This window comes from Onychomys torridus, chromosome 8 (assembly GCF_903995425.1).
Source record: "Onychomys torridus chromosome 8, mOncTor1.1, whole genome shotgun sequence".
NCBI classification, from domain to species: domain Eukaryota; kingdom Metazoa; phylum Chordata; class Mammalia; order Rodentia; family Cricetidae; genus Onychomys; species Onychomys torridus.
In genome coordinates, this window is record NC_050450.1 from 98,855,690 (window position 1) to 98,927,778 (window position 72,089).

The following is a 72,089-nucleotide window of genomic DNA, read 5'->3' on the forward strand; positions in this document are numbered from 1 at the left end:
GAATATTACCTTAAAGTTGCTGCCTCTGGGTCTTCACCATATGATATTCATGAGAAAGTAAAGGCAAACATTACTTTTTATCTTAACATGACGATTAGTTAATGAAGAATAATAATGGTAGGCAGTCACTTGCTAATTTTGTATGCAGTGGAGTGCATGAATTTTTTTGTACCAAAGCATAGCCATATTATAAATGAATTTACTTATGTCTCAATGTATTATCCATGAAGTCATATTGATATTTTCTCAACAGACTTCAGACAAAAGCCAACAGCCTGCAAAAACCACAGCTTTAACAGCAAAATGTCAGATTGGCAGAAAACTATAGCACCCAAGAAAGCAAGTGGTACAAAATCATAACCACTGCTAAAGCAGTTTCACTTGCATGATCACATCAGGGGGAGAACAAGGATATTTATATTTTTAACTGAAAACAAGGATTACTGGAAGAGGGCACTGTGTTGTTCTACCCTGCAAACCATTAGTTCAGTCATTTTAAAGATGACACAACCTCTTAGGTTCTAATAAACTCCTTTGTCATTTCCTTTTACGTCATCTCAGCTTTTAAACTAAAGATCAGTTCCTTCACTGGCATGGTTTGTATTCTTTTTTGGTCCATCTTTAGTCCTTGGTTTTCATTTCTACTGAAAATAACAGACAGCATTTGTGGTGGCATGTTGGAGCTTAGAAAATTCTTTTACACTGATTGGCACATTTGTGGGACTTTTAAAAGTAGCCTGATGACATTTTCATGCATGTATATAATTTATCTTTATCATAGTCACCCCCTTTACCTCTCTCCTGTCCCCTCCCACTCCTTCCGAGCCTCTACTAGTCCCCTTCCTATTTTCATGTCTCTTCATGTGTGTAATCCAATTAAGTTAATTAATTTAATTAGGGCTGCTTACAGAAACATGGCTGAGGGATTGTTTATAGGAGCGAACAACTTAACAGTAGCTACACTACTGAAGAAAATATCTCTCATGCCCCAAAACCATTATCTGTCTCTAGATCCTCAGGGAAGGTTGTGGTCTAGTAAGCCCTGTCTCCACTAGCAACCATTAACTTGACACATGCCATAAACAAAACCACTCTTAGTGTTAGAATTCACACTGTAATGGTGGAAACACTAATAGATTAATTAAGTGATGTGATAATGTGTCACAGACTCAGGAGCCCAAATTACAGTATCCACTACTTTTTCTTTTATCATATAAATGCAACAGTACCCCCCCCCCACACACACACACCTGTTAACTTCTGCACTGAAGAACTCTTACAGTCAAATAGGTGCCTTCTTGGTATAGTCTCAGGCTGCTGTTTAGCAACAAACTGGAGTTTAATGTATGCTTCTTGCTTATGAGCTACATAATCTAATTTAGCAGTCCTCAGTGTGAAGCAGTATCAGCCTCCTTTGAGAACTTGTAAGAAATTCATATTCCTAGACTCTGACCTGGACATCTACAGTTCTGGGACAGAGGTCAGCACATCTGTGTAACAAACCCGCAGTAAGACTGAGGCACACACTGAAGTTTGGAAATCAGGTGTAGGACAAAGTACTTCTACAGAGTCTGTGCTGTTTTTGGAAACTGGGTCCCTGACAACCATGCCTCAGCGCTCTCAGGATGGGGATGTGGTTAGAAAGAGAAATACAGCCAGCATGTTAGAAATGAAAACATCCCCAGGGCATTCAAGTTCACTGCAAGGATTAATTCTAAATAATTCTTTAAAATTGATTCATTATGGAGGAGAAAAGCTACTGTATCCTTTTTTGGATACAGTAGTATTTCTTAACTTGGAACTGATTGCTAATTCTAACATATATGTGGGTTAGCTACGGGCACACTGGCTGTATTCAAAGTGGTTAGTGTTTGCCATTGAAAAGGAGTCCATTGAAGTTTGTGCCTGGACTTTTGCCTTTGTGTTTTTGTTTTCCCACATAGATACTTTGGGTAGATGGATGGGGAAACATGAGCAAGATGTGACCCTTCCCTTTATCACCTTTAGCTCATGTGCTGTTCATGTGACTCTAGATTTTGAATTCTAATACTTTTGCTCCATAGGCTGATTTTAGTCTCATGGTTTGAATTACCTGCAATTTATCAACCAAAATATGACTTAATAAGTCAAAAGCCCCAATTTTATAAAAGAAAACAAAACTACAAATTTAATTCAAAGCCTCTTATCAAAGGTGTTCAGCTTTGTTTTATCTTCTTGCATTCTGCAAGGAGCTACTTCACTTATCTACAACTTTCACAAGCAAAGTAGCAGTAGTATTAATTTTATTGGTAATTTTAGGGGATATAATACAACAACTCAGTAAAACCAGTAATGTTGCTAGATGGAATCCAGAAGCAATCACACACACACACACACACACACACACACACACACACACACACACAGCCAATTCATACTTATATTCTTGTCTTTTTCTTTTGACACATCTTTCTGGATCTACAAAGGCACAAAACAGTTGTTAAATGCCCACCATGCATCAGGTTTTGTGCTGTTGATATAGGACCATGCCATTTCATTTATGTGTCCCTTTCAGTGGGAAGTATTCTATAACATAATCTGGGAGGAAGTAAGCTTTATCAGCTGGCTGCCTTACATCTTGTTTTGGAATTGAGTTGTATATAATTTAGGTAGTAGTTTCTGATGACTGAAAATTAGAATAGCTGTTTTTATGTTCTGGTTCCTGATGTTGTCCCTCCTGCCACAACATTTTGTTATTTATTTCAATAGTACTCCAGAGTGATATTTTTGACTTGAGGAAGACAGTGTCCAAATTACTGAGGCGTAAAACTACAGGGCATTCATGACTTTGGTAGCTTACAACCTGAGGGCATACTATTAAATAAGTTTAACTTGCTTCAAACGAGGGAAAATATTTAGCCATAAACTAGACTCTAACTGCATGTAACAACTCTTTTAAATCTCTGTTTACCAAATCAATGTGTAGATAAGGAGATGAAAGTTATTACTCCAATATTTACAGAAAACACACAGCTCTAGATGTTTTGAAATCTCCACTTACCTTATACTCAAGACAAAGGCAGAATATGATCCACCAACATGTTAACGCTAGAAATACCTGTTCCTGTCTCTCTTGGTCTAGCACTAAATTCTGCCAGACAATGTGTTTTAATGGAAGAGACTTTGAAAGGGAAACTGGCAGAATCCACTTCTGCCTGGCCTCGTCTGGCTGGTTCACTGTACTGAAGGAATGCTGCACTATCCTTTGGAGCATTTAGTCTTTAGACTCCACTCAGGACTTAATCACTTACTTATCTTCCTGTCAAAGTATCTGTGTTGCTGGAACAGGGCAGGCAATCTGGGAAGAACCTGGTTTTTTTTTGTTTTTTGTTTTTTGTTTTGCTGCTTCCGTCCAAAGGGTACTTGGAGAAAGGCTGATGGTAGTGATTTCATGACTGAATGGGGAAATTGTTCTGAGTTTTTGTTTTTCCCTTTAAAGCAAATTCTACGGGCCTGAGAGCTCTAAGATAAGGAGAAAGTCTACTGCTTTTTAATTCTCTCAAAGGCCTTCAGTGACTAGGAAAATAGATCGTCCTTAGCTGGATTGTACACAAATACTTGAGAAATTGAGGTCAGTGAAGTGCATAGACTTTATTTTCCCAGGTACATTTCTTTTTGCTTGCCTGAATTCTGCCTTGTAGCCCAATGTGCCAACCATACAGTGGACTTGCTAAGTTCATCTAACAATTTTTTAAAATAATTTGTCCTTATTCTTGAGATTTCATACATACGTGCAAAGAAATCTTATAGCCATTCTTATTTTGCCCCTCTGCAGCTTCCCTCCTAAGTCTTTTTGGTTTTAGACAGGGCCTCACTACATAGCTCCAGCTGGCCTAGAATATGCTTTGGTTACCATGCTAACCTAACAGAGATCCACCTGTCTCTGCCTACCTAGTACTGGGATTATCATGCCTGGGCTCACTTTTTTTTTTTTTTAATACTCCACCAAGTTCAGTTATTGCTACCCAGTGTGCGTGATTGTGGAACAATGTACCGGAGCATATGGCACTGTAAACCAAATAAAATCTTCCTCCCCTGTGTTAGATTTTCAGTCAAGGGATTTTATCACAGCAACAGTTCTGAAACTAGAACAGGCCTCTATCCCTGAATCAATGAGTAGATGACTGCCTTCTTGTCATAGCGGACTAAATCCTGGCCTTAACCTGAGACTCGAGAAAACGTTTAGATTCCCCTGCTAGACGAGATCATATTGAGTTCAGGTAAGAGCACTTAGAACTCTCACAGAGGACCCAAGCTCAGCTCCCAGCACCCACATCTTGATTTATAACAGTCTGTAACTCCAGTTCCTGCAGCTCCTACTCCCTCTTTTGGCCTCCGAATGCACTGCATGAATGTGGTGCAAATACATACATGTGGGCAAAACACCCACAAGGACAAAATAAAAGAAAGGCAACAAATCACAAATAAACTCATATTCACAGAAGTAAGGCTTTACCATGTAGAGGGTAATGAGGGGAGCACACTTCTCTTCCTACCTCTGGCTTGGTTTATCCTTTTAATTTTAGAAGGATGGTAGTTATTTAGTAGTTCTTATAACTACCTGAATCTGATTAGGTGTCAATAAGTTGTCTTCATCGTGGTGATAAACAAAATGGAAGGACATGTTCCACAGAGGAAAAGACCAATAAAAATAGAAAATAAAAGAAACAATTGACCATGAATATGGGGGACATGGAGCTTTCTCATAAATAGTTATCCCATTAACAGGGAGAAAATTGTGATTTGGGTGTTGATACAAGAACATGTAACTCAGATTTTCTTCCATAACTTCCCATGGGCCCACACAACCAGCATTATGAAGCTTCCCCAATATTTTCCATCTGCAGCTTAAAGAGAAATAACTAGAGTAACATTTGCATTTGCTTAATGTTACACATCCAAGTGAGCTTCCAGGAGCACTGCATAAGATATCTGACTCAAGCACATCTTCTGGACAAGGCTGAATTTCATGCAAGCAAAAGTAGATGATAAGGGAGCTAGCAGAGATGAGAATATCAACAGTATTTCTGTGAGAGATAACATCCACACAAATTAGTATAAATCAGAAGAAATTACAGAAGCTGAGAGAACTTCAACTTACACTCAGTAGAAGTATTGATGGTTTAGAGGGAAGAATGGGCTGGACTAACAGCCATCACAAAGTTGGAAGTGGTAAAATAGATTTTCTTAACTTTGGTTATTAAAATTCTTCAGCTGAAAGATTTGGTGAGGCTTAAGTTTGTTGTGACACAATCATCCACAGGTTTAAAACATTTGGGGGCTGTTATAGAGCATTACTCTTGAACTAGGCAAATTCTGTTTCCAGTAACACGGCATGTTGACATAGGAGAGTTTAGAGTCCTGAAAAATGGCAGGAGTTACTGTTTTTCAAAGTCAGCATGGGGGATCTATAGAATTTGTCCTCAGAGTACTCAAGTCATTGAGCATTATTATAATAGATTTCTTAGGATCAGAAAATTGGACTGGAGAGATAGTTCAGAGAACAATGTGCTTACTGTGCAAGAACCAGGACCCTCAGGTATCAGGTACCTAGCACCCATGTAAAAAACCCGAGTCTGTAAGCATGTATCTGTAACCCCTGAATCGAATGGGCATGGATAGGTGTACACCAGAGGGAGTTGCTCACTAGCCATTCTACCCAAAAGGCAATCTCAGGGTTCAGTGAGAGACCCACTCTCAAGGAAAAACTGGAAAACAATAGAGAAAAACATATTTGATAACCTAACCTCTGACATAGCACACCCACAACCCATTTCGCCACCCCACAGTGCAGTGGGGGGATCCAAAAGATGTAATTACAATTGAATCCATCAAGCTTCAGTATGTTGGCTAATAGATAATTATATTTCTAAGGAAAAGTTACCTTGAAAACAAATGAGGGGCTAAATGTATTTTTTACTCTATTTCTATGGAAGTTTCTGAATAATTAATTCTCTGGTGTTACATGAGTACTTTGTAAGTGCTGGGGTGGAGAGCACCATTTTGATGAGAGTATTTTTACATAATCAGTGCCCCCTTCATTTCATGCTTTATTGTGCCATTACCTTGAAAGGCTGAGTGTAAAAATAAACAATGGTCACCATGCAGCTCTGGCCCACCCATAACAAATAACCTAAGAAGTCCAGTGCAGCCTTTGTAGCAGCTACCTCCAAATGGTGAGAAGTAGAACAATGACTCTGAGATTCCCGGATGGTTTTCCCACGTTTTTCACCCAGAACACACCAAAGACAGAGATGATGATGGTCCTAAACCAAGATCATAGATGTCTTTTCTGCTTCTGCTTAGCCCAGATCCAACTTCCAGGGTCAACAACCATTGTTCAGAGCATACATGAAGAATTCTCTTTCCTCCTACTATAAAGCTTCCCCACAGCTCTGTATGCCTTTGCATCTTTGCCAAATAAAGGCGATACTTGATTCGGGACAGCAAGCTGCGAACAAGTCATTCTTGCTTGTGCCTTTGTCTATTTTCACAGTCTATTATACTTCCTGCACAGAAATATGTAAACGGAAGATTAACTCTGGCTAACTAAGAAAAACATTTAGGGTCAATTGGACATCAAATGTGGCATCAATAATTTTTTTTTTTTTTCGAGACAGGGTTTCTCTGTGTAGCTTTGTGCCTTTCCTGGAACTCACTTGGTAGCCCAGGCTGGCCTCAAACTCACAGAGATCCACCTGGCTCTGCCTCCCAAGTGCTAGGATTAAAGGCGTGTGCCAACACTACCTGGCTTAATCAATAATTTTGAAAGGCAGATCCATGGTTGGAGCTGGTTGACCTTTGGAACAAGATTCACTTGAACTGAGCTGAGATCTGTGATTATTTGGTCTTTATGGACTCAGCTGACTTACTAGATATCTCAGCAAAAATTACACTTGAGTTCCTGCATATAACATTCTTTGGGAGGCTATTCATTTGTGGAACTATTTAGAAATAATAGTCACCTGTAAATAATATAACCTGGTTCTATTTTTATTTTTAATAATATAATATTTCTAATCTTTGAGATCTTCATACAATCTATCTTGACCATATTTACCCTCTCCTACTTCCTCCTACTCCTCTCAGCTCCACCCTTTCCTCCCTAAGGCCTACCCTCTGCTTGATGTCTTTTACTTTTGTTTTTAAATAGAAGACTATCTTGAAGCAGATGCCCTGGTCCTCTGGCTCTTGCAATCATTGGGCCCTCTATCTTCCATGTTCCTCAAGTTTTTGGTATAGGGATTGTGTTGTAAATGTATTGATAAAGGGACAGCACTTTATTATCAGTTCATCTCTGTGTTTTGACCAGTTACGGTTTTCTATAATGATCTGTATCTGCTGAAAGAGAAGCTCATCTGGTGGAGGACAAGTGAGGGCTATGCATCTGAGGACACAGGAATAAATAGTTAGCAAGCAATTAAAGATTATACTGGTTTGGGAACATGGAAGTATTATCTAGGTTTCATGGCTTTGATGAAGTTTATAGTGCCAGGCATGAATTAAGTCCGATTAGATGGCATTTGGTTATCTCTAGGATATAAGTGCCAGTGTTGCACTTTTTAGAATCTTACCATGCTGGTCATTGTTGTGGCTCATATGTGGTACATCTAGGTAGTACTATTGATTTATTTTTCTCCCTTGACAGTTTGCATATAACTCCTTGCAACACTGTGAACTTTAGATCTCAGTGACGAAGAGACCTCATATCTAGAACAATTCCTCTAAGTCCTGTGTTAGAAGTATATGGTATCTCTAACAGTGGGGCTTGCCTTCTTTTACTGGAAGATACAAGGGCAACACCAATGGTCTACATGGTTTTGGGGTTCTCTTCAATATTCCATACCAAAACCCTAAGGGAGATTGGCTCTATTTCCTTAAGAAGGTCTGTTTTTTTTTTTTTTTATTAACTGAGAATTGTGTGTGTGTGGCATCTATCAGATGATTTCAATTCAGTTTCAATCAAGAATTTCTGTTCATTTTGTGGCATTAAAATAGTGTATTAACACATTGAAGCTGCATGTTGTTAATGTAAAAATTGCTAAAGTGACCTTGGGACTTAGGGTATGAGGTTTATTACGATTTAAAATATATTTTCTGTAAACCAGTGATCAAACTTCTAGTAGGCAGCACTTACTCAAATAAATAATAGCTGTCCCTGTTCCTATTGTTGTCATTACTTCAGAATCCATGCTTGCATTTCCAAATGATATCCTTTTGAAGTGACTCATTTAGTATTCTGTGTTAAGTCTTGCTAAGACCTGAAAATTTCCATCAACTGGATAATGTGTCAGATTTTATAAGGTAGCAGACAAATGCTGTTACAAGAAAATCTAAGTATTAAATGATAAGTAGAATAAATATGCTGTGCTCACAATTCAGGCAAGGGAGACCCTCAACTACATTGTGTATAAAGTGTTGGAACCAGCCCAGTCTGATATTATTCAGTTGGGGGTTTGTTTGACTTGTACATTCTCTGTGGCTTCTATTGTTTGAGCGGATTACAGGTAATATCTTGGTCAAGATATTTAGATATTAGCTTAACTTTCTGGAATGGAGGCAAACCTGGTTTTGAAATACACTGTTCCAGAGGAATAGACAAACACAGTGAACCAGAATCAAGCATGCCCTTATGTACAAAAATGTTATCTATTGTCTTTTGAACCCTACAGTAATTTAATACGTTGTTATAACACCATGAAATACCCATTTTAGAGACATGATGCTTGCATATTTAAATTCTGAGTCAAACAAAGGAAGCATTTCTGGGCATTTTATGTGCATTTTCTGCAATTGTGATCCCAGATACAATTAGCTATTCAATCTCAAAAGAGACATGATCTCACCTGGGTGGAGTAGGGGGAAGGTTGCTGCTGTTTTACCCAATTACATTTTCCCCACAAAGGACAGCATCAGTCACAGTGCCTTTGAGCTCACACCTCTTCCCTGATAACAGAGGCTTGTGCCTACGGGTCTCTAGCAAACATTTTTGAAACAGATAGTTTGCAGTAACTTCATTGTTCTTGTCACAAAGGCTATTTCGTGGTCAAGCTGGGAACTGAAAATGGAGTGAGTGACTTATTAAAATTCTCAAATCTAAAATTGTTTATTTAGTCTGGTGGGTTTCCGTAGAAGTGGAAGGAGCAATGATGATGGAGAAAGGAGCACCTGGAATAGTTTTTCCAGACTCTTGTATTCTCCCAGATTCTAAGAAGTCTGACTAAATGCAGACCACCAAAGAAGAATCATGGGACAAACTTTACAACCTTGTCTTCTTCAAAGACTTTGCATTCTCTTTACACCTATTCTCTTCTTGCTTCTACTCAACACCCTTCCTACAAGAAAATAATGTCATGGATGTGCGTCATGCCATTCAGCCTGTGGCATTCTCTTCCTTTTGGACCACAGACAAACCTACATTTGAAATATGATATTTCAGAAGTACAGCCAAATGAAGACACAGCAAGTCCTGATTTATTAAATGTTTTCTTTTCTATTTTGAATCTCACTACATTTCAAGACACTGAGTAATGCCTTGAAACGCTGCTGTTGTAGATGTGACACTTGCCTCAACCAAGTTCCTTGGAATCATCTGGATTCTCATCACACTCTCTACTGTCTCTTTTCCGCTGTCTTTCCCCTCTGCCTCCTTTCCCTGTGGATTTCTTACTGCTGTGGATTCCATCGCTGACTCCTAAGCACCTCTGGAATTCATCCCCCTTTCTTTGTTCTCTGGCATTATGTAGTATTCTCCTTACTCATGTCTCCATCTCTTGTGTAATCGGCTTAATCATGCCCCGAGACCCACAATCTTCAATGTAACTTCAATACTTCACTTTTGATGCTGGAGACATGGCAAACCAGTAAATTTCCTGGTGTGAAAGCATGAAGACCTGATTAGGGATCCCTAGGACCTACTTAAAAGGTTAAGTGATGGGGTCTGTAATCCCATTACGGGATGGAGGAAATGGAGAGATAGGTGAATCCCGGAAGCTCACTGGACAACCAGATTGACTGATTCAGAAAAGAAGGTGGAAAGCAGTTGAAGAAGACACTTGATGTTGACCTCTGACCTCCATATACAAGTGCACACAACCACAGGAATGTGTACATACATCATACACCACACACCCTAACCCTCCAACACATGTGCACGTGTTAGTGCATACATACAAATGCGCATGCACACACACATATTTTGCTAATGTGTTCCTCACACTGTCCTAGTCTTCTGATTAAAGCCTTTTTCATACTCTGTGAGAGCAATCCCGGCGGTTTAGGATGATTTGCCAGGGTCTACTCACCACCTCAGCTCTCTATAATATTTCTCCCATTTACTGATCTAGAGATGAAACCAAATCAGCATGATTCTTTTTCCTGCTGGTTCCTATTCAGGGCTCACACCGTTTGTCTCCATCAGTCTCATTTAGTATGAATAGAGGAAGGGTGTGAATTGCACCCTTGGGAAAGTGTGACTCAACAAGTAGCTACTGGAGAGTGGATACACTCAAAACCAAAAAACAAACATAGCCACAGCTTTCCAGAACAGGAGCCTATTACAGAGTGGAAAAGATGGGACATAAAAATAAGCTTAGTCATAAGGGAACATTTAAGTTCAGTATGTTTGGATTTTCCTTGACTCATGATAAGGGCTTGTGCATTAACTGAATTTCATGGAAACATTTTAAGATGTTACTATCAATCATGAATTTTTTTTGTTTTTTGGTGTTGTATCACTGTTTACAAGTCAAGCTTCTTGTAAGTACATCCAGTTCTTGTTAAATGTCATTTCTTTTTCCTTACCCTTAAAACAACAACAACAATAACAAACAAACAAACAAACAAACAAATCTTTAGTTACAGTGTAGTGTCACACGGCATTCTGTAGCCCTTTAACTGGTCTTTGTTTATATCCCTTTCATATTTGCCTTAGCATTCCAACTGCTGGGGTTACTGGAATTTGCTAGTGTGTCCACTTTACATCACACTTTAAGAGGCACCCTCAAGAACTCACTATGACAAATTCATGGTAAACACTCAGCTCACAAAACCCAATTTTTCAGATCTCTTAGCAGTTCTTGCCCTGAGATCTCACATTGAAATTGAAATCAGCCATGACTGAAATACATACAACATAGAAATTAAAAAATGATTTGTGACTGGCCAGGCATGGAGTACTTACATCCCAGGAATAGGAAACCTTACAAATCAATCCTTTCAGTTTTCCATAAGAGAGTCCGTTGTTAAAATATACCAGAACAAGGCTGGAGTGGTAGCTCAGTGGTAGAACATATGTTTGGCATGACCAAGGCCTTGAGCTTTATTGTTGGTACTATATGGTCTCAACCACACCTTGTGAACGATTTGACCATGTGACCAGCAGTTCTGGTTGGTACATATTTCTTCAGTGACTTGGAACTATAACATTTACCCCCATAGACTCAAATAACAGGTTAAATGACTATGGATACTGGAAAGAAGGAAAGACCTGGGGATTTTCTTTTCCCCTGGAAGAACTGAAGTCTGTGTTAGAAGATAAGATGTGACCACAAGATTCTCATCTTTATTCAGCTGAAGAATTGAGAATTGGAAGTGCTGCAAGGCTTGTTTTGCAGCAGTTTGAGGAAAGTGTGGATACAGGAAAGTTTGTGACGGCTACAAGAAGGCACGTTTTTATCTGAGTCTGAGGAAGGACTTCCTCTTTAATTGTGTTGAGTCACCTTAAAGCAAGACTAGAACATGTGGGCACCACTGCAGTCCTGGTCTATGTGAACTATATATAAATCAGACAACAGAAAGCCATTTTGGAAGGACATTATAGAGCAGGCTCTGATGATCGACTCTTGTACTAATATTCCCACAATCTGTATGGATATGTTGAATAATCTCTGGTCATCCCTTGACAAATCATTTTGTCAGTTCTCAGAAGGTCTTTGCCTAATATGTGTATATTTGACAGTGAGGAATGCCAACCAACTGTTAAAAAAAAAAAAAATCACGCAAATTCTTAAATAAAAACTACAACCAGAAATGCATGGGGCACTTCAGGGTTCCTTTCTAAAATTAAACGTTGTCACTCATCTGAGAGGAAGTAAACATTCCACCAGTGTCTTATGCATGATTTCAGAGGCTAAAATCTATCAGGATAACATACTTCACTTCAGCATAGCCTGGCCAACAGAAGTGAAGTGTATCGGGGAAGCACAACAGGCGTGAGGATCCTAAGTAGTGGGAAAGACATTCAGGAGGGACACCCTGTTTACTAACGAGAACTTTTAATACTTCCTCCACATCCCAGCAGAGCCCTGCAGATAGAATAACAGGAAGTTCTCAGGCCAGCAAAACATGGCACCTGCACCATTTGTTCCAGCAGAGGTCAAGATAGATGCAATAAGTTAAGCATTTTCACTGAGTACTGAAAATCAGGCAAAGTTAACATTTTTGTCCATTATTTATATGTAGGTGGTGCTGTGTGTCAGTGAACAGTTTTTTTATTTGTCTTACTTTAAATTATCAAAACAGAGGGCTGGGGGCATAGGTCAATTGGTAGAGTTCATGCCAACTTGCTGTGAAGGAAGCCCTGTGTTCTGTCCCCAGGACTGCATAAACTCAGAGTGGCGGTGGCGGTGGTGGTGGTGCCATGCGCTTGCCATCCCTGCACTAGGAAGATGGAGGCAGCAGGATCAGAAGTTCAAGGTCGTCTAAAGCTTCACAGCAAGTTTGAGCCCAGACCACTATTCATGAGACTCTATCTTAAAGGAAACAAAAATTACTCTAAAAATAGAATTACTATGTACAAATTATGTAGTTGTCATAGCATTACCAGAGTATAATTGGCATTTTTTCCCAAGATCAATGTGTTTCATTTGCATAACTTTAATTATACCTGATGCTTTTCTGTCCATTCCTTCTGTTGTATAAGTTTTTTTTGTCCCCCCTCCCATTTCCTGCCAATCTTTGCACTACAGCAGAAGATTTAATCCCAAGCACTTACCCACCCTCTTGTAGGTATTCTTAGGGATAGTCCTCCAAGTAGTATAATTTTACAAAGATTCTGACAACATTTACTTTATCTGCTACTGTCTTAACTATTTTGAAAATATTAATTTATTTATTTCTACTAAGAGCTGTATGAAATAGGTGTATACATACATAGACTGCGAACGTGTGTGTCTCTCTCTCCATATATATATACACACAGGTTTAACATGGTAAACAAATTAAATGTGTATATTTTAAGCTCCTTTAATTTTTTTTTCAATTACAAAGGGACCAGACCACTCTCACAGTAAATAACTGCAACGGTAGCTCTTTTTAATGCTTTATTTGTTTGTATAGTTATTCTGACCTTTGAGAAATAGGCATTAAGCGCTGACTCTATGCAAATCAATGTTTTAAATGAGCATATGATTTTGTGGAAGATAGTGATTAATCTGTACACCAATAACAGAATTATCTTAATGATTATGACAAATTATGAGATTTATATTTTATGGTTTATATTATTTTTACATGTATAAAAATAGTCATTACTTAAGAAATAAAAGTAGTATTTTCTATGAGATAGAACATTAAGAAAATAATAGAGGTGGTTATTTGCTTACTGCACAATCATTTAAACAAGTGGTTAGTAACATCAGAGAATTCAGTGATGGCTCTAATATTAGCATTGTCCTCACTCCCTATGATTTTGAAAATAATGACACCTTCTTCATATTTACCAAAGAACTTGGTTTTAAAACAAATGATACATGAGTCGGGACATCAACTTAATTAAGAAAATTAATCAATTGAAAACACTTTCAGAGACAAATTAGCACCTCTCTATAGCCTGAGAAGCCCCACCCATCCCTAAGAAGCCATTGGCAGCACGTGTCTAACTGGAAGAAGGAGGTGTTACCACTTGCTGTTTACCCACACCATGTTCATGCCAACAATCTCAATTAAATTCAGTAGGTCACAAAACAAACAAACAAACAAAAAACAAAACAAAAAACCCAAACAAACATGAAAGGAGGAGGGGAAATGTTGGGAGAAGAAGGGGTTTAGCAGGTATGAGAGTGTAATAGAGGATGTGTATTTTCAAACAAACTGATATGCATGTATGAAATTTCCAAGGAATTAATTAAAGGCAAACCGACAAATCTGCTTTTCCCAGACAAACAAACCCTTCTTCTTTCCCATGTGGCTTTCCATCCATCCCAGTGTCTACTCCATTTGCACACAGAGCCCTGTGAAAGCTTGGTGCCCTCTCTCTAATACCTCTCACACTACTTGCTTGTCATCTAATCAGGGCCCTGTCTCTAAAACTGTTACGTTTTTTCACCAGGTAACCAGTGGCATCACACTGTCAAATACCAGTGAACAATACTGAGGTGTCATCTTTAAATACCTTTCACACCTAACAAGGATGGCATTCCCTCACCCCTGACAAACTTTCATGGTGTACTATAGCTTACATTTTTGTTCTACATAAGGCAATTCTCTCAGTCTCCTTTTGTGGATCTTCTTCAAATTGGTTTTCATCCCAAGCCTTAGTCATGGAATCCTTCTCTCTGCTAACTAGTCTGAATTCTTGTGTGGTCTCTTCCATTTCCCATGACTGCAATTGCCAAATGTATAGCAATAACTTCTGGTTTTAAGTTCTAGTCTGACCTTCTGAACTATTATCTCCTGACATGTCTATTTGGTTAAAGAGTGTATTCAATTTACCCCAGCCAAAAATCCACTACTAAATCAAGCCTCTCATATCAAAATTCCTCTTCTCAGTTCTCAGTGAGTTCACTAGCAGTCACATATTTCTTTGAAAAATGAACATATCCATGGCTAATTATTCAAAGTGATAAGCCTTCATAATGAATGAAAGCTGGACAATAAGTGACTCATTCGTTCTCTTATCCCCAAAGTAAAGAAAACAACTAATGAAAGCAGCTTCTCAAAGAACATCTAATGTCCTTGAAATTAATACCAAGGTTGTTGATAATTTTTCTAGGGTCACCTACTACCTTGGAGCCCATGTGAAATGATGTTGGGCAAGAGACTGTTTGCCTTTGGTATAGGGTTACGTTGTCAGGCAGGGTGTGGGTTTTCCCAGAAAACCCTACTATGACAGTAATAAAGAGCTCACGCATAAGAAGATCAGACTTGGATGAAGTTGTACCAGCTCTGGGATGTCAGCATGAGAGGATTCCGTCTCCTGGGTCAATGTGATGTTTAGGGGGCAGCATGTGGCCACTTGGTAATTTGAGAGATTCTTGTGATTTACAGGCTCCTAGAGCTGCAATCAAAAGACTGAGTTGTAAATGAGTATAGAGAAAGGATATTTCTCCTGGCTTCTTGTTTTCTGTCAGCCCCCTTTGGCAAGCATCTCTACCATGAGTAGGCATGGGAACCAGTTAAAGAAAGTGTCGATTCACTCGAGTAAATGCTGAGAACTCTGGCTTTTGTCTGTGCTGAATGCGTCCGGAAAGGCAAAAAAGAGCGAGATTCTGCTGTGGGGTTTCTCATCTCCATGGTGGTAGGTGCTGACAGCCTCAGAGCGTGAGCTAGAAGGGCACAGAGAAAAGAGAATGAGGTGTGTTCGCTACGGTCCTATTGAAGATAGAAAGGTCACAGGGTTTGGATCTGTAACCAAGGTAAGATCTTGCTGTCGTATACAAAGTGGTCCAAGCCTGGGCTATTTTCCTGATCATCTGTTCCCTTAAGCTCATGCTTTCTGTGTCAAGGCTTTTGATGGGTACCTGCATCTTCTGGTCTATGTAGGCATGCTTTATTATGACAAGGCCGATAACTGGGAATTCTTTTTTCCTTTCGTGTCATCTCTAGAGAGTGTTGAACCAAACAGACTAAGAATGTAAGTGCCATTTATAGATTTCTTAAGGGAAGCGACATTCAGAGAAAGAGACTAAAAGGGGAGCGACTTCACCAGTGGAACATTATGTTTGCATCTCGATGTGGCTGGTGTGGAAGAAGTGAGTCTTTAATTTCCTGTGCAAATGGGCATTCATAAAACAAAGCTATGCTGTACGTCTTTGTCACCTTCTACTGCCTCCGAGTGACAACAAAAGAATATGAAGGACTTGAAACTGTGAGATAAGTCATACTTCTGTGGTGATTTTGTCATAATTACTTCTTCACAACTAAAAATATGAGGACAGATTATTATTAGAATGTATATAGAAAGTATCTACTGAAAGGTCTTTAGTGAAGAGAAACACCCTACCCCCTAAACATGAGAATCTGCAAGGGATAAAAAAAAAAAAAATCACCAGGCTTTCTAAAATTTAATGCTTGTCTTCTATTAATTACTTCCATTCCTTATTTTATTTCAACTGATGCTATAGAGTAAATAACACTCTGGCAATCCCATGTTTGCAAGTTTCATTTCACTAGCAGAAAAGACACAATTAGGAAAAAGTATAGTTTGACTGTATGGCGATTCTAAGACTATGTAGGTGCGGGGTCATAGATTTGGCCAGAAGTATCTTACTTATAAAGAACACGAATCTCTGCCTTCCCTTCAATTCCTGTAAGTCTTTGAACCACCCTGAGAACTCAGAGGAGGGTGATTTAGAGTCTGCAGAGCTTCTGAGAGCTTACCATCCAGTCAGAATTGGCTACTCCACAAGAGTGACCTTCCCTAGTTTTTCAGCTTTTCCCCCACTTCCTTCCGAAAAGCCTTTAACAGTATCAGTCTCAAGATAGTATAAAATCTCTGCTGATATGGTACCTGGTACATAGGGACTACAAATACACAGAGATAATTGTTATTAGCTCCATTTTCAAGAAGAAGGAAAGTCTGGTGTAAAGAGTGACTTGATTTAATAGCTGAACTCAGAGTGATATTGCAACAAATGGCTCAGATCCAAGAACACCCACTCTGTTCTCAGATTTGAGAAAATTTCAGCCAATTGTAAGTTTGTAGTGGGGAAGGTAGAATAACAAAAGGGAGTTCTAGAAAAATTAACAACTTTGATGTGTTCAGCCATGGATTTTGCTGTTTGATAACTGTGTTCCACCCTGGGCCTCACTCTGTTGATGAGACCAGTCTCTGGCTAGTGATGCAGCTGAGGTGAGAGATGGTATGTTAGAATGGGCTGGCATGAGGAAGAAGCAGAGTCAAGATGATTTAGGGCCAGGCACATTCTCTTCTGTGTAATGGTGTAATAAAGATTAACAATTTTATATTTTGATCTTTTAAAGTTGACCCATACCAAAGCATCCACTATTGAGTGAATCTGTCCAATGGCTTCATCTGTCACTGTCATGTGGCTGTTTCAGATCAGCCCTTGTTTGACTCAAGTACTTAAGCTTAATGAACAATTTCTAAACATTGACAGGACCTCTGTTATTCCACAGCACTATCAAATTTAATTTTTGGAATTAACTATTTTTTTAAGGTGCAAAATAGCTAGTCGGGGTGACACGAGTCTCTCTATGCACGCATATCTGAACTAGAACCCAGAATGTAGACCATATTGACCTTGAACTGTTAGTCATTCTCCTGCTCTGTTTCTCTAGTACTGTAGTAGCATATACTAATTATCACAGTACTTGGGAACTAACAGTTTAAGGTAAATATGGTCTACATTATGGGTTCGAGTTCAGATGTGGGTGCATAAAGAGACTCTGTGTTAAATATGCTATCATGTATGGTTTCCTGAGTTTTCCTTAATGGTGGCTCAGAAAATCCCTGATCACATGTGAACTCCTTCTCATCCCATTGTTGATAATGTTTTTAAGCTTTGAGCTACAGGCAGATCGAAAAATAAAACTGAAAACAAGTCAACTAAACCAGAAAAGTCAACACTGATCAAAAGCAAAGATAGCAACCAGACATGAAAAGGAATGACATTTCCTGTTGATGTGACAGCAAAGCTCGTAATTCTTCTTTTAAATCAGAAGATTCAAGTGCTTGGATCCTAATAAGATGATGAAGCCTTTGTGACAGTTTTATTTTTAATCCTCTTGGGCAGCTATTCTCCATTGTTCATCTCCTAATACTGGAGTAAATACTGTGTGTTTGTTGGTGAAAACATTGTAACATGAAGCCTTTTAGCATCTTACTGCTAAAAGAGAACTTCAGAGTTATCTAGCCTAACTCCTTAACAAATGCAGGAAATTCCTCCATAAACCCTTTGATTACACAAATTTCAAACAAATAGTCTCAGGATGGTGTCTATTGTTAAAAATATTAGTGACAAAACATTCTTGTTGATAAGAGTATTAAATCTGTAACCTTAGTTCTTAGTAAGACAAGCATCACAAAGCAGGAACTCTGTCTCTTTTGCATATATATATATATATATATATATATATATATACATGTATGTATGTGTGTATGATTTTCCAATTTCTGCATGCAAGGGTGTCAGCTACTTGGAGCTGTTTTAATTATCTGGGAAAATTTAGATCACCAAATAGACAGCATAAGAAATGAGAAAATATAAGGAATGGATTAATAACCCTAGTTAGATCATCCACAAACCAAAGAAAGAATTCCATTCAAGTCTATTAAAGTGAACCTATGAGTTTTTAGTGGTTACTTATAGGGACAGAGTTGACTCAAAGGGCAGCTACACTATTGGGAGATAGCTTGAGCAAATTCATGGACAGCTACCCCACCAAGAAATCCCACCCCAACCAATTGCTTATCGCCAGTGATCATTGGAATCTGAAGAAGAAGGCCAGATGAAGATCTCATGAGCCATGGCTTTCTACTGTAGGTCATGTTAATAACTGTGATCTTATGAGGTTCTCTTATGGATGGTTACAACCTCTCAGCTCCAAGACAGCAATAGGAATGTCTAACCTAGAAAAGGCTGTTTTACTATGATGTTTGATAAAGATGTTGAATACAAGTACAAGAGTGTATATCTTTAATAGTTTTTCCTTCACTTATTCTTGTATTATTTCCTACATCTCATTTTTACCATTACAGAGTCTGTTTAAAAAAAATGCTTTCAGTGGACCTTCAGATCTAAGATATCTCCACTTAAACAGCTTTTTATTACTTTCACTGGAAATTCTTTGTGGATCAAAATCTGTTATTTTGTTGTTGTTGTTGTTGTTGTTTTAATAGTTGCTTTGAATTTTCTGGTAAAGATGTTTGTTTTCCACTGTATTGGCCTTTGTCCCTTGTCTCACAGTTCGTTTGCTCCATGTCTGGGCTAAACTCAGATGAGCTTTGAGGGACCAGCTTCTCTAACTTCCCTGCCTGTGACCTCCTCCAGTCTCTACAGCCAAGGTCATTTGATGCCACAGGTAGTGCTCTCAGCTCCAGGTTCTGAGCTCAATATTTCTGAGGATTCTTATCAACATGGCATTGTAGCACATTTCTTGGGGACACAACCAACATTCCTTAAAGCTAATTCTCTCCTGAACCTATGCCTAAATTGTAAGAAATAAGTGTCTCAAGACATATTAATAATGATTCTGCCTCCAACCTGTAACATGAATTCCTAAATGGTCTTAATAAAGAAACACACACACACACAACAAAACAAAACAAAACAAAACAAAACAAAACAAAACAAAACAAAACAAAACAAAAAACAAAAAAACCACAGTTGCCAGATATCGGGATAAATGCTGAAAGATCAGAGAGACAAAGGGACATGCCACATCTCACCTCTAGGACTCCTCAGCCTGAAAGGGCTTCAGCTGAAAGAGCTTCCTCAGCCAAAAAGGCTTAGCTGAAAAGGCTTCTAACTAAAAGGGACGCTTCTGCCTAAAAGCCTTCAGTTCCTGTCTCATCATGCCTTATATACCTTTCTCCACCTAGCCATCATTTCCTGGGATTAAAGGCGTGTGTGCTTCCCAGTACAGGGATTAAAGGTGTGTGTCACCACTGCCTGGCTATGTTTTCTCTCCTAGACTGAGTCAATCTCACTAGTCCAGAGTGGCTTTGAACTCACAGAGATCCAGATGAATCTCTGTCTCCCCAGTGCTAGGATTAAAGGTGTGTGCGACCACTGCCTGGCCTCTATGTTTAATCTAGTGGCTTGTTTTGTCCTCTGATCTTCAGGTAAATTTTATTAGGGTACACATTATATCGCCACATCAACCATTTCTCATTTTGCTCGTAACAGCTTCAAGCTGTAGTGGCATCAGAGAAGCATGTCTTTATGGTAAAGTACTTCCTAACACAAAACATTAGCAACGGAATGAGAGGAGTTCTTCATACTCCAATAGTTCCTGTTCATCCTGGAAAGTCTGCCAAGCTAGTTAAATGACATTTCTTATCCAAGGGAGGGGATGGTATTGATTCCTGGTTTCCAGGGTCCCAGGGAGAAGAATTAAGCATGTTCCTGGACATGAAGTGCCAGACACATAAGAAGCTCTTCTTCTCTGGCTGAGGATTGTATCATATTCTTATACCATCTGTATATGGAGGTCCCTAGACTCAACTTCATATCTGGGGCCTTCATATTGGGTAAGGCTTGTTAGCCTGAATCTACTACACACTACACATGGTCACTTATCTAAATTCCTGAACTCTATAGTCTCTTTTTCTTGTCTTTCCTCTTTTCTTATCCATTAAGCTAATTAAAGCTCTGACTTTTTTGCTCTACATATTTTCCCAAGAAAATGCGTGAAACTTCTGTTCTTTTCCAATCATAGCTAAATTTTCAATATGTCCAATGAATATCCTTCAGTGTATAATCTCAAATTCTACCCCACCCCCAGTATGCTGGTCATTATATTATCTACAAACCTAAATGCTTCAAATTTGTAGCTAAGGGAAGAATTAGTCTCTTCTCCTAATGAAAGTACTCCTTTCCCACCCCAGTGTGCTCAGCTCTCCAAGCCCACATGCAAGATGCCATGAAAACTTCCTGTCACAACCAGTGGTTCAGCAGTGTCAGCAGTGAAGTCAACAGACTCAGAGGGCTGGCTGCTTTCTCTTTATAGTCTTTAGAGATATTAAATGTCTTTAGAGATAATGGAAATGTCTCTCTTTATGTTTTTTTTGCATTTTTAAATTTATTATATTTGTGTTTTAATTTTACACATCAGCCATAGGTTCCCCTGTCCTCCCCCCTCCCGCCCCGGCCCCCACCTTCCTCCCAGTCCCTCCCCTCCATTCCCATCTCCTCCAGGGACCAGACTCCCCTGGGGATTAATTTAAACCTGGTGGATTCAGTAAAGGCAGCTCCAGTCCCCTCCTTCCAGGCTGAGCAAAGAGTCCCTGTGTAAGCCCAAGGTTCCAAACAGCCAGCTCATGCACTAAGGACAGGTCCGGGTCCCACAGACTTGATGCCTCCCAAACAGTTCAAGCTATTCAATTGTCTCATTTATCCAGAGGGACTGATCCAGCTGGGGGCTCCACAGCAGAATTCATCTGCTTCCATTCATTTGGCTATTTGTCCCTGTGACTCTCCAATCTTGGTCTCAACCATTCACGCTCTTACAGTCCCTCCTCTTTCTTGACAATTGGACTCCTGGAGCTCCACCTAGGGCCTGGCCAAGGATCTCTGCATCCACTTCCATCAGTTATTGGACGAGAGTTCCAGCACAACAGTTAGGGTGTTTGGCCATCTGATCACCAGACTACGTCAGATCAGGCTTTCTCACGACCATTGCCAGCAGTCTACAGAGGATGTATCATTGTGGATTTCTGGGGACCTCTCCAGCACTCTGCCTATTCCTGTTCTTATGTGGTCTTCATTTATCATGGTCTGTTATTCCTCATTCTCCCTTTCTGTTCTTGATGCAGCTGGGATCTCCTGCTCCCCTAAGCTCTCTTTCCCTCGAAACTTGCCTTTTATTACTCCCACTGTTGTCCAGGTTGTTCATGTAGATCTCATCCATTTCTCTGTCATTGGGTGATCCCTGTGTCTTTCCTAGGGTCCCATTTTCTAGATAGCCTCCCTGGAGTTGTGTAGCAGTCTAGTCATCTTTGTTTTACCTCTAGTATCCTCCTATGAGTGAGTACATACCATGTTCATCCTTCTGAGTCTGGGTTACCTCACTCAGGATGATTTTTTTCTAGATCCATCCATTTGCCTGCAAACCTCAGGATGTCATTGTTTTTCTCTGCTGAGTAGCACTCCATTGTGTATATGTACCACATTTTCTTTATCCATTCTTCAGTTGAAGGGCATCTAGGTTGTTTCCAGGTTCTGGATATTACAAGCAATGCTGATATGAACAAAACTTTAGGCTTCATTTGCTTATTTTTAGTTGACAAATAACAATTATAAACACACACACACACACACACACACACACACACACACACACACACTGGAATGACAAAATTTCCCATTTAAAATATATTCCTTGGCAAATTTCAAAAGCTGAAACATATTACTTAACATACTCAACATGTTGTACAGTAAATTCACAGAATGTTTCCCTTTTATTAAACTAAATTTTTGCATGTGTGTTGTGTGTGCATTTTGGTGCATATATTTCTGTTAGTGTTGCATGTGTATATGGACGAAAGCATCTGGTATATTCCTCTATTGCTTTCCGCCTTTTTTTTCTGAGACAACTTCTGTCTCACTAAAGCCAGAGCTCATTTAAAGCTAGCCTGTGAGCTGCAAAAATCTGCCTGTCTCTGACTCCCAAGGGCTATGATTATTGGCATGTGCTGCTACTCCTGACTCTTTCTGTGGGTACTAGGTATCTGAGCTCAAATCCCTATGTGTGCACAGCAAGGGTTTACTGATTGAGTCATCTAGCCAACCCCACTAACTAATCTTTCATGTCTATTGACTTACCTTGTCTCAGGTGTTCATCCATCTCTAATTTTGCCTGGCAGTGCCTCCTTAGTTATCTGTCATGGTGTAAATTACTTTTCATTTCATTGATGCTGGGTTGATACTGACAAAGACATCCCTTTGATTTGGGGCCAGGCTTCTGTAACCTCCTCCTTCATATATCTAATAATCTCAGAGCAATATTATTAACACAACTAGACGACATCATCTAATCACAGTTTAAGAATGTTCTTGGAAGAGAAAGCAAACAGATGATCATCTTAGTTTATTGAAAATGGCCTTGGACTATTCACAGAAAATATAGAAATATATGCGGCAGGATTGGGTTGTTGACTAATGTTCAAACTCACAACTCAAGAACCAGTCTTATATGCCTACATACACACACACACACACACACACACACACACACACACACACACACACTCCTTTTCCTTTAAAGCATTGACTATTATTAATTGATTTTAATGTTTCTTTGAATACTTTTTTTATTTTTAAGAATGTTATTTTACCTTCATGTATGTATGTGTACTGCATGCCTCCCTGATGTCCATGGAAGTCAGAAAGAACATCAGATTCCCTGAAACTAGAGTTAAAAATGGTTGTGAGCCAGCCTGTGGGTACTGGGACACAAACCCCAATCCTCTAAAAACACAAGTGCTCCTAACTGCTGAGACATCTCTTCAGACACAAAAAGTGATTTGTTTTTATTTTATGCGTCTGAGTGGTTTTTTTTTTTTTCTGCAGGTGTGTACATGCATCAGGTATGTGCCTGATGACCAAAGAGGTAGGAAGAAGGCATCAGTTCTCCTGGAACTAAAGTTACAGATGCCTGTGAGCTGCCATATTTCTGGACACCAAACATGAGGCTCTGAAAAAGCATCTCTCCAGACTTTTATTAATTTGCTTTTGAGGCAGGGTCTCACTACATGGCTCAGGCTGGCATCAGACTCACAATTCTCCTACTACCTCCTATACTGGATTACAGGTGTGTATTAACACACCCAGCCCAATCTTGAGTCTTTGGGACTAGGACTAGTTCACTCACAAGAGCCAAGCATCTGCTTGCAGAAGGAATCAATACAGAGATAAACTTGTATACTTTGGAAGTGTGCAAAGGAAGCTTTGTCCTTGCCACCCTTCTCAGGATGCTCTATGACATAATCCACACTGAATTGTATTCCCTGTTGTGTTCAAACATTTTGGTTTAATTCCAAAGGGTTTCCAATTGTTTCTCATCCAATCACTGGATGATAATCTCATGTGTGAAAAGACTGAACACTGTCCACGCAAAAGCATAACTGGATGACCTATCAGGACTTCCTTGGCCTCTTGCTACAAGAGACTTTAGATTGGTCTTCCTTCCTTCTTTTATTCCTTCCTTCCTCCATTCCTCCCTCCCTCCCTCCCTCCTCCCTTCCTCCCTCCCTCCCTCCCTTCCTCCCTCCCTCCCTCCTCCCTTCCTCCCTCCTTCCCTCCCTCCCTCCCTCCTTCCTTCCCTCCCTCCTTCCTTCCTTCCTTCCTTCCTTCCTTCCTTCTCAAAACAGGATCTGTCTTTGTAGTCCTGTCTGTCCTGGCATTCCCTCTCTAGACCAGGTTGGCCTCATAGTCACAGAGATCCTCCTGCCTCTACCTCCCAAGTGAAGAGGCTTCAGATTCTTAATGATTTAGTCCAGTCAAGGTTAATAGGCTGATAGTTACTCAATGTATTGGTGTACCCTGTTGTAATGGATATACCTCAGGTAAGCTGTGCTTATCTTACAGCAACCTGGTACAGAGAGATAGAAGAACAGAATAAAATGTGTTTAATTCTAGAAACCAGGCTCAGCCTTACACACAAAAGACTGGCAATTGTCTACTTATAGAGAACTGGATTGAAATCTTAGTGTTTTTTTTTTTAATACACCTTTAGTAAACTACTTCAATTTCTCTTGTAGCTAGGTAATTAACAAAATAAAAATATAAATATAACGTAAATTATACTTAGTAGAGTCTGTCTGGTAGCACATGTCTTTAATCCTAGAACTTGAGGAGCAAAAGCAGGTAGATATTTATGAGTTCCAGGTCAGCCAGGGCTACATGAGGTCTCAAAACAAAACAAAAACAAGAAGAATTACAATAACAACAAAGGATACAATTAATAGGTGATAGTATCATAAGTGCTAGTCAGACCTCTGGGTAGAACCACAGAGATGGAATTATAAATTTTGTGCCCACCTCTGGGTTGTCCTTTTTAAAGTTGGTCTACAGGTGCTGGTACTGGCTTCACTGGTTGAGTTCTGTCCAATAACAGAGGAATAGATGTGTGTGTGTGTGCACTGTGGAATTTCTGTGGCCACAAAGAAGACTGGAGTTATATCTTCTTGTAGGAAAATGGATACAACTAGAGTTAATCATATTAAGCAAATTAAACTAGTTTTAGACTAATATAATGTTTTAATATACAGTTTCCAGACTTTATACAGATACATAAAATCATATGCATATGTATTTATTTATAATTTTATATATTTATATATATTTATTTCCACTTAATACATATTATATAATATAAATTAAGTAGGAATAAAACTGTCTAGGGGAACAAAAGAAAGCTAATGAGAAAGAGAGGTGGGGAGAAAAGGGATGATAGGATGAGATGTCAGGGGATGGGATGGGATGCTATAAATGTGTATGAAATTCTCCCTGTGAAATACAGTCCATGTACAACACATATATAAAATGAAAGTTTTAAGTTATAACTTCAAAAAAGATTTATTGAAACCTATATTGGATGATTATCATTAGGAAGCAGGCGTTAAGTGGCCAGGCACTTGTAACCCTGAGAGAAGACATGAAGCAGTATGAGGGTGGTGTCCCTAAAAGCAGAAACAGGAAACTCATAGATGAATCTTGGTTGGCATCACCAATGACCTTTGAGGTTGTGCCACACTTTTTGACATCTTGTCCATCATTGCTTCTATAGTTGATGTTTGATTAGTGCCATTATATAGAACTTAGAGTAAAATCTCTTCAGGGAAAGAAGTGCAGCATGTCACACATAGGCAAGACTAACAGTTTCAGTGTGTTGTCTCCATACAAGGTACTTTTTGCTTCAAAACAGAAGAGGGCATTCTTGGGAAAGGAAGTGGAGACCTGCTTTGCTTGCTGCAATAGGCAGACCCAAGCAGTTGTCATGTTTTTGCAGCTCTGGTAGAGAGAGAGCTGGGATCCAAGTGGAAATCCCAGAGGGTCAAAGAGTCAGCCTTATAATTCTTGGCTTCCAAAAGATTCTAGTGCCATTTAGCCAAATGTGAATGAATAAAAGCACAAATATTTTCTTAGCTTGATATGTGTCCTTTTAAAAAAATGTTTGTGGATATGGGAGCTGGCATGGGAACACTCACAACTGGCTGGAAATCTGCCTTGGAGGGCTGGTTCCTAATTGTGTGTTTATATGGCCTCACACATGCTAGGCAGGTACCTTGAGCTTAGCCTCAACCCTTCAATTTTTCCTTTTTTCAATTAAGGTCCCCAATTTGCCCTTACAGAAAGTGACAAGAGACTTGGACTCAGTGAAGTTTTATGTCTTAGAAACAGTGCCAATACAGCATTTCTTCTTCTGTTCCTAAATTCTATGAATGAAAGTAACCAGCATCCTTAGCACAGTCTTCAGTTGTATTTTAAACCTCAAAAGAATTCCCAGACCTATCAGTGGATGAATTTCTTGCAAATGACATTTATTGTATATGGATATAAAATGGCATTTTGATTAAGTGATAACAAAATCAAATTTTATTTCCAAAGAAAGTTATTGGCTCATCTCTGTATTCTTCTCCAGGCAACCACAAACCAAAGGGGTAGGGGTTAGCAACATATGGACTACAGTTAAAATTGTAACTAATCTTTATTTTCCCCCAACATAATATTTTTATTAATTACTTGGGAATTTCTTACAAGGCACCATGATCACACCCATTTCTGGTTTCAAAATAGATTAAAATTTGTTTTCTGCATTTCTATGTTGTGTAAATCTTTGGTGACTAAAAAGTTTTGATTGCCATGTTGGAAATGCATTTGTTTGAGCCAAGCATCACTCAAATTTTCATAGGCACACTGATTGCTTAATGAATTAAACTTAGGAATTAACGTTTGAATTCATAAACTGCTCTTTGCCTAGGAATCTACCTATATCCATTGTCTTTATCTGCTCATTGATTTCAGGGAACACAAAGCCAATGTGAACAACATCCAGGTACATGAATGAGTGTTCTTTACAAAGCACCAGCATACTCTGAGTCAAACACAGTTCAATTTCTCATTATTTTCCTTTTAAAGTTTATTTATGTATGGCCCTAACTTTCTTCATTATCTAAGGAAGCACAGTTAACCACAGAAGCATATCATTAAATTGCAGGTTGGAATCTTAGATGCTGGGAAGGTCTCAAGCAAAATCAACTTTCTCTTGCATGGAGTTCTAGCCTCAGTCACTCTGATACTATTCTGTCACAGAGGTCTGCTTTCTGAGATGGCTCTTTGAGAGGACATCTCAGATAGCCCAAGGCTGAGTTTCTTTAAAGGCAATAAGAATCATCCCAATCCTTAGTCCAATTCAGCATAGATACAGTTGAATACTGATTTAAATCAAATACATGAAACCTTTTTCATGTTTTTAGCACCATTGTAGGCATCCGTACATTTGGCTGTGAAACAGAGACACTTAAGAGAAAGTTTTACCCTTTTACAAGGAGATATAGCTAACAAATGCCTCTATCTACCCTTAGCCTGACTCTCTAGGTCCCACCAAAATGAATATTCTAGGCTGTGAAACACTGGGGCCAAGCCATATCTCACTTGCCTTTCTAAGGAAAATGTTACTGATTTGGGTTGTCACTTTGTGCAGACATTCATGAATAATGAAATTCAAACCTTCCAAATCAGGTCATGCTGGGTTAATCTACAGCACCATCAAGGGAACAAAAAGTATGATGAGAAGAGAAAGCACAGAAAATCAGATTCATGGAAATTCAAGGGCCTATCAAACACACTTTAGTCTTGCCATCTACCTAAATCATCTGTAAACTATTCAGTGGTTTTGCTTCCCACCTAAGGAGCCTTGAGAATGCACACACTGATAGAAAGCTAATCCCACTTTCTAGCAGCATGCAGTGTGCAGAATCCTTAAGAGGCTGTGTATTTGGATCTTCGTTGGAGGCTATCTTTTCTGTATCCACTGGGGAAATGGGAGTTGAGCCAACAAATGTTAACGGTTGCTTCATTTTCCTCCCCAATAAAGATGCCCTGAGTTTTCATTTTGACAACTTAAAACAGAAACTGAATCATTTAAAGGTCAGAGAAGTTGTAGACACTATCCAGGGAGTTCCTAGTCTACAAGCATAACACATCTGTGAGTTCACTGATTCCCAGCAGATGCAATAGACTAATAAATAGCCTTTGTGTTGCCAGAGAGGACAGTTCACAGGCCCTCATCACAAATGAGAAAATAGTAACAGAGACACCAGAGTTGGGTTTCTGTTGGAATACTATTAATGCTGAACTGAGAAGGTCAAAAGTCGTGGCACATATGCTTTCCATAAGTTACATTTGTTTGGGAATGCACAGTTAGGTATAATCAAAGCAGCTTTCAAATAAAACTGTCTGGAATCTATTATGGGTCAGTCATAGGGAACCTGGCATTGGAACTACAATGGAGACTGTTTTGTTACCCTTGGGATGGTGGAGGGGGTGTGAGTGCCGGGTATCACATGATTTATATTCTTAGTGATGCTAGGAGTTCTGGGCAGTTCTGTCACATCTTCCTGAAGTAACCCAAAGGTCAAGACAATTAGACGTGAAAGTGAACTTTAAAACAAGTCTTGGAGGTTGCACATCTTACAGCAGATATACTCACAAGAATGCCGCTTAATGCTCTTGTCATAAAAACCTATACTGGAAGATGGTGATGCTCTGCAAAAGGTGACCCTGATTCATGCTAGTTGATTCATTTGAAGTAATTGTAACTATAAGCCCTACTGTTCAACCTTCACTAAATTCTGTCTTTTGAGAGTAGGTTCCAGAGCAAAGCCTCATTTCATGTCCAGAACAACAGTTTTCTCAAAGATGCAGATGAGCAGGTACCTGCTTATAAAGGTAGTTCTCTTACACAACAAATACAAACTAAAAACAAACAAACAAACAAACAAAAACAAATTCGCTGAGTTCTGGACATCCTAACCTATTCCAAAAATGCCAAATCTTCCTAGTGAGCCATCAAACATTTGAACCCAAATTCTTGCCTTTCCATAGCTAGTCTCAATAAGATTTTAAAGAAGTGGATTTCAGTCTTGAGGATGTATAAGAATCACATGGTACTATATAGTATGACAGAGCTAAAACAATTCCCAGAATCTGCAAATGTCATTTACTTCTCTGGGATTTCAAAAGCAAGCTGTTAGAGGACCACACATCCAAACACACTGCAGTGCTGTCCTGAGTATGGGTTTGTATGTGTGTAGATTGCATTGAGATATATTCATAAGAAGCCACTAGTTTAGGCTATGTATGCAAATGTGCATCCCAATAACTGTGTATAGCATTCATCCACTTCCTATTTCTTTGGGGTTTCAAAGTCTGTTCTTATATATCACAATCCTGTACACAACAGCACAGCTTTTAATGTTTTCTTTCCAAAGATAAAAGAAAGATTCTGAAAAACATACTTGGCTCAATAGAGCCAAGAAGTTAAGGTATTAGCCCTTTAATATGGCCTGGAATGGGGAAGGCAGAACAGGTGGTTCTAAAGGGGACATGTGCACTTCTGTGCCTCCTGAACCAACGTTGCTTTATATAGCCCTGATAGATTACAGCAGCTTTCATGGTTTCCCAATTGTTCTCAGTGTCCAGATCTGATCAACTCTCTCTTCCCCCAGCCTCCATGTTTCAAAGGAGATCTGGTTTTACTTAGAGGAATTAAATGTCACTATATTTGTTTCTGTGAATTGTTCCAGCAAAAATTACCGCATCAATGTCTGACTTTAGATGTCTGTAAGACTGTCTGCTTCTCTGGGCTATTTATAACTGCCTTTTAAAAGGTCTAATAAATGCTTGTAGATTGCTATTGGTTTGTTTTCTCTTTAGAGGGCCTCAGAATTGGCAGTTTTCACATTTTGAACTGAAAATACCTGGATTTCTTTTTGCAAAAGATGTGTTTACTGTAGAAATTCTCTCTCTCTCTCTCTCTCTCTCTCTCTCTCTCTCTCTCTCTCTCTCTCTCTCTTTGTGAGTGAGTGTGTGTGTTTGTGTGTGTGTGTGTGTGTGTGTGTGTGTGTGTGTGTGTATGTGTAGCGTGTGGTATATGCACATGTGCGGTAGAGTAGGGAAATAGGTGTCTTGATGTCTCACACTCTGCCTTATACCATTGAGACAGGGTCTCTCACTTAAACTAAATCTAGGCTGGTGGCCAGCAAGTCACAGCCATCCTCCAGTCTCTGCTCCCCAACTACAGGGCTGGTTTCAAAAGTGCACTGGAATGTGCCAGGCTGTTTTCATGGGTTCTGGAATCTGAACTCAGGTCCTCAGGCTTGCACAGCAAACACCCTTACTCACTCAGGCACTTTTGTAGCTTCCTATTGTAAAATTCAAGATATAGAAACACACAAATAACAAATAGAAGAAAAAGGAGAATAAATAATCACACTAAACTGATAGAGTTGCAATTCATATTTTGCTCTATATCACACTTCCCTGTGTTTAAATGTATTTAAGCTTTAAAATTATATTGTTCAAACTGTTTAATAATCATATTTCTACTTGTGTCAAATCATATTACTTGTTTTTCATGTATCACTTTTAATATTTACAGAGTAAATCTTGTTATTCACATTACCTGTACAAACCCATGCTTTTTAGATGGTTGGGAAAAGTAAAAAAAATCATCACAAACAGCTTTCTTTTCTCTTTTGGTGGGTTTTTGTGGCCATTCATGATAAAGTTCTAGAATGAAGTTTTCTATTAAAAATTCTAGTCTAGTCCAAATTTCTGTAACTTAGATTTGTACTGATTTTTTAGGTTTTTTAAGATGAAAATATATCACTTTCTTCTTTTCCTTTCCTCCCTCCATCCCTCCCATGTGCTCCTCTTCTGCTCCCTCTTGAAGTCATGGCCTGTGTTTGTTTAATTATTATACCATAAGTATAAATAACTATATATATATATATATATATATGTGTGTGTGTGTGTGTATATAAATTAGTATACATTATATATAACTATTACATATATGTGTGTATGTATGTAATTATATACAGGAATATATGTTTATGTATATACACACATATAAATACCTAAATATATACATACAATCTGCTGAGCCCATTTGATGTTGCTTGTGTATATGTTTTCAAGTCTGAACTCTTAATGTTAAATAGTCAATTAGGTAGCTTATCCCTGAGGAAGACTCTTTCTCCTACTCCAACTATGTAGTATATTTTCACATATACTAGCTAACCTTTAGAAATAGCTAAAATTAATATACATGCACACGTATTCATTTATACATTTAGATATACCTCTAAAGTGAACATTTAATAATTTACACTGGTACTGGGAGTGCCCCATTTACACAATTTCAGTTATAGATCAATTTAAACACCTTTTATTTTTCCATTTCATTTATTTAATTATTTAGAGACAGACTAACTAGATTCCAGGCTGTCTTCAAACTTCTTATGCAGCCGTGTATGACCTTGAACTTCTGATTCTCTTGCTGGCCCTTCTCCAGGGCTAAGAAGATACTAGTAGTGTAGGGTCTATACCACTACACCCTCTGTGATGCTGAGGTTGAACCCAGGGCCTCTTGCCTACTGGACAAGTGTTCTACCTACTGAACTATACCCCTAGTTCTAGGAAAACACTTTTCAGTACCAAGTAAATTTTTAAAAAATACCGTATTTCTAGAGAATTCTGTAACACACTTGCACTCAGCTATTATGCTAAAGCCTATAGTTGTTGCTAAGAAATTTGCAAACAGAATTTATTTAAATTTTGGATTTGAAGTTAAAGAGAGAAGAAGCAGGATAATTGGGATCTGGAATTTTGAAGAGTGTCAGTATTGTTAGAGTGTTGATGATCTTAGGACTATAGGTTCTTTGATAAGAAATATTGTCTTTCCAATGTTTGCTCATCCATTCCATCAGGTTACAATTAGTGAATGCTTGCATGCCACATATTGTATTAGCTACAAGGGATGCAGAAGTGAAAAGATTAATGTGGTCCTTTCCTCGTGTAGCTTATGATCTTTTCTATGATGCAATACAGTCAATAATTCAATCATGTATTAGAGCAGGTTTAGGGTTTAGGGACACTTCTATAAAGAGCCAAAAATTAGAGATTGTGGGCTTTGCAGATCTCATGTCCCTAGTTACAACTGCCCAACATTGCATGATGTTGATGCAGGGAAATTTTCCTTCTCAGAGTGAAATAAAGGAGTCTATGAAATGTAACAGGCAAATTAACACAAGAAAAAAGCACACGCTTGTATTATGTGTACCAGTCATAGTGTTTGCTTCAAAAGCATGAAGAACTGAGTTCAGATGCTTGGCACTCAGAAAAAAGGCAATGTGTACCTCGAACTCCAGCACTGGGGAGGGGTATGCAGAGATGCAGAGACAGTTTTCCAAGAGAAGCTCTCTAGCCAGTGTAGCTTTAAGTCCTCAAATCCATGACAGAACTCCTCTCAAAACTTAAGAGGAGAAATGGTTAGGAAGATGTCCCATTGTCAACATTTGGCCTCCACCCCCTCCACCTGAACAGTGGAACACACACACACACACACACACACACACACACACACACACACACACATCTAATGCCACACATGACACTACACACACATCACACACATATAAAAATTAGAAAAGACTAAAGATATAATGAAGGACTCTTTCTATTGTAGATTAATGAGAAATGAGTAGAGGCCAGATACCACTACTCTGTGTGTAGAAGGGATTATGCAAAATACTCCATTGTGGATGGGAAGACTGTTTCTTAATCCAACACTTTCTACAAAAGGTTTTGATTTCACTTTCTACAAAAGAATAAAGTGGAGAAAAAACAAAACACAAAGACCCCTTGAGACACTTTCACTATGGTCCTCTGAAAACAAGGTCCTTTGAAGATAAGATGGTTTTGACAAGAGGAAAAAATATTGAGGAAACTAATTCTAATAACTAGGATCTGCTGATAGTTTAAATGTAGTTAAGAAAACTGATGAAACTATATTCTTGCACATAGATGATATTTTCTGTTGGCATCAAGTTGATTTTTCAATGCTTTGTTGTTCAAGCAATGAAAATTGTCACTGGTTGATATAAAGATGAAAAATAATGAAAAACTTTCAGTTCAGAGAATCAAAGAATTTTTTTACAGTATGAAGCAACTCTGGGCCAAAGCATGAGACAAGGCAAGATGGAATGTCTGAGACTGTCTCCTAAGGAGTGATACCTATGTCCTCTTGAACCTTTCAGTACTCAGTGTCTCACCACTGGCCTCCTGACTTCCTGGAGTGGCCTTAGATAACAGCACTAGAAAACCTTTATGTAATTTCTTCAATTTTGACTGTGGAATTCTGATTGGTCATCCCTGTATCATCAGGTGGCCCTGTTCTAGAAACATAGTGAGGGGAGGCTTCAGCTACATCTTCTGATTCCTCCCTCCCAAATCCCCCAAACACACACACACACACACACACACACACACACACACACACACACACACACAGAGTAGTTGTTTCTTTTATCATTGGGTGTTCCTCTTCCTGAGAAACAATTATTCTTTTCTGTTACTTAGTTAACTCCAATTCATCTTTCATATCATAGCCTGGACATCCATCTCTATGAGACTAGATAAATACTCAGTATGATGAGCTACTGAAGGATAGATATTTATTTAGGTTAACGACATACAATAAAACTAGAGAATATCCATAGTGCTAGTGTGTTTTCCATTTGTTACTCATGGAAACGTTTTGTGATACACCAAGTGCTATTCTCAAACTTCATATAAATAGAATCAGCTTAAAAACATTGGTAAGGTGCTGATATCATTATGCTAACAGATGGTAGAAATGCAGATAGATACAAACCTTTGATTTTCATCTTCCTGTTCTTTACACACTCTTATTTTTTTGGGGGGTGGGGGTTCGAGACCGAGTTTCTCTGTGTAACTTTGTGCCTTTCTTGGAACTCACTCTGTGGCCTAGCCTGGCCTCGAACTCACAGAGACCTGTCTGCCTCTGCTTACCAAGTCCTGGGATTAAAGGCGTGTACCACCACCACCAGCTCCCTTTGCACACTCTTATGCTGGCTCAGATTGCTGTTTTGGACAGTACCCACAGCAGCAGGATGTTATATTTCAGCTTTAAAATGGTCCCTGGAAGAAACAGGCAAGAGACCTGTTAGAAGGCAGATGTTATACAAGCTGGGTGAAATCAGGTGAAAGACAGCAAAAGCCTGAGTTCAGTGGTAAAATGCAGATGAATTCCTGTAATGTTAGGTTCCTGTGAGAACCAGCTCTTAGAATTATTGTAGAACAGTCAGCCAAATCACCCCTATAAATAAAAAGAGCCTTAACAACCAGATAGTGACTAGGTCTTAGAAAAACAAAATAGAATGGAGAGCCAGGTCTGCTTGGAAGCATTTTACCTGGGGCAAGAAGTAAAATGCACTGAACCTGAATAGCAGGTTCTGAGTCAAACCCTTTCTGGTGGCCTGTGTCACACAGTACCTTTCTTCTTTGCTCCTGTTCCTTCTGCATTCATTGTTATTATATATGTATATAATATATACATTATATATATACATTATATATATACATTATATATATATATATATATATATATATATATATATATATATATTTCCTTTTCCCTAGAAGCTATTAGTAATGTTGATTGTCTCCCTTGTCACTTTTATGGTTTTTTTGAAGTGAAACTCACAAATGTAAACTCCACATAAAGAGGAGGCTGCCTTCCAATGTTCAGAAGGGACTGGACCTAGTGTATAGCAGAAGTCAGCTGAACAAATTCTCAATATGAATTTAGGAGTCATTGGAGAAGTGTTCATTATTACACAACAAAGTTTGAAATGTGTCTTTTAAAGGGACATTTGATCTTATCCCAAATGGCTTCTGCACTCACCTCAATCCAGCTCAAACTGAGGTATGAGCAACCCAGGCTAGCATCCAACCAAGGCAGAGGTGGGCTAGCATCCAACAAAAGCAGAGGTGGGCTAGCATCCAACCAAGACAGGGATGGGCAGGCTGGTTATCAAGATAAAAACAAGAGAAATCATCAAAACTTGTTTTACCCAAACAGGTACACCTACTCTAGACAACAAATGAGTGTGGGATCGCCTTGCGAATTTCTTTAGGCTGTTGAATTTGCTAAGCTTGGGAGTTCATGCTGAGTTGGATGAGCATGTCTACGTGCACATATACACATATATGTGTATGTATGCATGTATGTAAAATAATGGGAAACCTCCCATATGAGATAGTTGTTATAAAACAAAAAGTCATTTGGTTTCTGGGATTTGAGGAGACAGTAGGACAGAGAAACAGCTCTGGTGGCTTAGTGGCAAGACAGTGGTCCTTCCTCTGAATTTACTTAAAATTACTGAGAACCACACACAATTTGCTCCTGTCATGCCAGTTGGGCGATTATTTTCTGAGAGAGTGAAAACAAATGTTCTGACATCTTATGGTAAGAAAACAACCCTTACACAATTCAGATTCAGGCAATGATTATTGAACAGTTACTCTGTCCTTGTAATAGATGTTGGCTCGGCACCCATTGCTTCATTCAACCCTCACAGTGACTCAGTGACACAGGCTGTATTCTTTCAGGTCATAAACAGACACATTAGATTTCAGAACAGTAGCTTATACCAAGATGCTCTTGGAGTTGAGGATAGACCTTGAACTGAAGTCTGTCTCAGAACTTAGGGTTTCTCTGTGATAACCTACTACCCACAAAACCCAAGTTTGCACATGCATGTAGAAGCCACACAAAGATACTGCATATGTAAGGTGTCCTGTTCTATCATTCATTCTCTACTTGAGATGGAATCTCTTGGACAATCTGTAGGCGCTGTGACCTTTCCATCTCTGTCCCATACAGTGATGTGGTTATAGACATTCACATGGACGTCCTCGTCTGTTTATATGAGGCCTGGCTCCTGAAATCAGGTCTCATTGCTTGCATAGTCAGAACTCACTCTCAGCCATCTCTTCAGCTTCTCACATTCCCATCAAAACTTATCTCATTTAGCAGTTGCCAGGAGAGTAATTTGATTACTGATGACTTGAGTGTCAACTGCCTCAGATCCTTTATGTGGGAAAGAAAGTACTTGTTAACCTCAAAAGCCACTGGCTTCAATAATTGGATTTCAGTGAAAATATTTTAGCTCATTTTTGTGGTGCATACTGAATTACACAAGACTGATAATGAATGTGCTTATGCTAAGTAGGTGGTAGAAGTAAGATTGCATTTTAGCGTTGGTGAAGTATGAGGATGCAAAGTCTTGGTCATGTGCTGTACACTCAACTTGTTGGGGTAAACTTATTTTTGAAGATTGAAATGCAAGATTGGTTCACTCAGTAAACAGTTAAATATGGGAGGATGTGGCTAAATGGAAGAGAAAATGTTTCAATTTCATGCACTGAGAAACAAGAACAAGTATTGGGTGCGGGGTTCATATGGTTTTTTTAATGCCCCCTGCTGTGTCAATGGTCCATTCAAAATACACTGAATTAGTAAAAAGGTGCCCCTAAAGTTGAATCCATGCAAAGAAAGTATTAAAAGGAAAGTCTGAAAGCAGAGACCTATAGTCAAAGTGAATTAAAAAATATTTTTCAGTGTCTATTCTTAATATAATTAGCAAGATTTTTTTTAAAAAGTGACTATTAGGGAGAGACATGTTTCCCCAATTCTGTCTTCTTCCCATCCATCCATCCATCCATCCATCCATCCATCCATCCATCCATCCATCTGTCCATCCATCCATCCATATATTCCCCCAGATACTTCCAGAAAATGAAATAAAATGGAATGCCTCTTAGTAGCTTTCTAAATATCTTTAGATGGGTTTATTTTATTTCATGTGTATGAGTGTATTTCTTGCATATATGCCTGTGCACTGTATGCCTAGCTGGTCCCCAATGGAAGCCAGAAGAGATCAGAATCCTCTGGATTATAGTCTTAGAGGTTGAGAGGTGCCGTGTGGTGTTGGGAATTGAACCAGGCTCCTTTGTAAGAGCAGACAGTGTTCTTAGCCTCTGATCCATTGCTCCAGCCACAACCTTTGGATGTTTTAATAAATTCTGATAATATTTTAGTGATTCATCACCCTGATTGTGATAGTCCCTTTTGTTTTAACTCCAGCTATAGAAAGCACCACTTCACAGCCAAGGACTCAGAGTGCGTATGTTGCCATTGCTAATTATCATCCAGCAAAATGGGCTAATCTGGACTCAACATCTGCCTTTGACTTTTATATCACATAATTTTATAATTATACTTGATTTAGTATTCTTTCTAGATTTGAAGTTCAAGATAAAACTTGAAGCTGGGGGTTTGCAAATGCTTTCTCTTGATGAAATTTGTGGAGGCAAAATGATTATGAAAACATTCAAGCAATTCAATATTATTTATTACATTTGTGTGTTTGTGTGAGTGATGTGGTGTTTGGAGGTTAGAGGACAATGTACAGAAGTCAATTCTCCCCTTCCAGTGTGTGTATCCCAGGGATCCTATGAAGTAATCTTGGTGGCAAGCAACTTTACTCCCTGAGCCATCCTCACTGACCAACATTATGGCAATTTTAAAGGCTAGATTTTCATCCTAAGAAATGGGTATGAAATACAGAACTCCCATGAACCCAAAAGCACATTCCTCTGATAGCTAATAACAAGCAGTTGGAAAAGTTCTCAAGTTCACACAACAGACCAGATGAATACATGTTTATTTTGTTTAACCATTTTGCAAACAGGTCTCCATTAAACCATTCACTTATCGTGTGGGTTGCAATGAGAGTTGCATGGGCTGAAAGGGGTTGGTCTGTCTCAGCTATAGTTTATCACTTAGGTTGCAGATACTTGTTTCAAGCATGTCTCATTGCCATAGTTAAGAGTCTTTAAAGAAAGCGTGGGAACCTACCCAGGCTCTAAATGCTTATCTGGATAAGTTGAACCACATAGTTGCAATGATGAACCCTATCAGAGATGTGGGGAATTTGAGTCATAATTCTCAATCATAACTTGAAAACCCTAAAATTATTAAGAGCGCTCTACAACAAATTTTCCACAGACCCGAATTTGCTCACTTACAACTCGTATTAATTGCAAATTAATGTACCGATTATCCTGTTTTGGAAGGTGTTTTAAAAGTGGCTTGTTTATAATAGTTCCTAGCACCCCTGGAATCCAAATTGGATGCCAACTGAATGCCATTTCAAATAAAACCCTTTTTTTCCTTTTGGCAGCTGAACAGAATAGGGACACACAGTAGCTTTGGATCTGTGAACTGTGTTTTGTTTTTTATTTTATTTTTTAACGCTCAGCCTCCCCTAATTTTGGGTAGTTCTCCTTAAGGAATTTTCTTGTTTGGAAGCATTTAGCAAGAAAACAATTCTACCTCTATATCTGCTCTTCAGTTTGAAATGATCTGTTTGGTTGTTTGTTTTTGTATAATTTATTCTAGACTCCTGCCTTCTGTGGTCAGTATAGAGAAAAGAATGAGCAACACTATAGAGGTTTCTGTCTCATAGTCATTTACATTTAATTAGACAGGTGCCTTTGATAACCAATGAACAGATATTACAGATAATGTTTGCATTGTAAAACATAAAAGATATTTATATTTTAGGCTTTGCACTCCTAGGAGCATTTTGATAGATCTAGGTCATTATCTTGCAATTATTAAAATATCTTTCCTTAAACAAGGCCAAGGATTAGCCATAGAGAGGATAAAACCACTAAAAACAGACCTGAAGGATGGGCTGGCACACACACACACACACACACACACACACACACACACACACACAGAGAGCGAGAGAGCGAGAGAGATCCATAATGCTTTACAGGGTTTTTGGCCATAAGTACAGTCCATCCTTGTGAGTGGTCCCCTAGACAAAGAGTTCTTTGTAAAGTGGGCCTGATCCCTGGAGAGAGAAAATGATTCTTTCTGTCTGGCTGGAGATACATTAACTCTTTCTTCTCTTCCGCAGTAGGGAAGGAGGTAGATCTTTAGTGATTAATTCACACATGAGTTTTAAGGAGTAATATTTAGTCATATTGAGTTTACCTGTGACAGAACGGATGGTGGGACCTTCCTGCCATGTCTTTCTAGACTTTATTTCTTTTATATGTCTATCACAGGTGGATCATATGAAAGACATATTCCAATAACTCTTGGTGCTGATGTTATTACACAGAAATAGCTGGACTATTTTGATAATCACATTTTTAAAGTTTAATTTCAGACCTGGGTGTTTTTAGACATGAACACCACAAAATGAGAACTGTTTGTTCTCCTTGGCAATCAGTTTTGCCCAGGGAAAGCTGCACATGCTTCAGAGAAAACACCCAAAAGCTAAGAGAGGGGGGTCTATTGAATGTTAGTATGCTCCCTTTAAGAGTGAAACAAGCTTTGCAACTTTGGCAAAATTTTTGTTACTTTTCAGAGGGAAAGAGAAGAGCTGTTAGTGTCAAAAACCCAAGAGCTGTAAGCATGGATGAAGGCTGTGAGACAAAAGCAGAGGTAACTTTATACCTCACCAGCAGCTTGCCTGGGAGTGGTTTGAACTCCTCTGGGGTTAAGGAAGCTTTCTTTCCAATCAAGGCAAGGGTGGAGCTAGGAGAAAAGGAGTTTAATCAGAAGTAGATGTCACTATTCATCCTGCTCTGTTTGGAGAAGTAGACAAGAAGAAAAACCCAAGTGGGACAGAGAAGAAGCCACAGTGAGGGGCTGCCTACGCCAGACACGGGGGCATTCATCCCACTACCAACCAAAGGTAGAAACTCTTTATTGCTCTGGCATTAGTAGTTGGAAATCTTGTAAGTGAATCTTACTTCACTTCTGTATATTATAGATTGCTTTGTTTTCTCATGCAAGAAAATGTGTTAGAATAAAACCAGTTCTATCAGGTGAGAAAGGGTTATGAGGTACCATTTGGGGTAATCATAGTCTTTACTCAAACACTAGGTATACATAAAAACCTTATTTTCTCTAATTGCATAGTTTGTTCCTATAATAACTGAGCTTCTTTCTATACCAAAATGTTGAATCAATATTGAATGTCTTCATGGTTCAAATGAAGTATTTGGTACTTTAGATAGAACAAAATTGCTCCCAATTTGTCAAACTACTGTCAAGATAGAAATTGGCATCTAAAGCTAAAATGTTGTTTAATTTTCTTGTGTTCTGTATTTTATTTTAGGATTTAATTGAAAACTAAAAAGCAAAGAAAAGAAAGCAAAGAAAACGAACCACCTGGATCCTCCCCTGGATGCCCTAAAGGACTTGAGAAAAAATGAGCTATTACGGAAGTAGCTACCGGATTGTCAATGTGGACTCCAAGTATCCAGGCTATCCACCAGAACATGCTATAGCTGAGAAGAGAAGAGCAAGAAGGCGCCTACTCCACAAAGATGGCAGCTGCAACGTGTACTTCAAACACATTTTTGGAGAATGGGGGAGCTACATGGTTGACATTTTCACCACTCTTGTGGATACCAAGTGGCGCCATATGTTTGTGATATTTTCTCTGTCTTACATTCTCTCCTGGTTAATATTTGGCTCCATATTTTGGCTCATAGCCTTTCATCATGGAGATCTATTAAATGAGCCAGGCATTACACCTTGTGTTGATAATGTGCATTCATTTACGGCAGCATTTTTATTCTCCCTTGAGACCCAAACCACCATAGGGTACGGTTACCGGTGTGTCACAGAAGAATGCTCTGTGGCTGTGCTGACAGTGATCCTTCAGTCCATCTTAAGTTGCATCATAAACACCTTCATCATTGGAGCAGCCTTGGCAAAGATGGCAACTGCCCGGAAGAGAGCCCAGACTATCCGCTTCAGCTATTTTGCCCTCATCGGTATGAGAGACGGGAAGCTTTGCCTCATGTGGCGCATAGGTGATTTCCGACCAAACCATGTGGTAGAGGGAACAGTGAGAGCCCAACTTTTACGTTACTCAGAAGACAGCGAAGGGCGGATGACCATGACATTTAAAGATCTCAAACTTGTCAATGACCAGATCATCCTAGTAACCCCAGTTACTATTGTCCACGAGATTGACCATGAGAGTCCTCTGTATGCCCTTGACCGCAAGGCAGTGGCCAAAGATAATTTTGAGATTTTAGTGACATTTATCTACACTGGTGATTCTACTGGGACATCCCACCAGTCTAGAAGTTCCTATGTTCCCAGGGAAATTCTCTGGGGCCATCGGTTTAATGACGTATTGGAAGTGAAGAGAAAGTACTATAAAGTGAACTGCTTGCAGTTTGAAGGAAGTGTGGAAGTCTATGCCCCCTTTTGCAGTGCTAAACAGTTGGACTGGAAAGACCAACAACTCACCAACTTGGAGAAAACATCCCCTGCCCGAGGATCATGCACCTCCGATACCAATGTCAGGAGGCGGTCTTTCAGTGCGGTTGCCATTGTGAGCAGCTGTGAGAACCCAGAGGAGACCACCGCTTCCCCACCAGATGAGTGCAAGGAAGTCCCTTATCAGAAGGCTCTCCTGACTTTAAATAGAATCTCTATGGAATCCCAGATGTAGCCCTCCTCTTCAGCCCCTTACCCAAAGGCACAAAGTTGTAAGCATGATTTTTAAACAAAATGTTAGATCTGTCCTTTGCAGCAAGAGTAGACAGTAGAACAGGTTAAAATTGGTAAGTGATCATCTAAAAATTCCATAGCTTTCCCATATTAAAATTTGGCATTGGTAAGCAAACTTTATATTGGGGAAGCTATTAAGGAGCTTAACTGATTACAGTTAATCTCATTATTGCATACACCTGTGTCTTCTCTTGAATGTGGAAGATTTAGGAGTGGGAGAAAAGAGAGGCTGCTAGAATAGATTAAAATTAGACAGGTAAGTTAAATATTTGCATTTATAAATTAATTATGCAATGAGAGCTTGTAGTAATATCTCATAACCTAAGTGCAACAAATATGACATGTCTCAGTCTCAAAAGCATTAAAATGTAAGTAAAATGAAGTGTGGTTTGAGGTATCATATTTGCCTTTCATCGGTATCAGAAGACAGAGGTGTGGCTTTAAGAAACTGATAGCACCAACAAGTCAAAGATTTCTTTCAGTGAGACTTGCCTAAAATGTTATTAGTTAAGTGCTAGAACCTAACCATGTGACAGAAGAAATGGGGACATCATTATTTAGAGAAGTATTTTTCTCTTAAATGCCTTGGTTCAATCAAACAAATGGGGACCAGAAGTGAGGCAGTGGCCTTTCCCTCTGCTCCTTGGAGAAGTCTATGCTCATGCCCCAGCTTCTCTCAAGCTTTTGTGAAGAGGCCGGGTCACTGAGATGGCTGCAGCAGTGAGAGGCACTTGTCTGTGTCCTCAGACATGAGAGAATAAATGCTGTTGGCTCCTGGTCCTGAGGGGCTGCATGTAGGTGGAGAGGAGCTGAAAGAGCTAAAACTTTTCTTAAGGACAGTGAGGCAGTGCGTAGTGACTTGGGTTGCAGGCATGAGCAGTTTTGTGCAGCATGCAATGGAGTTGATTTGATTGTGTATTAGAGGGATAAAATGAATATTATAGAAATGCTTAAATTTTAGGTCAAAAGATAAATGTGTATTCTGTTATCATGTTAAGGGATTAAGTTAATTCCTGATTCTTTTTTAGCATGAACCCAGTCTTAGACACTGTAAGCCTTATAAACTGAAGAATTATTAGCTATGGCTTGGCATGATTTGTGAATTTTTTCCACTGTTTCTGAGCTAGGAATGAGTATATGATGCAGCTGCTGTTTAATTTAAACACACACACACACACGGGGGGGGGGGGGATTTGGATTCTTTAATAGCAATTACTTGTCTAAATTAGAATATTACACTTTACAAAGCTAAAAATCATCACCATCATCAACAGTGCTTTCCCCACCAATTTGAATTTGTTTCTCTAGAAGGCAGGTGCATTCCACTGCACTGTGTTTCCTTTGCGCTGTCCTCCCATGATGCCTGCCATCAAAACAGGGGATCATTGATGTCTGGTTAAATACATTCTATTGCACTACGTGTTCACAAAGTGGAATGTATGGTCAGCATTCCCGTGTCCCATGCATCTTTAATCATCTGTGTAGATTTATAGCATGCTTTGAAACCTCCAATGACTTCCTTAACAATAAAGATCTCAGAGTAATGCAAAACACTGTATATTCCTCTGTTCCCTGTAGTGTGGACTGTACCGCTTGAAAATGAGAACGTTGCTTTACATAATGGGTTTTTAACAGCATGTGGAGCTACTACATCTGAAGTGACAGTTGCTTTTATACACAGCACAGATCGGCTCTGTTCAAAATGTATTTCCGGTTTTAATTGCACTGTCGTTGATGATAAATGAGGCGAGATGACTATTTTTCTTATGCCATATATCTCTCTCTAAACATGAAATTATTCATCAGAGTTAATTAGATAGAAAACAAATTGTGGCATCAAGTCTCTACCCATTAGGTACTGTGGTCTGTGTGTAAGAGGAGCAAATGCAGAAAGAGAAAAAGAGAGAGTTGGGGGCAGAGGGAGAGGGAGCGGGAGAGGCAGAAGAGAATGTACCCCTATTTCGCAGCTTCATCAAGCTCTGTCAAGAGTGGTCCACAGATGTGCTTAGTCTCCATGACAAAGTGGTAAGGTGGGTATTTAACAAATGCTCAGTTTTCTGTTTCTTCCTCACCAAGACATTTCTAATCAGGACAGCAGTGTGCTCAGGTGAAAGCGTGCAACAATGCTTCCCAGTTTCTTTCATCTGGGGGTGGAGTGTGGGGTGGGGATGGTATTAAATAGCACCATTCTGGGCCATGTATTATCAGTGCAGGTCTCTTGGTGTGATTTTTACAAAAGCGCTTTTATAGAGGTGGACTTAGCAGGCATATATCCTTTCACTCTGCCTTCTCACCCTCTTTCTCACAGGGACTTCAGGGTCTATGGCTGTTGGCTTTGCAGCTGTGTTGTACAAAGACAATTGAAGCACATCTCTCTCAAGACAGAATGTCAGAACAGGAGAGATTGTACTCTCTAAATGCATATATATGTCTCTCTCTCTCTCCACACACACACACACACACACACACACACACACACAGACACAGAGAGAGAGAGAGAGAGAGAGAGAGAGAGAGAGATCATTTTCACATTTCTTTCAGATAACCTGCAACATATCCCTACAAAGTTTATTGTTGTTTTTAGCCATTGAATCCAGTGACTGCTGCCTATATATGATTGTGTGTGTGGCCATCCACTGGAGAATGGACACCCACCAGAGTCCACATCCTGGAAGAAAATGGACTCTCCCTGTAGCTATCAGCTATCAGTAGAAGCTCCTCATCTCGATCTAGCTTTCTCTTTGCAAGAGTAAAAATAAACAGTCTCTAACCATTACAGGGAGCACCATGCCTCAAAGGAATTACTTTGAAAACAAGGCTAGGAAGGAAAAAAAAAAAAAGAAGAAGCACAGTTTAAGTCCAGTTTGTACTTGTACCTGACATTTCATGGAGCTGGTCACTGTGGAAATTACATATTTTCTTGGGAGTTGAGGAAATGCCATTATTATTGTAAAACAAACACAAAGGAATTGCTTCTGACCTAGAAATCCCTTTGAGACACTGGTGGCTGAGTGATCTTGATAACAGGATTGATCAGGATTCCTATGGGGCTGCCTTGATGTTCTCACTTCCCCACAACCCAATTGCATCATTTCTGTACCTTTGTGGGACTTTTGATGGTGCTAATGACCTGAAATAAATACAAGCTTGGCAAGCCCTGTAGTGACAACAGGAAAACAAGACAAAACGATGCTCCCCAACCCTGCTTAAATTCTCAGAAGACCTTAGCAAGACCAAATGTTTAAGTTTAGAACATTCAAAGATATAAACGTACTCCAAGGAACCTGAGTTCTAAGCATTTCTACTTTGGGGGTTGAGTATGTAGCTCAGTTGATAGAGTGCTTGCTTGCTTAGCATGCAGACCTCTCTTCTTTCTCCAGCAAACAAACAAACAAAACATGGTGCACAAATGTGGGTTATGTAGCCCCTTGAAAGGTGTGTGTGTGTGTGTGTGTGTGTGTGTGTGTGTGTGTGTGTGTGTAGCCCCAGCATTTGAGAGGTAGAGGCATGAGGATCAGAAATTTAACTTCATACTCAGCTATATAGAGCCTGTCCCATGCCAGTTTCAGCTACATGAAAGCCTTTCTTAGAGGAGAAAAATTAGGGGTTGGGGAGATGGCTCAGTGATTTAGAGCATTCCAGAGGACCTGAGTTCGATTCCATGCACCAACACAGCAGCTTATACCTGTCTATAATTCAGTTCTAGGGGATTCAATGCCCTCTTCTGACATGTACAGATATCAGGTAAGCACACAGCACACAGACAGACTTTCAGGCAGAACACCCATACATATATATTTAATGTATTAGAAAAATTAATTTCTTATGATCTGAGTTGACCAAAGAATACAGCAGGTTCTAAAGTCTACCTCTAAATCACTAGGTAGCAAATTCTACTCTGTTGGAGATAATCTCTGCCTTCTCTCTAACAGGCTGGCCTGCTTGCAACTGCTCCAAAGGCCTTGTAAGGCCATCACATTGTTCTGTGACTTTATGGTCAGTTTAGCCTGAAGACTTCTAGAAGCCATTTCTACACACCCAGGGTCACCCCTCAGCCCTGTCTCTATTCTAAAGATAACACAAGTCCCTTCTGTCTCATTTCTGCTTTCAAGGAGCTACATAGCCCCCATTTGTGCAGGAAACCATCTAGATGCACAAAATACTAGTGAGCACAGTTCACACAGAACACACGCATAGAGCAACCAGCGATGAAGAACTTCAGCACATGCTCTGCTAAGATTCTCTTGGATACTGGAAAATGGAAACTAGTGCTTAAGACTTGGTTTGAATAAATCCATGGGCAGAGAGAAAGCAAGGTCCCTGGCAGGGACTTTTTCCTGAAAAGACACAATCCTAGTGTTGATCATCTGTCTGCACTGCCATGGGATTTTCATTCCAAATGCTTAATTCACTGTTCTTGTATCACTAAAATACTTTAATGGGGTTCTTTTTATACTCTTATTTGGGTCCTGAGGTTTCACTAGGGTTGAACTGCTTCTTGATTTGTCATGTCATTGTGTTCACCATTCCTGGGGAAGGTTCAGGACTGTAGTTTGGGGTCCTTCATGCAGCTTCTAGCGATTGAGTGCAAAACTTGTAACGTTAGTTAGCTTTGAATTTGAATAAAACCTTTATGGCTCAGCAGGCCTTCTGGTGGAAGAGTACCTAACATGGGAAACAAAGAAGATAATATAAAAATTTAAAAAATATAAACAGAATAGCCCTTGTCTTTTTGATTTTTCAGTCTTACTGTTTTATGCTTTTATATCAATACTGTAAAGTTAGGGTTAGAGAGACAGCTCAGCAGTTTAAGAGCAGTTGGCTTCTCTTGAGGAAGACCAAGCACAATTCCCAGAAGCTACATGATGACACACAGCTGTCTGTCATTGTAGTTCCATGGGTATCAAATACTCTCTTCTGCCCTTCACATTGATACTAGGCATGCAGGTGGTGCATATGCATACATACAGACAAAACATTCCCTTATATAAAATTAGAATAACTACGTCTTGAAAATGATACCATGAAGAAGTGTCATACCTGGAGTCTGCCTGTTTTTTCAAGAAGAAGCAGGTAGCTGCTGGGGAGATTGCACAGTTGGTGAGATGTTTGCCTTGCAAGCATAAAGACCCAAGTTAGACCCTCCTATCTCAATTACAAAATTGTGGGCATGGTAAGGGGGCATCTGTGATTCTAGTACTCAGAATGCTGAGATGGGCTGGTCTCTGGGACTAACGGGCCACAAACTCTAAGAGAATGAGAGATCCTGTCTCCAGAAACAAAATGGACAACACCCAGTGAACATTTAGAACTCAAAGTAGTTTTCTGGCCTCCATGTGTATCAACACACAAGTGCATGTACAACTATAGGCATATGCCTACACACCCACACCAAAGGGTGTTAGTGTGTGAAAATAAAACAAGCAGACTAAGGTTGTCAGCCTTTTTAATCCTCCTCCTGCCTGGGCTTATATGGAGACTTAGAAAATTCCCCAGGCTACAGAGAAAATAGTTATTTTGAGCTTTTCAGTAATCCCAATGGGTGAAAACCCAAACAGATTCGCTTAGTAAATTACATAATCACAGAATGCTTTTGTTTCTACTGCTATGTTGACTCTAGGGGCCTAGGAAACATCCTTAAACACCATCTAAGCAACTGGAACTTGATACAGAAAGAACCCCAACTCAAGGCGGGTCCCTGAGAAATCGTCTTTAGAGAAAAAATATCAGAAGTCTTCCCATTTCCACATGAACGACTTCATCATGGATAATCCTCACTGTGACTAAACGTGCTTCATTTTAATTAGAAGCATATGTTGGACAGCAATTATTTATTATACTTCTGGATGATTCTTCTGACATTAGTTTGCCTGGAGAAGGGAAGCCTACCCTCAGGTTGAGGTTACAGCAGAGCTCATCCATCTCAGAGGCTAATTCACAGCTAAAGATGCTTATGATGGTGACTCCTTTTATCAGATGCCTCTTGTGTTACAGAGAAGGAACACTACTCTGCAGAGACAGACAAAGAAGAGCAGAAGAGTAAGGATACCCAATTACCTGAGATGAGTCACCCCAGGTGACAAGTGGTCCTGATGTGGATTAAGGCTTAAATGTTAACACCTTTATAGGAGAATTACTAAATGAAAGACAGTCATGTCCACATCTCTTGTGAATCCGAGGAGATAATTTTCTTTTTTTCTACTTTATTTTATTTTATTGAGAATTTCCTACACAAGCACGATATTTACATCACGTATAATGGGTTGCAGGGTTTTGTTGTTAGGGTTGTATTTTGCTTGTTTTCAGCATTAAATTATGAAGGCTTTGAGCATGAAGGTAACAAAAGATTGTCTGAATGGTTGACTGAGGCTTTTGTCAAAAGATGACCTGCTGGAAAGGAGTTGGAGGTGCCTAACATCCCTTGGCTTAGTGTCGATGAAGGGATTTTAAGACTCAGGGAAATTGCAATGCTAGAGTGGGTATGCCATGTAAAACCTAACCCTCCACAATGAGAAATCCCAGAAGACATGTCCTTCACTAATCCTATAAGACTAAGACGAGACACAAAACGGTAAGAATGGCACCAGCATACATGAAGAGCTTTCCTGTTGCCATTTTCCCAGTGCCATTTTCTAAGGTGGAAGATGCTGCTGCTCAGTTGGATGGATTAAGTGCAATGGGTTTAATTGGGAGCTGAAGTGGCAGGGGCCTAGTGGGGCAGCACTGAATCTCCAAAGACAAGGTGATCATAGTTATTGTGATGGGCAGCACAGGCAGAAATATTTATCAATACTGATATATACATAGTGATAAGAACACCTGAGTCATATAGACTAGGGTGAGCCAAAATTTCATATCTTCTTAATGGTGCAACCTGGAACAATATATCTGATGTTGCTGATTTTTCTTCTTTATTTGTCACTACTGCTGCTGTATGAAGCTAAAACTGAGAGTATGGAGTTAAGTAGCAATTGTAGAAGTCTGAATGCTATTATTTCTATTTTCGTACTGAATAGCTTTGGGAAATTTATTTAACCTTTCTGCACACAAATTTCCTCAACTGTGAAATAAGAAAACTAATCTCATCCACTTCATAATTGTTGTGAGACTGAGAAAATATTTCTAAGGGGTTAAAACAGTGCTTTGGTACATAAGAGTGATCCTAACATGCAAGCTACTGATGGTATTGCCAATAGAAAACGCTTCACATCTTTTAGTGTTTCAATAACTTATACTCATCAGATTTTAAAAATGGCCAGAGCCAAAACAAAACAATACTGAATTAAACAACTTTAACTGACATGCAACAATTTGTAGAAAAATCCAATAGTTGATGACGTTCACAGGTAAGTGATTTATGAACAATGTTACCAAGATCACCTTGGGCTTTCTCTATATCTTTCGTCCTGCTTCCTCTCAGCATCAGTGTGCTGTAAAAATGGTGCTTTGAGAGGGAAAATTCTACTCTACCCAGATGCATAAGTGTAAAGAATAGTGTCAAACCAAGGAAGCACTGAGCTTCATCTCATACAGGACAGCACTCCTGCTTGAAATACCAAATGAACATTAGACTAGAGCCATTACCAGTTCAACTATTTTATATTTTATGTGAGTTGATTTCCAACTGTCCAGCATTTTCCAGTACATTGGAAAGGTCCTGTGAAAAGTAAGTTTTGGATTCCAAAATGCACATCACCACCCCAATACACAGTGTTAATCACTGAATCAGGAACTGCTCAGTGCCTGCCCTGTCCAGGTAATCTTCAAAGATCTGCAACTCACCTGGGTGGCTTCCAGTCACACCCACTGCACTGGATGAGAAAAGAAGTGTGGAATTCATGACAGAGAAGAACAATTCCTTTCACATTGTAGCCAACATCATGTGTGTCCCCAAGGTGCCATCCATCTTGTTTTTGGACATAGTCTCTTACCCTGGTGCTGTCCAAGTCAGGTGGGCTGGCTGGCCAGTGAAGCCCAGGGATCCACCTGTTTTTACCTCCATAGCATTGGGATTATAAGTACAGGCCACCAGTCCTGTTTCCTGCATTGGTTCTGAAAATCAAAGTCAATTCTTAGGCATGTGTGGCAAGCACTTCAGGGACTGAGCCACTGTCTTAAGGTTTTTATTGCTGTGAAGAGACACCATGATCATGGCAACTCTTATAAAGTAAAACATTTAATTGAGGGAGTTCACTTACAGTTTCAGAGGTTCAGTCCATTATCATCATGGCCTGGAGCATGGTGGCATGCAGGCAGACATAGTGCTGGAGGAATAGCTGAGCGTCCTACATCATGCAGACAACAGGAAATTGACTGAAAGTCACACTGAGGGAAGGATGAATAAAAGAGACCTCTCAAAGCTTACCCCCATAGTGACACACTTCCTCCAACAAGGCCATGCCTCCTAATAGTGCCACTCTCTTTGGGGGCCATTTTCTTTTCAACCACCACAGCCACTGTTCCCAGCTTGTGACTGGTAAATTTGTAATGAATGCTTTGAAACTAGGAAGACAAACTAAGGGGCTGACAACTGGCAAAAGTCTCCTTTATTGTACCTTCCAGTAGCAGACTAGTGAGAAAAGTAGAGACAGAAAAGTGGGCCAAGTTAATTACAAGTTTCCCTTTGTAATTAACCACTTCTGCAATAACAGTATGAATGTATTCATGAAGGGCAAACCCCTGTGGTACAATTTTGTGAGAAGAATATTGAAATATCTTCACACACACACACACACACATACACACACACACACACACACACACACACACGTGCGTACACACACACACACACACACACACACACACACACGCACACACGCATGTGTGTGCATGTGTGCGTGTGTGCGTGTGTGTGTGTGTGTGTGTGTGTGCCTGTGCGCTCAATAAATTAACTTTCCCTGTTACTAAAAAATATGCCAATAATAGTACTGTATTTCACACACATTTGAAAGCAAAAGCTGTTAGCTACTGAACAGTAATGCATTGGGTGGAAAAAGGGCTCACAAAATCCCACCCCTAGTAGAGACTTTACTTGCAATTCATTTTTGTTAGGAGAGGAAAACTCAATTTTCTTCAAGGATTCAACTTTTGAGAGGGTATCCATGCTCTAATAGATGGCCCTATGTCTGTGTACATACTGGCAGCACTAAATGGACTCAGTGGGTTTAAAAAAATGAAGTTAGGAGGGAAAAGCAGTCTGAGGGCATGCAGAAGGAACAAAAGGGCCAATGTGATCAAAGCACATGACATATGTATATGAAATACTCAAAAGATAAAAAGTTAAATTAAAATTTAAAAATAGTAATATTTATCACAAATTGTTAAATGTACATGGTTTCCCCTTGATCTAGTAGTGGATATCTGAGGCCACTCTTCTAAATGGATTTTGATGGCTCTTCTTCCAATATAAATAGATTAACATCTCAGTGCTACCATGATAAATTATGAATCTGAGGGAGACAGCTTAATTTCCCTGCAGCACTATTTTGGAATATTTATAATGCAGATATTCTTTAAAATATTTCTGCGTTCCTTATAGCCATCAGTTGTCATGGTTCTTCTTCATTCTACTTCTAATCTTGACCCCTTGGTTTATTGGACTTCCTTCTTGACTTTTTATACTTGTTGTTACTAGCATATCACTGCAACTTAACATGTCTCCGTGCCCCTGACAGTCACATGTTGAGAAGATCTCAATGCCCAAGTTGATAGCAGTGATGAGAGGTGGCTCCTTGGATCAAAGTTAGGTCAAGAGACTTCACACGATGTGTTGGTACCCTTGTAGAAGAGACCTGAGACTCCTCACCCTTCCCACTATGAGGGGTTTAAAGAAAGGCTTTTTCTTTCCCCATGGACCAGACTCACTCTGACTTAATCTTGGACTTCTATATCTCTAGAAATAAATTCCTACTTTTGATTAGTCAACTGCTTTATAGAACATTGTTAGAACAGCTCCCGAAGAGGGAGTATGTAGTTCTTGCTTTCTTTTCTCAGGATTCTGGTACAATGTGAATTTACCAGGAGATTTCCACTGTCCAGTTCCTCTCTATACCTTTGGGGATCTTCCTTTAATGAGTAACTAATCATGATCTACTCTGTAATTTATACAGTAAGAACTTGACAATTTAGTTAATGTAAAAATTGTTGACCTTGTTTTTCCAAACCTGCTTCTATTGTCCTTTTCTAAGACTGTACCTATTTTTAACAGAATAAGGCATATATAAATAACACAAAGCCTGACGGTGGAAAAGATGGCAATATTGCTTTTCCACTGTAAAGGTAGGGAATTGGTGTGGTGATTCCATGTAACTAAGACACAGTATTAAAGATGTGATGAGGACGACTTACATGCATGACATAAATCAAAATTAGGCTACTGTTTGTTATGTTACCAATTTTTATTTTTATTGTTTGGGAATTTCATTCATGCATGTAAGGTGCTTTGATCAAACCCACCCTCACCCCATCTCCCGCTCTCTAATTTCTCCTCCATAACTCCTTCTTTTTCTCTGCCAATTTCATGTGCTATTTTTAAAAACTCACTAAGCCCACTTAGTATTGCCTGTATGTACATGGATGTAGAACCATCTCCTGGAGCATGGGTAGTCTCTCAGGGGCCTCATCTCTGAAGAAAACTGTTTCTTCCTCTTCTAGTTGCCATCACTTGCCAGTAGCTCCTCAGCTAGGGGTGGGACTTCATCAGCTGTCCCCCCATCCATGGTGGGATAATAACAGTATTAATAATTATTGTGGAGCTATCTCTAGTAATTGTTTTTCTATTAGAGATTGAACATTCTTGGTCCCTATTGTGCCACCTTGTGGTCACAAGACTACACAAGTTTTCCCATGAAGGAAATCTGGTAAGCTTTTCATTTCTCTCCACTTTTATGGGATATGTGGAGTATATGTTACCAATAGTAACCATAATCAAAATGTAACCATCAACTAAGAAAGTAGTATTCGCTGAAGGCAAGTGGCACTCATCTAAGTGTGAACTGAACACACTTTATTTTTCACTCTGCTACCTCAACCTAGATTACATATTTATTAGAAGAAGAAATTGGAATTCACACAGGCTATTGTTTTGGATCTACAAATACAGTCATGGAAGTCTGGATAGTGTCCATTGAGAATCTAGTGAATGATTCATAAATCTATTACAAGAAAAGTAGTCAGAATTTATGTATTAATCACCAACAGATTATAGAATGATCATGCAAATACACAGAGGAGGAAATAGCTTACAAAACACAATTTTCATAACTGAATGGATTTGCTTTGTAGGTCTGCATGGAAATTACACTCTAGTAAATTATATAGACCTCAAAGATCTGTAATATTTGTGCACAAAATATTCTTGTTTGGTTTTGTCTTCTAAATTCCCAGTTTGTCACTATCTGGATGGGTATGAAGAATAAAGAAAGATAGGCCTTTCCATCCTCATACAGAGTGGTGCTTGCTAAGGATTAAATATTATACTTTAAAATCCAGAAATAAAATGGTTATGGTCTTATATCATCAAAGTCTCTTTGAATCAAAGTATTAGACAATAATGAAGTTTAACAGCTCTCTTGCTTTATTGAGGGGAGAAGGATATCCCAGGTGTATTGTCCTGTTAATATTGGCTTTAAGTCTCCATTGATCGATTGATCCTTCCATCCATCCATCCATCCATCCATCCATCCATCCAGTCTCTTCTCTCTACCTGTTTCTTTGACATTATATCCATCAATTCATTCTCTACTGATTTGGTGAGTATTAACTATCAATTTGATAGACTCTAAAATCACCCTGGAGACAGGCTTCTGAGCATACCTGGGGGAAATTATCTTTATTGTGTTAAATGAGATGGAGAAAATCCATCCATGCTGGTGGTGACCACATTCTGACTAGAATCTTAGAGTCTGTCAATGGAGAAAGGGCATTGAGCATCAGGATGCATTCCTCTCTCTCTGTTTCCTGACTATGAATGTCATGTGACAAGCTAATTCAAGTACCCAACACCTTCACTTCCTTTCTACAGTGGACTGTATCTTCATATGGGAGCTGGAATAATCCCTTTCTCCCTTAAGTTGTATTTGTTGAAGTTGTTTTTCTAAAGTCAGAACTATAAATACAAGAAACTAAGCATGTATCTTCTTTAGTTCCTATATGCCCTAGTCTCCCTGCATATTTTAGTTTCGCAGACTCTTTCTCTCTTATTCTTACCATCTAGCTTACACTAAAATCTATGATGGTCAGTGATCTTCATGTGAATCCAAACTCTTTGGATTCCTCCATGAGGTTTTAGAAAGATAAACATAAACATTTAAGCCCTTTCCTTACCCATTGAATTGGGACTAAAGTGCTTCCCAAGCAAAATATGACAATTAAGATGACACATCTTATGCAAATGTATTTTATTTAAAATGCAAAATAAAAATAATTGAAAAATAAAAATGGAACAAAAAAGTAAAAGTAAAATAAAAATAAGAATTTAAATATGAAAAAACAAACCTCTAAAAAGCAGGGAAATTGACTAATATATTGTACCTATTTTTATTTTTGCTGTATGAAAAAAGTAAGAAGTTTTTAATACCCCAACCATGATTGTAAGAGGTGTTAACAGCCTTGTTTATAGGTCTAATATATCCATAAACTAGAGCTGTTTCCAGATAATTTAAAAATAGAATCTTGCACGTACCTCTTTGAACCAGCTGCCTTATCAACACAGTGCACAGAAGAAGGGTGTCCTGACTACAGTCGCAGGTTAAGTGGCAAAACTAATAAAAGAATTTGTGCTTTCTATTTCTATATTCTTATCCAGAGTTTGTGGCGATGAATACAAATTGTAATTCTGAACCAAGATGATTTTTCCTCTTCCCCTCGTTCCCTTGTCTCTTCCCTTACTTCCGTTGTCCCCTCTCTCCCTTCTTTCTTTCCTTCATTCTTTTGTCCCTTCATTGCTTCCTTTACTCCTCCTCATTAGCACCCTCTCTTTTTTAATCTTTGTGGTCCAAGATAGACTTAACATATCTGATAAGAAAAATGAACTGCCATTAGCCAGTACCTGAATTTTTTAAACCGTAAAAATTTCATTTATTCCTATATTAAGAAACTACCATATGCTGAGTCATTCACAGACAATATAATGCAATAATAAACTAATAGAAACAAATCTTGTCATTATGCAACCTAAAGTAAGAAAAACATAAAGTGTAGAAACAGTATTTATGTCCGAGTTATTTGCTTAAAGGAATTTACTCATTCTTGCTACAGTGGGCTCAGCCACCCAGGCAAGAGACAGTTAAGCATGCAGAGACCTGGAGGAACAGTTCCAAACAACTATCACTGCCTGAAGCAGAATCTGAGAATCTGGAACAGAAGCAAAAGTTGTTTTGACTGGGATGTGTTTCAATATCTAGTTGATACCAAATGGGAGCTAAAAGTAGAAAGAGTATGTGTGAACTTGAAATTGTGGGAGATGGTCAGACCTGAAGTTATAAATTTAAAAGCTATTTGCATATGAACTTGTTTAACAATACAAGTCCTGAAGTTATAAATTTAAAAGCTATTTGTACACGAACTTGTTTAACAATATAAGTCAGGCTTGGATCTCCTATGGATCAAATAGCAAAAGAGAACCATGGAACTCTAAAGAGCCAGTGCCTATCAACACTGTGTGGTTCAGAAACAAAATAATGTATTAAAGAACAAGAAGGGGGCATAAGAAAAGAGTTGCTTAAAACCCATATGAAGAATACAGTCTAAAACAGAGAGTAATGGGGTGCTGGGATACAACTACAATGTCCTTGAAATAAAATATCCGAGAGGTAAGTGTCTGACTGAAGGCTCTACAGGCAGAGTGGGGAGAATGTAGACATAAGTCTGGGAAAGTACAAATATCAAAGCAGCAGCCACACAGAGTAACAATGAATGGGAGCTAGAAGGCCAAGGGAAGCTTACATTTGCAAATTTCTTTCTTTTGTTAGTTGGAGATAATTAATTATACTAATGAACAAATGGGAATGATGGCTTGCTAAGGAAAACTAATTAACATAGGAGAAAAACCAAAAGGAATGAAACGCTTTGAGCATAGGAGAAAGATTACTACATAGTCTATAAGCTGCAGGCACCACTGGGGAATAGCATCAGCAGGGGGCTGCTTCCCTGATGTTTTTGAAATTCAATGAGAAGAAAGATAATGGTAGGAAAATGAAATGTATTGTCAGAAATTTGAGAAGGACGGAAGATTTGTATACTCATCACTTAACCTAGAGATTAGGAGATCGATCCAGTGGCCTGGGGATAAACAGGACTGGCCTGGAGTGAAAAGTGAAACCTAGAACCCCCTGGTGGGATGAAGGGAAGAGTTGATGAAGATAAGTCCTACATAAACTCCCATCTTGACTGCCCAGCACATGGTGCAGAAGTGCTGAGTTCCAGGCATGACTTCCCTGTACATCGAACTCCTGTACAAAAGAGGAAAAAGGATCAAGAGTCCTGAGTCTGGTCCAAATCAGCCCTCACATGTTTTGCTCACTCTGGGATAAAGAGAGGGTAATTGAGATTATCCCTGCTGTATCCCTTTAACAGCAGGAAGGAGGTTGCTCTGGTCATTGTGTATAAACAACCCTTCTCATTTTTTTAAAAAATAAATTACATTCATATAAGGTAATATAAAAATAATAAACAAGACATAATTTCTTGGAATTGTTGATAATCTCAGTCTCTTGGGAGGTCTGAGTACATTCCCCTCTTCTCTATGTTTTGTATTGCTGATGATTGAGACCAGGGCTTCAAACACAATAGACAAATGTATAGCTCTTTTAAATTGGGCTTTTAAATATATTAAATATATTCAAAATTCACTCTTACAGAGCACGTAGCAATGTTAAAATCTATCTCAGTGCATTTACCAGACTATGAGACAAAAGAGGCTCCCCTTTGATTGACAAAGCCATCAAAAGGTATAGTGGTGGGTTTCAGTCCTGTGGCAGCTTTTTCATGACACAGAATGTGCTTGAGTATATATTAGGGTATGCATCACAGCTATTGGGGTGACAGAAGAAAATGTTCCATGTGTGACTTAAACTAGTTATGATATAAACAAAAACTGGAATGCATTTATTGCTTTTGCCACAATACAATTCAATATTTGGTTTATAGTAAAGTTGCTATGAGGTAGCTAAGGCATATCATTGAGTTCTGTTAAATCCTGTGATGGCTAATCTTGATTGTTTTCATAATTTTAGTAAACTTGACACAAACTTAGATATATTTGGGAAGAAGGAATCCTAATTGAGGAATTGCTTCTATCAGAATGACCTGTGGGCATGTCTGTGAAGGAGTTTTTGGGACTGATGATTGATGTGGGTGGCACCAGCCGTAGGCAGATAGTACAAGGCTGAATAAGAAAAGCAGCTCAGCAATCCAGAGAAAGTATGACAATAAGCAGCATTCCTCTGTGGTATCTGCTTCAGTTCCTGCCTTGAATTCCATCCACAAGGGACTGAAACCTGGAAGCCAAATAAACCCTTTCCTATCCAGATTGGTTTTGATCAATGTTTATCACAGGAATAGAAAAAAGTAGGACATTAGTCAACTTGAATATATCTGAGATCAACAAAGAGACATATCTCTTGGAGGGTTTGCAGGGCATTTTGGGACAGCATTAACTGAAGGGGGAAGACCCTCAGAGTAGCAGACCATTTTGGCCACAGTCCAAACATAAAAAGGTTAGAGGGAAAAGCAGCGTTGCTTTTGAGTGTGACCACTATTTGCTGATGCTACTGATGCTGCCATTTTACAGTGATATCACAACCCACCTTCTTGGGCTTTCCAATATGGACTGAAGACCAGCAAGCAGCTCTCCAGCACCTCTACAAGCCTTCAGCAGCAGATTGGGATGTCTGAGGCATCCAGCCTCATGGACTGAGCAGCTGCCGATTTCTCAGCCCTTTCCAGTATGCAAACACCCTTGACTGGACTATGAAGCCTGTTTGTAGCACAAATCTTAAAAGCTCTTATTAATAAAAATAAACCTGGAGCCAGATATTGGGGTAAACACTGAAAGATCAAAGAAGCAGAACAAGCCACAGCCACCTCACCTTTCCAATTCCTCAGCTGATTCTGTTTCCTCAGACTGGAAACCTCTGTGTCCTCATCTGAATGGGTCTCAGCTGAACTGCTGCTAAAGCCTAAAAGCTTAACCAGCCTAGTTCCTGGTTTTCATGCCTTATATACCTTTCTGCTTTCTGCCATTACTTCCAGGGATTAAAGGAGTGAGTCACCATGCCTGGCTATTTCCAGTGTGGCTTTGAACTCATAGAGATCCATGCTCCAGAAGGCTAGGATTAAAGGTATGAGTGCCACCATTTTCTAGCCTCTTTATCTAGCAGCTGTTCTGTTCTCTGACTCCAGATAATTTTATTAGGGTGCACAATATTTTGGGGAACACAATACCACCACACTTGTTATCAGATAAACTAACCTAGTAAACCTCTATGTACTATATTCATTCTATTTGTTCCATTCATCTAGAACATCTTAAGTCATTACATGTAAATGATAGAGCCTTACAGACAATTGTTCATATGCATATTGCTAATATTCACAGTGGATCCTTCTCAAAAGTGTCAAACTCTGTGTATCATTGGTTGTTAATTATTATCAGTCATATTCAGGTACTGAAAAGGCAGAACACAAGTGCTTTCAAATTCATGCATAATTTGGAGTCCTGAAAAAGGGCAAGTAATGGTCTTTAGTATAGCACAATTTGTTCTGAAAATTACAGTGTTAATTATGTTGATAACAGTAGCTATGATGAAGGTGTCTTTGGATCCAAGAGAAGAAAGAATAGAGCTGAACATCCCATGGATGAAACCTCCAGATCATATAGAACTTATAGAATGACAGTTAACTGGCTCATACAATCATTGCTTAAAGAATATGATCCCAAAAACCTCAAATTCAGTTAGATTGTTTTTAAATTGAGCCTAGCCCTTTTATTTCTAGTAGATGAAATTTTTCAGAGGATTAGATCACATCTGGGAAATTTTTTGAACTTTTGGTTGTCTGAAAAAGATCATAGAACAAATAACCCTGAAGTGAGCCAAAGGAGAGCCTTAATCCACACCCTCTCTCCTAATCACAGGATGAAAAAAAAATGATAAGACAAATGAACAAGTTTGTTCACAGATGTTTGATGTACATTTAACCAAAAAACTCACCACTTTTGTGAGCTTGACAGATGACCCAGTAATTAAGAGCACTTACTACTCTTGCAGAAGAATCTGGCTCAATCTCCAATCTCCACATAGCAGTTCATAACTGCCTATAACTCTGCTTTGAAGGGATTCAATACCATCTTCTAGAATCTAAAGGCTTCTGCTTGACATGATGCATATATTCATGGAGTCTCATGCTCAAATACATAAAACTTTTGTTTCTTAAACAAGGGTGCTTAATACTAAATGCATAGAGTTTAGAGGGATTCTATTTAGTTTTAAGTAATTGGCATTTTGTTTATTTAAAATTTGTGTGTGTGTGTATGTGTGTGTGTGTGTGTGTGTGTGTGTGTGTGTGTGTGTGATGTATGCATACGTGTGGAGGGTAGTGAATTTCCTTTTCATGAGTGTGTGGAGATCAGATGTCAATGTTAGGTGTCTTCCTATTGCCCTTCACCATATTTTTCAAGGCAGGGTCTCTCACTAAATCTGGTACCAGCCATTGTAGTTAGATTGACTGGCAGGCCAGCAATACCTTTGGATTCACCTGTCTCCCCATCTCAAGAATTGAAGTTACATGCATATTCCATCATACAGGGCTTTTGTGTGGATTCTAGTTGTCTGATCAAAAGGTCTCAGGCTTGCTTACAAAGTGCGTTACCCATTTAGCCATCTCCACAGATGGTCTTTTGTTTTTACTTGAGTATTTTTTGAAACAAAAAATTCCATCAACATTTTTGGGTAGGTTTTTGTTTTTAATATGATGAATATTCCTTTAAAATTTTCTCATGGATTTCCATAATTCATTGTGTTTTAAAGTCCATTTTTATTTATCCTCTAATTTGTGTTTCTCCTAAAAGCAGCTGTGAATTTTTACCTACACACACTACATGATTTGGATGACTAGTTATTCTCTTTGTGAGCAGACTAATCAGACTATCTAATTGTTCTTGAAAGCCTTTTGTTAAAATATCAGTTTGGGTAATATACAATCTGACCCAAATAAACATTTTTCTGAAGATTTCTCATGTATATCAGTACCCATCAGTGATAGGCAAACCCAGTACACTACAGTTAATAACAGGATGCAACCTCAGCTCTCTTACTTTTTAAGAAAAATATTCTAATGAGAATTTAAAATGCCCTATGCATGTAATACTGGTGTGCTCGTTATTTATAAAATTAGCTTTCATAAAGAGAGTTTAATAAAGCTATGTAATATCCTTTGCCCATGTTATCCCCCATATCACTTGTATTAGTTATTTTTTCATTCTAATGAAATAATATGACCAAAAGCAGCTCTTAGGGGAGAGTCTATTTTGTCTTACAGTTCCAGAGGTAGGGTTCATAGTGGCTGGGGAACCATGGAGTAAGGCAGCTGCACACAGGAATTAGAAAGAGAGAAAGAGAGACAGAGACAGAGACAGAGACAGAGACAGAGACAGAAACTGTAAGTGGAGTGAGATTATAAACCCTCAAAGCCCACCCCTAGTAATATACTTCTTACAGCAAAATTGAACCTCCTGAAAGTCCTATAACTCACTCTGAACAGTGCCAACCAATTGGGGACAACGTATTTCAACACATGAGCTTATGTGGGACATTACTCTTCCAAACTACAATATACTTTACTCTCCTCTCTACCCACTTCCTGGTGGTCCTCTTTATTCCCCTTCTACTTTCACAACATGTACATACATGATTTTATATATCTATAAATAAGAGGAATGTGACATTTGTCTTTCTGAGTCTGTCCTTATTTGCTTAGTATAATAATCTCCAGTAATAGCCATTTTCTTCAAATGGCATCCTTGTATTCTGTTTGTTTGCTTGTTTAATAATTTTGTTCTTTGAGAGCTTTTCATCTGAGCCTTGAATCTACAGCACTCTCACCAACCCTCTCCCTCCCCAACTCCTGTCATCCTCACGGCTCTCAAAATCATAATTTGTATGTAATTATTATTGCTACGTGTACGTATGTATGTATGTATGTATGTATGTATGTATGTATGTATGTATGTATGTATAACTTACCGAGTCCATTAAACTTTGCTTGTATGTACATGAGTAGAGACAAGTATTATAACCTGAGTTAAACCCTGGATTTCAAACCTTCCCTGTAGGGTCAGGGATTTCATTTGCTATGAGTGCAGTCATGTAACCATATTCTTTATTCTTTCATAAGCCACACATCTCTGCTCTGGTTCATCTTCTTGATGAAGATACACTTTGCCCATTCTTAATGCTCCCTCTTGTATTGTTTGTCATGAACAAAAAGCAATGAACATGTTAGTGGACTTTAAAGAGTCTCCCAGTGATCCTCTTGCTCAACCTTTCATTATACATTTTCTGTCTTGACCACTACTTCCATTTTAATTTCATTTTTCATTAGCATGTCTAATAGAATTAACAAACTTCAAACATTCAAAAACACAGCTTTTCTAAATAGCTGCTGTTCTAGACATTTGAATCCTGGAGGTACTCTTGGGAGAGTTTGCACATAGGTGCAAAAGGGAAGAGGGTAGAGGACCACCACCTGGCAGACACTGGTAGGATATTGCTGCAGCACACCTATGATACATTGACTTCTGTGGGTTCCACACTCAAATTCTCTGCTACTCAGATGCATACAAGATCAAAGGCAAGGGTGGAGTTCACCCTGCTGTGACAATGGATGAAAACGTACTAGAGAAGAATAGGAGATGAAAAACATAAAAATGTATTGCTATGTGAAGATGGGATCTAAGGTGTAGGAAGAGAAAAGCTGCAGCCTGTCCCTGCCCACACTCCTGGCAACCTCCGAATGAGAGCTCATTTGCAGCCAGCTTCATCATCTAGGAAATCTTCTCCTGCATGGCTTGGGTAGCAGACTAAGACATTGGCTTTGCTTATTTTTTGATTCATTTGACAGACAGATTTTCTCTATTTGCCCCCAAATACTTCTCACTTGCTTATGCAATACTCATACTGTATTTTGTGGAAAACGTACCAGAGCATTGGGTTTGATGAAAGACTTCAGCATCAGGGTCATTGTCCTGGTTAGTTTTGTGTCAACCTGACACAAGCTAGTATCATTTGGGAAGAGGGCCTTTCAACTGAGAAGCAAATGCCTTCTTAAGATTAGCCTGTAGGCAAGTCTGTAGTAAATGTTCTTAATCACTGATCCAGGGTGGAGGCCCAACCCATTGTGGGTGGTGCCACCCCTGAGTAGTCCTGGATGTACAAGAAAGTAGGCTGAGTAACCCAGGAGGAGCACTCTTCTTTGAATTCTGCTTCAGTTCCTGCCTCCAAATTACTTCCTGTTTGAGTTCGTGCTCCATTTCCCTGGAAGATGCACTGCAGAGTAAAAGATTAAACGAACACTTTCCTCCCCAAGTTGAATTTGATCCTAGTGGTTATCTCAGCAATAGAAAAGTGACTAAGACAGTCAGGTTTGTTTTGTTCCCTTTGTTTTAACAAAGAAAGTGCAGTAGCTTTTATGTACGACTCATAATCCAATCCATCAAGTTGAGATTGAGACAAAATACCTATAATGCTAGGACTTGTCAGCCAGATTCAAGCCACAGAATGCTGCTCCTTGCAATACAACCCTTGAAGTTATTTTTCCATGATGTAATAGACCTTTCAGATTCCTTTGAAAGAAAACTCACCAGCAGATCTGTCTTAACTGGAGTGTGATTGACATCATCTGCACAGGATGAAAACGTGTCCTACAGGGACAAGGTTTTTGATACCAGAGGTATTAGTTACAGGGGCTGTCATTGTTGTTGTCCCTTGCAAGGAAGAGAATTAAAGTGTATTCACACTAGGTCATGTGTAAATTTATGCTGTTTTTACTGGCTCTTAACCCTTTTCCTTCCAGGAATTGTTAAGTTCCTCTGCAGTCATATATCAGCCCTTGGGTATGTTCTCACCAAGGGTGACTGTTTGACGGTAAGGCCTCTCAGTAGCCCAACAGAATAGAAGCCAGGTCATGCAACTGGTTCCCTGGAAATTACGTAAGAGAAATAAATACCCTGGTATTTTAGAAAGGAAATTATGAAACTCTCATCAAACATAGATTCATAGACTCTCTTAAATTCTCTTGTGAGAAAAAAGGGTTCATGAGGGGGTCCTAAATAGAGTCATGGTTAATGGTCATGCCTGTAAGAACTCCAGTTCCTAACTACTGGAGATAGGTTATAGGTCAAATTGCCTTCTGAAGGAGACCTGATAGCGGGTCCAGGTGCAAGAGACAGCAAGGGCATCTGTCCATTCCTAGAGGTCTTTATTCTGTCCTGCTTCTCTTCACCCCCTTCTTCTTCCTTGTTATCTTATCCTCTTCACCCTCTTTCCCTTCTATTCATCCTCATCTTCCTCCTTCACTTCTTCTTCCTCCTTCCCCCATTCTTTCCTCCTTTTCCCCTTCTTACCTACAAGTCAACTCATCAAGAATTGCTTTCCATTATGATGAAATATTCCTAAACCGATCTATTTTCCTCCCAGACTGAATTGTTTCATCCTGTGAGTCTGGCTGGGCTTATTTTGTCAGATGTGCCTAGTGCTTTTCTGGCATGTTCCTTTGACATGTGATGCTTTTTGGATGAAGCTAGAATCATGCAAATCTTGAGCTTCATTTACAGAGATGAACCAAATGCAGAAATACAGTAACAGTCATGCTTAGTGAGCCTTACCTGGATCACCACTGCATTTGAGTTTTAATTTTTGTATGGCGGATCTTGCAATGATGTAGGGGCCGTGGAGAGGAAAAATGAATGAGGTGGAGCAACAAACGTACAAAGAAAGAAGTTAGGACATTGCAACTGGTGAGCTAAATTCTGTGTGTACATCACTTAGGAAGGAACAGTGATTCATTCTGAGCCCAGGATTAAGGAGACTTTTATAAATTTCTGTCATGTTGCCTGGATTTTGCAACTATGGATACAGCATTGTTGACTAAGCTCAGACCCATTGGGCTAACTGACATTGTGACCAGGCAGATGTTCTGATTGCTCCTAGAAAGAAATGCAAAGAATACTATAATTCTGTTCTTCTCTATGGGTGCAACTGAAGTTATGTGTCCTTAGCTTGTATGTTACTGGAGGGTTGAAACCACTTAGCCTCAGATTTTTGTAGGTGGTTCAGCCTTCCAAAAATTTCTGAGGGAGGTGTCAGTATCTATTTAGGATTTTTCACACTTCCAATGTAGAAGAAATGTATGTACAGTGGGTGCAGTGGGTTAGTAGGCGACTTTTAAAGATACATATTGTAACTGAAATGTAACTGAGCGTAAAGCATCATGAAATCAGATTGAGGGAAGGATGTTTCTCAAATAGAGAACCTTTGAAATGACCACTGCTTTTTCTGTCACAACATATCATTGCAAATTAAAGCTTGGCCCTCTCCTTTCCTTTATGGGGTTTGCATATGTTATTACTGGTCTCTCTCTCTCTCTCTCTCTCTCTCTCTCTCTCTCTCTGTCTCTCTCTCTCTCTCCCTCTCTCTGTCCTAATATATCAGTATATCCTTTCCTTGATGCATAATGGTTTTATATAAAAATGATGTACAGGAAGAGAAATAGATTGGGGTTTGACATTTTCCAAAGTAGGGAAATCTGTCGTTTTCCAAGGAGCTATTTGGGAGCATGACTGCATCTGTTAACACATAAACAACATTTAATCTCAGCAAATGCGAAAGCCAGTTCTCCTAATTGAGTCCTATTGGCCAAGGTGCCTTAACAACCACTGTGTGTGTTCGTGTATGTCAGCAGGTTGATAGGGAAATGGCCATCAGGCTACAGAAAAGGCATTATTTATGGTGTCAGTTCCTGCTTTGCTAAACCTTGGTGACTCAGTTATGCAAACCGCACAACAGAGTAGATTGTTGTATAAATGAAAGCTTGCAAGTGAGATCCTTACTGATAAAAAACAATCAGGAGCTGAAGGCCTGGCAATATAATATAAATCTGTAAGGAGTTTAGAGTCCATTTCCAACCTCAGAAACAATTTTAAAACACTTGCTTATGTGTGTGACTCATTTAAATGTTATACATACTTAAAACAGAGAGAGTGTGGCTCAAATCTAAGTACAAGAGAATAAATACCTGGATTTGATCTGTATAAGTCCATTAAAATACCAAAAAGCCTTACAAATGAGCAATGATATTACTTGAATTTTTAAAAATCATATTGTACTTTTGCAGTTACATTGTTACTGCCAGTGTTGTTGGTGATAATTGGGTATACCTCTTTGATTTGTATAATTATAACACCAGTTGTAATGATTTGCAGCCTATAAAGAACTTTGATTTTGGGAGGGAGGATGCCTGTTTAGGGAATGAAAACCGGTCAATGCAAAACCACAAATACTGATCAGAATTATTTTTAAAATAGAAAGCATGAAATTTGAGCCAAACAATTAGAGCTGGGTACAGTACAAAGAAAAACAAGTCAAAGTTCATGTATTTCAGAGTCATGGAAAATGATTTAAGGGGAAATAGTAAGTGACTATAGGTAAGTCCTTCTCTGTTTGTAGAATAACCTTAGTAGGGATAGAATGAGAGTTGTATCCTGCACAGAAAAGTGCAGGGGATGAGATGTTAGATTTGGCTTAGAATTCATGTCATCAGACTCCACACTTGCAAGGAGGTTTACCAGAATATAATTTTTATATCTCTGTTTTTTTTTTTAAACTTAAAATGGGGATTTGGGAAATTATAGTTAGAAAAAAAAAAGACAACAACAAAAACAAGACACAAAAATGGAAGATAACATGGTATGACTGTAGCCAGGAGCCATAGATGAAGAAATGCCAGTCTGATTAATGTTCCAGTCTCTCTGCATCCACCCTTATTCTTGTGGGGGTTTGTAGAGTTCATGCTCTGTGAAGAATTAACTGTTGGCTGGTTGTCCTTACACATTGAAAATACCCAGAGTTTAGTTTCTGTGAGTATCTCTTTAAAAACCTGTGTGTGTGTGTGTGTGTGTGTGTGTGTGTGTGTGTGTGTGTACGTGTAAGTGGGAAGTAGGTGTATTTGTGCAAGCCAGAGGTCAACGTCCATTGCTCTTCCTCATCATTTCTCTATTTTATTGTTCTGATTTGAGACAGAGTCTTTCAATGAACCTGGAGCTCACCAATTGACTACACGGGCTGGCCAGCAAGCCCCAGTGATTTTCCTCTCTCTGTAACCCTAGAGCTGAGATTTCAGGCATGTGCCACTATGTCATGCTCAGATTTTTACATGATCACCAAGGATCTGAACTCAGGTCCTTATGCTTGCATAACAAGCACTTTCCTGCTGGGCTGCCTTCTCAGCCACCATGAAAACCTTCAAATATGGACCATCAACTGGAAAATGCATTCTACTTTCCTCCTTTGGTTTACTTCTACCCTGTATCTTCAGCCTTGCCTAGAACACATCTCCAGGCTTCTCAGGTGCTTACCTTTCACTTATTACTGTAGCGTTTAGTTGGGCACTGCAAAAGATTTATAGGTCATTTAAAAGGTTGTTGCACATATGGCTTAATCCTCCAAATAACAGTCACTGACCATGAAATTTTCAGTATCATTAAATGCAGGTGTAGTGTAAATAACAACCATTGTTTAGGTCACCAATATGTCTCATGAATTTCAAATACATTATTTCTGATACCAGTGACATTTTTGTTTTCACAGATAGTAAGTGGCAGACTCAAGTTCCAGAATCATACCAGGGTGACCCACTTCTCAAACCTCCCTACTACTGCATGGAATCTATACCTATCATCAGAATCCCAAAGTTTAGAACTTAAAATTTGACACATTTGAATTTAAGGTAATGAGAATTGAAATTAACATAGTTTTGAGTCCTTTGACATAGACATTCCACATCTAGAAATCTATTCAAAGAAAATGGAAAAGATGGAAGATAAACACTAATATACACAGATAATTAATGTTGTCTTTCAAAAGGAAAACCCCAAAGTGAATGCAAATATAGAAGACTCAGGGATGACTATATTCTTATGTATTATGAACATAAGATGAATTATAACATCATCAAATTTGCCTTTGAGTGATTTTAATTGCATCACAGATTTGTAAGTAAAGTATTAATCATGATTAAAAAAAAGAAGACCTATATGTTCTTAAATTTAGTTAATTTAATGACTAAAAAACGATGCAAAAATATACGAAAAGGGACAAAAGTCCTACAAAGCTAAAGTGTACTTACTCCATAAAGGAGATAAGAACTTCTTTTATATATTTTTCTTTTCCAATACAAATCTACATTTAACTTTAAATCTTTTAAAACATTTTTCTGTGTATGAGATTTTGCCTTCACATGTGCCTTTACCATATGAGTATAGTGCCTTCACAGGCCAGAAGAGTCAACTTACCCCCTGGAACTAGAATTACAGAGCGGTCTGAGCCACTGTGTGGATGCTGGGACTGGAATCCAGGGCCTTTGGAAGAGCAGTTACTGCTCCTTACAGCTGAGCCATCTCTCCAGCTCCATATCTCTATATTTTTAATTGGTTTTAAAATCATTTAATGTTGCACACGAGCATGCACTGCACTTTTTTTTTTTTTTTTATGTGACATACATACACAGTGCAGGTAAAACACTCACACAAGAAACCAAAATAAACAAAATAACTTTAAAAAAGGAACATTTAAACCTGGTGGATTCAGTACAGGCAGCTCCAGTCCCCTCCTTCCAAGCTGAGCAAAGTGTCCCTGTGTAAGCCCAAGGTTCCAAACAGCCAGCTCATGCACTAAGGACAGGTCCTGGTCCCACTGCTTGCCTGTACTGAATCCGCCAGGTTTAAATGAATCCCCAGGGGAGTCTTCGCCCTGGATGAGATGGGAATGGAGGGGAGGAGCTGGGGCGAATGTGGGGGCGTGGGTGGGAGAGGGGAGGACAGGGGAACCCATGGCTGATGTGTAAAATTAAAACACAAATATAATAAATAAAAAAGGAAAAAAATAAAGAAACAAAAGTCAACAAATGAAATATGTGTTGAAAACCGACAAAAATAAGAAAAACAAGAAAATACAAAAAAAAAAAAAAACGGAAAAAAAAGGAACATTTAGACAAAAAACCAATTTAACACTATTTATTTGAGCAAAGAACATACTGCAGAATGGGATCTTGCTCAGACCCAGCATGATTTATTTGAGAGCTCCGCATCAGTGTGAGGAGTGAGCCTTGATAACTGAAACAAAGGAACGCAGCAGAATTCCTTCCTTAGTTAAATGGTAGTGGATGGTTCTGATTAGTACCATCTCTAGGTCTCTCGTTCCTTCCACTGTTCACACTAGACTTTAGTGTACTAAGGAAGAAACCCTAGTCTAGTAGCCTCTCAAGTATTTTTTAAACAGTATTTTTTTTTATTAATTCTTTGTATGAAGATCTTGGGGGAGGAGCTAGAAGATATAGGTGTTTAAGGATGAGAGGAGGGGTTCCATCTGCACAGCCCTGGAGAAGCCATCATCCCTGCTGGGTGCAGACCCGGAAGTGTGGTGCCTTAAGATCACCTAAGCTCCTTCTCAACGCCCTCTCCCCCATCACTATTTTGTAAGCTTCACAAACTCATTGGTTCCTCTGGGTGAACTTTTGTTTCCAACCTTACTTGTTGGGACGTTGGGAGGAGGAGGAGGCATTCTCTCTCTCTCTCCCAGGGAGGAATTTTAGTAGCAAACCTCATAAAAATGCATGTTTACTTTTGTAAGAGTTCAATAAGAAAATATTTTTATGTACAGAGGGATGTTCATTAAAACTTGTTTTATGTGTGGGGTGGTTGTGTGTGTGTGTGTGTGTGTGTGTGTGTGTGTGCTTTTTTTGAGACAGGATTTCTTTGTGTAACTGCCCTAGTTGTCCTGGAACTCTGTAGACCAGGCTGGCCTTGAACTCAGAGAGATCCACCTGCCTCTGCCTCCCAAGTGCTAGGATTAAAGGCATGATCCACTGCATTTTTTTAAAAAGCTGCAAAGTGTCCAAGATAGCATCCTAAAACCTAAGCACTTGAGAATATAGCCTTTCTTTCCAAAGTATCATTACAATGTATTTGATTGATTCAAATATATTTCACATTTTCTTTGCAGCCTGTGGCAGAAACTGGTGAGCCTTGGCTCTCTATTTCTTTAATGTCAGTTAAAGCTAAGTTGGGTGAGTCTTATGGTGTTCCAGTGAGTTATTTTAAAAGTAAAGAGACATCATTGCAAGTGTTTTACACTTTGGATTTAGTTGCTAATTATAATGGAAGTTATTTTGTACTGTATCAGGGAGGGCCATTTTCATGATCTCCTTGAGTGCGTGATCATGTGATGCTGAGCCACTGTGCATCATGGGTTGTGAAGCACAAGAGCAGTGATTGCCACTTGGGAAGTTTTCCATCCACACTGGCTTCTCACTGATCTTCTTATGAAACTTTCATCACTCTTATCAAATGATGGCACTGATCCTCCAGCAGTAAGGCTTGTCTGTCCCCAGTGGCAGTAGTGATGATTCAAAATAATTAGCATTTTTTTTTCTCAGCTAGATTCTCCTCAACCGGTGACCTGTGCTGACCCAGCCTAAGAAGCTGTCATTGGCAGTGAGAAAGGAAAAGTGAAGCTGTCTTTGAGAGAACTAACACACCACAGATAACAAAAATGAAGCGATCCTTGTAATCACTGTGTTAAAAACAGTAAATTAAGAGCCGGCCCTGTGATGAATTTGATATTTTCAGAGTGTAATTATCTTGCATACCTGAGATAAACAAGGGCTTCCAAAGCATGACAAAAGAGCTGCTTTACTAAATAATAACCTATCTGTCCTGGAAGTGGAGGCTTCTTAAAGAGCAGACCCATTTGTTATTGGTGTTAACAGATCTCCTGGGAAATGAAAGCCTTTAATAACATATCATCACAGTAAGCAATGGCATTTACTGAGAGAATAAGTGTGATTGTGCTACACATGCACCTATTAACACACAAATAGTTATAAACACACAGACACCTCTTTACTCAGAGGTCTTCCTGGACTGCTCACTATTCACAATGGAACAAATTCCAAGGCATTTAATTGTTGTGCAAAGGTAAAATAGATGTCTTAGATAGATCCAGAAAATTGGCCAAGATAAGGTAACTTGAAATTCAGTATCTGTCCAGTCTGTTTTCAAAAATACATCTTTAGATTCGTTAGATCATGTTTGTTTTTAATTCACCATATATTTGTAACTGCTGTGGATACCACTCTGCATAAATAAAATGCTGATTGGCCAGTAGCCAGGCAGGAAGTATAGGCTGGACAAACAGAGAAGAGAATTGTGGGAAGGAGAAGGCTGGAGGAGACGCTGCCAGCCACCGCCATGAGAAACAACATGTAAAGATACTGGTAAGCCACAAGCCATGTGGCAAAGTATAGATTAATAGAAATGGGTTAATTTAAGATAGAAGAAGTAGATAACAAGAAGCCTGCCACAGCCATACAGTTTGTAAACAATGTAAGTTTCTGTGTGCTTTCTTGGTTGGGTCTGAGCCTATGGGCCTGGCGGGTGAGAGAGATTTGTCCTGACTGTGAGCCAGGCAGGAAAACTCTAACTACATGTAACAGTCTTGGTTATATAATGTATCAGCCCAGTAGAGATTAGAATCCAGAAATTCTGCACAGGATGGTTCCAGCCTGAGATATTCACACCACACTGACACAAGAAAAAAATGTGAAGTGAAGGTTCTCCCAATAGAGAAGGAAGGTTGTGCAAAAAGTCTTACATACATTTAGTCCAGTCATTTATTGTAGGGAAATAACTCTACTACACTCTGATAAGCCCAATGCATTGCAGGTAAAAATGAGATAGCATATAGTAATTATTGTATAATCAATCACTGTGAGTGTACTAATGTGACCTTTGGCCTTTGCAACAAAGTATTTGACATAAATTTTGCTTGTGGTCTCCATCTATGGTGCTTACTTCAAGTGATTCTGGATACAGGGTGAGGTGGGAGGGACATCCTGGCAACAAGGACATGTGTCAAGGGCTACTCATCTCACAGTAGAAAGACACAGAGGGATGCAAAGAGACTGAGGACCAGATAATTTTGTGACAGTGAGGTCCTGCCTTCTAAAGTTTCCCCTACTGCTAACTAAGGACCATATCTTCTACATATGAGCTTCAGAGGTCATCTCATATTCAAACCATAACACTGAGTCACTATGTAAGCCATTTTTTTTAATAAAGAATTTCTATTTCTTCTGTTCATTTCATCATGAAACTGACTTTTGTGGAGAGGAACTTACACATTTGTATAAGTGCAAAGTGACCAGAATATAGAAGTAAAATAACATAACAGTGAATTTTGAAAACCTACCAACATATAGGTATAAACAAATACATGGAAAATATTTTCAGTAGCATAAACAGAGCAAAATAAGCTATTTTATATAATATTATATTTGTATTAAGGTGGGTTCAGAGTGTTAGTGATCAGAGTGCTAGGTGTAAAAATTCAGAGAAAATAATTTCCAACCACCTGACTTTCCAAAGAAAAGCTATGCTATAAGATGCTGTGTTCCCGAATATGCCAGATCGGTCCACCTCCTCCCCAAAGCATAAACACTGTGGTGCAAAACAGACAATGCTTATGGAGTACATTCACTTTTACAGTGCTTCCTAGTAAATAGAGACAGTCGGTGAAGATGTGATACTCGAAATTCATAATAACATTTGTGATTTCATCAACATAGAAAGAGCTGAACATCATGGGTGCATGAGGACATTAACACAATGAGGCAGCAAGTTTGCCTTTTGGTATGTTTTCAGAATCCTCAGTAGCAATGCATGTGACAAACGTGTTTTGTGATTTTTTTGTTTGTTTTTTTCCAGCATTGGATCATTTAACTGTTTTACTTTCTGTTTCTGGAATCCAAAATAAAATAAAATAAAAAATTAAACCCCTAGGGGAAAAAGAAATATTGTTTCTTTGACTAGGTGCTGAGTAGTTATTTTGAGTCTGTCAGTCAAGATCAATATAAAGAATAAGTATGGTCAGTAATAAGAATGGTAAGTAATACTGATTAATTTACAAAGACAAGGAGGCTTTCCAATAAAGATTCTATTCAGTTCAGTGTTTAACGTTCCACTTTGGTGGCTTTGTCTAACATCACTAGATGACAGATGCATCCTGTCTATGTTATAAGCCAAACTGATCGTCTATCATTTATATTATAAGTATTGTTATCATCATCATTATTATTATAAGTTAATGGTTCTTAATATGGTGTAGATG

General features: G+C 39.0%; 1 protein-coding gene across 1 annotated transcript; it reads left to right on the forward strand.

The window, feature by feature from the left end:
* Positions 1 to 15,474: 15,474 nt before the first annotated feature.
* Positions 15,475 to 43,210, forward strand: Kcnj16 (potassium inwardly rectifying channel subfamily J member 16). Its single transcript, XM_036197599.1, has 2 exons — positions 15,475 to 15,674; positions 40,241 to 43,210. Exon 2 carries the CDS (start codon positions 40,334 to 40,336, stop codon positions 41,591 to 41,593), a length of 1,260 nt encoding a protein of 419 aa, XP_036053492.1. The 5' UTR covers positions 15,475 to 15,674; positions 40,241 to 40,333; the 3' UTR covers positions 41,594 to 43,210.
* Positions 43,211 to 72,089: the final 28,879 nt, after the last annotated feature.

What these genes read in the sequence shown, in the direction of transcription:
- Kcnj16 (XM_036197599.1), top strand. Translation starts at nt 40,334, where the DNA reads ATGAGCTATTACGGAAGTAGCTACCGGATTGTCAATGTGGACTCCAAG.